General features: G+C 44.4%; 1 protein-coding gene across 1 annotated transcript; it reads right to left on the bottom strand.

The window, feature by feature from the left end:
* Positions 1 to 45522: 45522 nt before the first annotated feature.
* LOC145819824 (uncharacterized) lies at positions 45523 to 46173 on the bottom strand. The gene is made up of 2 exons (XM_082913683.1): positions 46087 to 46173; positions 45523 to 45857 (listed from the first exon to the last, which is right to left on the bottom strand). Exons 1-2 carry the CDS (start codon positions 46150 to 46152, stop codon positions 45573 to 45575), a joined length of 351 nt encoding a protein of 116 aa, XP_082769809.1. The 5' UTR covers positions 46153 to 46173; the 3' UTR covers positions 45523 to 45572.
* Positions 46174 to 72089: the final 25916 nt, after the last annotated feature.

The following is a 72089-nucleotide window of genomic DNA, read 5'->3' on the forward strand; positions in this document are numbered from 1 at the left end:
ACCAGCTATCCAAGGCACAGACCAACCTACCAGATTCTTCCTTTGAGTTCGAGGTGGACCCTACAGCGTTAAAATTGTGCAAGCTTGAAAAGCTATTCAAGAAATCCCAGGGTGTGAAGTCCATTCCAGATATTGAGGATGGGTACACCGACTCGGCCGTGACGCTGCCGGACCGATTTAAAATGCCGTACATAGACCGTTTTGACAGGTCTGGAGATCTTATGATGCATTTGCGGCTGTTCTCGAACATACTAAGGCCGATGGGCCTCTCTAGATTACAGAAGCTTTCCTTGTTTGGTCGGACCCTGTCGGGTGTAGTGGCTATTTGGTATGCAAAACTGGAAGATTCCGTCAAGAGGAACTGAGAGGAGATGGCCGAGGCCTTCATAGCTCAATACTCCTACAATATATAGATCGAGGTCACGACCTGTGATCTTGAGACAACTAGGCAAGAGCCGAAGGAGAGTTTCTCCGATTTTATGACCTAGTGGAGGGCCAAAGCCTCGATGATAACCATCAGGCCTGTTGACAATGATCAGATTCGGATGGTTGTGCGCAACCTCCAGCCCAAGCTTATGCAAAAGATGATCGTTCTCCCCCTCCCCATCTTTGCAGATCTACATGAGATAGGGGTGCAGATCGAGGATGCTATGAAATGGGGTTTGATTGACCAAGACAGAGAGCAGCCTAAGAGGGCATTCAACCACAACACAAATGCAGGCACAAGCAGTGCTGTAGCTACTAGATCTTCAGATGTGGGAATGGTCACCACCACCACCACCCTGAGAACCCTTGCAGCTACACCATTCATTGGCGCATTCGAAAGTAGCTCGCAAACAACCAAATATTCTCCCCGAGGCCAAAGAAACTTCACTCCACTATACATGCCCCTATCCAAAGCTCTGGGGTTTTGATCAAAAAAGGGCACTTAAAGCCCCTAGAGCCGCGGCCACTACCAGATAAACTTCCCGCTTTCCATAACCCAACTAAGTACCGCGCCTTTCACCAACAGCATAGTTATGACACCGACCAGTGCTTTCGATTGCATCATAAGGTTTAGGATCTCATTGACAATAGGGTGATCGTGCCTTCGGAGAAACTGAATGTTACAACCAACCCTCTCCCATCACACAACCAAGCTTCACTTACCAAACGCATCAATCTTATCCAAACTAGGGTTGTGTCATACGACCCTAGCATATATATCACCTCCTTTCACCTACTCAAACTAGAGGTGTTCATTCCTAACAACACTGACTTGTGCATGTTGGATATCTCCCAAACCCAGCCTGATACGGTGGTCGTGGCCATCGAAGATGGAAGTGGGTCGATTGTGAGGGCAGATCAGACTGATGATATAGAGCCTGAGGGGTCTGCGAGCTTTATATACAACCCGAGCAGTTATATTACATCAGCAGGCCAGGCTAGGCCAGAAGTGGAATTACTAGTGGGGGCAGAGATTTGTGTAGTACGAGAGGATGGACCTAATCAAGGGCTAGATGACCTAGCGGATCTGGAAGAAGACATTGTAAATCTGCAGTTCTTTGAAGAGCAAGACTCAGGGGACGTGACTGTCAACTGGTTTGGTTTGGATGGGTCAGCAGAATCTACTGGGTGGCTTGACGACCAGCCGGATGTTGTGGAACAACCTCAGCTAGAACAGGATCCGTCAGGGACGGGGACATCAACTGTGGCCGGAAAGGCAGAAGCGCAGAGTGCATCGCCAAAGAGCATTGGTGTTAAGAATTGTGCTCAGAATACGGGCAGTTTGGGAACAGAAGAAACTAAACAGCAGGCTATACTGAAGCAGTCTGAGTAGGAAAAGATCGAAGATTCTGAGAAGACTAGAAAGCCAAAGCCCCTGTGGGGACGGAACGTGCTGTGGGCACAGGAACAGAAGGTGCTGTAAGCACAAGAATAGTTGTAACAGAGCCGGACAGGTGTCTGTTGGCTGCCGATGGCATGTGGTGGGAAGATGACGACCTATGTCTTGCTCACACAGATGAAGACTGGGGACAAAGCCAACCGGATGATACCTGGTATATTGGCGAAGTTGACCACATGACTAGGAGTGGGCGGTATTTCTAGCCCCCACACTTTGATCAACCAGAGGCGTCTAGGAAGGACAAGGAGGCAGAGAAGCAAAAAGAAAAGCTACTCGAAGAAGAGGCTGTGCTGAAACAGTTGAAAAAGATACAAGCAGACATCTCCATCTGGGGACTGCTTATGGCTTCAAGAGTACATAGACAAGCCGTCCTGTCTGCAATGGACAAGGCTAAACTTTCAATAGATACCACGCCTGAGCAGCTGGTAGAATTGGTTTTTCTGGGAGGAGCTTCCCCGACGTTGACCTTTTCTGACAAGGAACTGTCGCCCGAGGGCGCAAATCACAACAAACCTCTCTATATCTCTGTGGAATGCAGAGCCAAATGGGTACCGGTGGTTCTTGTCGATACAGGATCCGCTATTAACGTATGCCCGTCAAGGATAGCATATGCAATTGGGTTGAAGCCCGTGGACTTTGAGCCAACTGCCCAGGTGATAAGGGCCTATGACAAGACTAGCAGACAAGTGATGGAGACTGTGCAAATTCAGACCAAGGTTGGTCCAGGACAACACGAGATTGACTTTCATGTCTTGGACATTCCCGCAACCTTTAATCTACTCTTGGGGCGGCCATGGCTGCACCAGGTAAAGGCGGTTTCTTCCACCCTGCATCAGATGTTGAAATACCCCCACGGAAGGGGGTGGCTATAGGTTTTGGGAATTCGTCAATCCATCCGCCAGAGGTGTCTACCCCAGTTTTGGAAATTGAGCATGGCAGGGAGGATGTGTTCCTATCAAGATTCATCCTAGCCGAGGCCCGGGTTGTTCAAAATATCTTAGCTGTTAATGAGGGGTTGTATGTCAGCGCACAGTCAGTGTACTTCATGAACAAGCTCCAGGACATCCCTGGGATGGGACTAGGAAAAAGTGGCCGGAAAGGCATTGCAGTATCGGCCGAAGTGCTGCACAACCCGCATACCTTTGGTCTGTGTTATTTTCCCACCAAAGAAGACTGGGTGAGAAAAAGTAAAGAAATGGCTGGGAGAGCTAGAGCCAAGCAGACCGGGAGGCATTTTGATTTGATGCATCGGCCTATTCAGGGTACCCTGAACGGACGCTTTGTCCTGGAGGGGGATGACTTTCCATTCGGCGGTTTTCCAGAGCCATGGCTAAATGCAGAAAAGGGGCGCCTGTCGGGATTTGAGATCTTCTTCGACTTGCGGTTATCTGGGGATGATGTTGCTGTAGGTGCGCCCTTGGGCTTCAATGCTACAGTTCGGACTCAAATGTCACGGTTCTTAATCTGATCTCACAATGTGCGATGTGAGATTGATAAATCACCAAAGAGTCCAATTCGGCAAATTGTTTTAAAAAACTGATTTTTGTAAAGAAGTGCCAAACATGGACTGCTTTGCCAGATACAGAGTTACCACCTAAATATTTTATTTTGGAGAAATTTAGGAAACCCTGAATCGTGCCTAAGGCCACGTGTCCGTCATCACCAAAGTTTGCCTTGGCTCGGGAACTTGGATATGATTGGGGAAGGTCTTTTAATGAGCACCCCCGTTCGCCCGATCAAAGATCGGCCTGTACTAAGCATGATATCTTGTTTTTGAAAACACATGTGTTCTTATTCTGATTAATTAGCTAGAATTACTATGTGATGTGCACAACACACAAGTATAGACTAGATCGCCTAATTTGGAACTAAGCATCGCATATTCTTTTGTTTGGAAAATGGTTTGAAGTTTACTACTCGTAAGTAGGCTAAAATGCGGATTTCAATGAATTGTCCCAATTCAAGTAATCCAACCTTCACCCACAGGCATTTAGGTAGTTAATCACATAAGCAAATAGCCTCATGGCAAGCATGCTTTCATGGCAACATTAACACACATGCAGTATGCTAAAGCGTAAACACTTACAGCGTACTCTAAGCCAAAACAAGGAACTAGTTAGAAATCAATGCATGATCCTAGTTCATGTTAAAATGGCTAATGCAACACATGCAAAAATGCAATTAAGATAGGCTCGACTATCCTAAGAATGTCATGTGAGATGCAACTTGGTACATGTATTCAAATTGGAATTGAAATACAATGCAGTTAGTATGATGCGCGGAGTCTGGTGCATGCAGTACAGATGAATGGATGCAGACATGCAAGCATAAGGTATGCTGAATGAAATATGCCCTAAAACTAACCATCGTAAGCGGTTAAGTAAAATGGAGAAAGAAATGGGTATTAGAAGACATGCATTACACACACACACGCTTATTACAACAATATTCCCTCTCGAGGGAAGGACCAAACAAGAAGCTAACTAGCTAATCTAAGCTAATTAAACTAATTATTGCACAACAAATTAATTAACTAATCCTAGTTAACTAATTATTACAAAACGAATTGAATAGCTAACGCATTAACTATTAAGAGTACAAAACAAAGCGTAAACTAGCTATCTAAGCATGGCAGCTAAGGAAAGCAGTAAAGCAGGAGGTTCTCAGAGGGAGAAGACTGGATGCATGCTCGGTCACCTCGTTCAGAAATCCAATGCGATGCCCCGATTTGCCTCTGTTTTCATATGTTTTCAGAAACTTGCACCAAGCTCTAAAAAGATGAAACTCCACCTTAGGAATCCTGTGGGAGGGTGGCCGACCACTTTTGGTCCCTAGAAACACCTGTCGACCACTTTTGGTTATTGAAAAACCAGAAAAGTGGTCGGCCAGCTACTTTTTCTGGCTGGCCGACCATTTGTTGCTACTGAACTGTAATTTCCTACAACAGAGAGCAAGAAAGGGCATGGCAACGTATTTGCAAGATATGTGTGCACGACCACCCCTCCCTATCATGTTATGAACTCAAGGGGGTGTGGTTCTCGACCCTCAGACCACCAATCGTGCATTTTCATGCATGATGGCCGAGAGGCAAAGTTGCACAATTCGATATGAAAATGAATGCACAAGTAAACACATAAAGCCTAAAACTCTATCATGTATGATCAAGAGCGTTGGCGGCCGGGAATTAAGGCACGTTTCATTACTTTAAGAATGAAACATTCCTCGTTTCCTGTGTTTGGACTAACACCTATTCCAAACACAATGCAACACATAACATGGCATACACAATGCGAATAAACTACATGGCAAACTCAATGCAATGTGACATGATTAACTTAACAAAGCTAATGGCATGCGAACAATGCTAATGCATGCATGCACAATGCAATGCTACAAGGACAAATTAGAAATGTTAGGGACATGCACACACAATGCAAATATCAGTTAGCATGCATAATGCAATGATGTGAACTAAGTATGCACAATGTCAAGTACAAGGCATACATAATGCGATGAACAATGTGGCATACTCAATGCAATATACATGGCATGTTCAATGGACTTAAACTAAAAGGGGTAGACCTCAGTCATGCCCAAATCAGTGGCCATTGGTGATGAAATGAAGGCACATAAAGCAAGGCATGCATGCACATTGCATTGGCCATCAAAGAGGCCAAAGAGCACAACTCTGAAGAGTGCTCGATGAGTGTCAAAAGTGGAAGTGTAACAACACTAAGTGCACTGAAATGAAGCAAGAAATGATGCCAAATCATTCAAACAACATAAGTAAAGCATGCTAGGGTCCTAAGGCGTGAAAGCTAGCAAAGAGCAACACAAAGGAGGCATGCAACACATGGCACAAATGCATGAACTAAGCATGGACAGAGCTCAAGTAGGTCAAAACAAGGACCTAGACATGCTGAGATGAGGGCCCAAAGGCCTAGGCATGCAAGCATGCAAGCTAAGGCCATAACAAGGCCATAATGCAAAATAGTCCTAGTACATGTTAGAATGAGTCTAAAACATGCATGGAAGTAGGCCAAAACAAGCTATCATGAATGACATAAGACATGATGCATACAAGGCAAATAAGGTGAATTACACTACACCTATTAAGATCAAGCATGGAATGACTTAAGCAATAAAAATTAGAGTTATGTCATGGCAAAATAACCCCAAATAAACACTGAAGTGAGAGCTCGCAAGCTATGGCATGAAGGCATACGCAATGATTCATGTTAAGGCATAAAGGGGGAAACCCTCCAACGTATTGAATGTGTGACAAATGTGAATGTATGGCCTTGAAACATGGATTGAAATCACATAACAGGTGATGCCAAATCATTCGAATAATCCAAGTAGAGCATGCTAGTGGGCTTGGTGTACAAAGCTAACAAGCTAGATTGAACTATAGCTATACAAAGCAAGTCATGCATGGCCAAAACAACCAAAATCAGAGCTAAAGCATGGTAAAACATGAACAAAATCTTCTTTAAGTCAAGCCAAAAGCACGCTAAAAAGACATGTCAAAGCATGAAGCATGTTAGGCTATTTCATGGAAATGCACTACAAGTGCAAGGAGCATGCAAAGGCTAACCAAAACAAACCAAAACTGAGTCATGACATGGCAAAACATCACCAAAAACATGCTAAAATGGAAAGAAAATAGGCTAGAAATACATGCTACTTCATGAAGCATACAAAGCTAGTGTGTGTGATTTACACTACAAGTGTATTAACCATGCATGGGCCAACCAAACCAACCCAAAATAGATCTAAGCCATATTAAAATAACACCAAAAACCTACTGAGACGGCCCCAAAACAAGCTAGAAACACATGCTCAAACATGAGGCATACAAGACTAGATTGTGTGATTTACACTACAAGTGCATTAACCATGCATGTAGTGACCAAGACAAGGAAAAAAAGTGGTATACCACAGCAAAATAACCACAAATACAAGCTAATATATGGTCTACATACACTTGGTAAAGATGCTCAAACATGAGGCATATTAAGGCATGTATTGAAGATGCAAGGAGAGGGGATGACCCTTCCCTTCTTAGGACCTTAAAACACCATCCCCACCACTGAAATCCCTCTGGATTTCAGTGGTGAGAAGGCCAATACAAGGTGGTCCCGAAGCTCACAAAAAAGGCTCAAAGACAAGGCCAAACAAGGCCTAAGAGGGGGTAAACAACCCCAAACACAAAAATGATCTGAAACAAACTTTTTAAGCATGAAAAAACAAAACTTTTATTAGTTATGAGCTAAGCTTAAAATAGCATTCAAGATAGGCTAAAAGCTCAAGTAAGAAAGGGGGATTTAAAGGTCAAAAGCTCACCCTTGAAGACCCTCTTTATAACTGCAACTCTAGCAGGTTTTTCAAGCTCAAGGCAACCCAAGAACACTAAAATCAGACCCTAAGCACCTCAGTAGCAAAATGATGGTGTTTGAGTGTGTGTTTGTGTGTTAAAGTAAGACAAATCTACACTTTTGAACACAAAAATGAAGAACAAGGACAAAGCTATATGTAACTCTCTTCCCTCAGATTTTCTGAACCTGGAGGAAGGAGGAGGAGTCTCCCTCTTATAGAAGAGGAAAGCCAAAGCTTCTTGGAGAAGCTAAGCTTGAATGCCATCCCTCCATACACGTGCATGGAGGATGGCTCAAATGCTTTCCATCTATGCCAGCTGTCCTAAAATATCTCCAAAAAGGTGCCAAAAAGCAGCCGACCAAGTGGTCGGCTTGCTAGTAAAAGTGGTCGGCCAACCACTTTAAGTGGTCAACCAGAGCAAAAATTGGTCAGCCATAGGTGGGAGAGGTCAACACACTAAATGCAAGGTGGTGGTGTGGTGGTCGACCAGAAAAGATGGTCCAAAGACCAAGAAAGCCAGTTATCTGACAAGAAAACTAACTGGAAAAAGAAAAAGTGGTTGGCCAGGAGAAATACTTGTCTCCTACCCTTGTACCACCTTCCAAACAAGGAAAGCAAGGTTTGTACCAAAAACAAACCAAAACGGATGCAAGACGAGAAATCGAGAGGCCAAACACGCAGCCAAAAGCCCTGAAAACTAGCCGACGAGCATCAAAAGTGGTATGCGACCACAAAAGTGGTCTCCAGGACCACAGTGTTCCTCTAGGTAGAGGCAATAAGGTGTGGTTCAAGAACCACGCCAAACGGTGAATGTTAAGCGGTCCCGAGACAAGGCGCGCGGCCAAAGGCTCCAAAAATCGAAAACTAGTCTCCAAACAGGAAAAGAAGCCTACGACCACGAAAAGTAGTCTATGACCATAGAGAGATGGTCCCTCCAGGAAGGAAAAACACGACTTGGTCCACAAACCAAGTCAAAGCACAAAGAGTTCAGAGGCCCGGAGGCAAGGCTCTCAGCCAAAACTCTGAAACCTCTAAACGAGCACAACATGCACCATCACCGAGCGCTCAATCAATGACGTCTGAGTCTTAAGGTCGGTTAAAAATGGGGTGTCTACAGTTTTCGAGGAGCAGACAGACCCATCAACTAAGGTTGAACAGTGTAAGGAAGTGGATTTCGAGAGCACCGAGATCGAAATGGGGGTAGCATTGGCTTGTCTACTATCAGATCCTCCGATCGTACATGAGTGCTTGGCGGATGATCTCTCAGTGTCTATGATTGGGAATGAACTGGCTGCGAGCCCACCTTTGAGCATTTTGGATGCATCCATCGCACCCTCTCTCGTTTGGTAGTACGAGGAGGGATTCTTATCGAGCAGCACCGGGTCAGGTAGTGATGTATCAGTGTGTCTGAACGGTTCAGTGGAAAATACAGTGTGTGTACACGTGTTTAGATTCAAACAGATATCGGGTGCGGGTGTGCTCGTAGTGAACTACATCATGTGATGTATTAGTGTGTCTGAGCGGTTTAGTGGAAAATACAATGTGTGTACACGTGTTTAGATTCAAACAGATATCAGGTGCGGGTGTGCTCGCAGTGAACTACGGCATGTGATGTATCAGTGTGTTTGAGTGGTTCAGTGGAAAATACAGCGTGCGTACATGTGTTCAGATTCAAACAGATATCGGGTGCGGGTGTGCTCGCAGTGAACTACAGCATGCAATGTATCGGTGTATTTGCACTTATGTATTCTACTTTGCAGAAAATGAAATAGGGAAGAGTGTACCTCAGAAGCGCCATAGGACAGATGTGACTCTAGCTCGCGCAGTAGAAGCTCCGGTGGCGCGCCTCATGCATAGCTCTAGAAGTGGTGGAGGTTGTCAGGAGGAAGCACGTGTATCACCGGCCTGTAGGCCACCGGATCGAACGGCCGGATATGAAGAGGCATGAGCTCAGCCTCAGGGTCCATGTTCAACTCCGGGGGTGCCCCACCGCCTGGAATGTTGTCTGCCATCTCAAGAATAGTGTGAAAATGGCCGAAAGTGTGAAAACTGGGCAAAAATGGGGAAAGTCAACCCAAAAGTCAACCCCGGGAGGGTGGAAAATGGAAGAAAATGTCAAAGTGTAGAAAAGGGCACGAAGACTGAGGAAAACTGGGGAGAAACAAACCCTAGGTGGTGGAAGTCAAGAAAACTACACCGAAACTAAGATTTGTTCGGTTCAAAATGTGCGAAATAGGAAGGATTTCGCGAATCAAACAACGAAATGGGCCTGAAAACCAAGGAAAGACAGGGATCGAGAGGAGAAAAATCACCTAGAGAGAGGGGGGAGTTTTCGAGCTCGGGCAAAGTGAAAATATGAGGTTTAGAGCCTCATATTTAAAGACCCGCGGCCAATTGACAAAACTGCCCTGACATAGGCATTTTTGGCTGGTTGGCCAAATTGTTAGCCAGTCGGCCAAAAAGTTGGCCGATGGCCTTATTTTGTGGCCCGTGGATGGCTGGTGGACTCTCCTGATGGTTAGTGAGTCTCCCACACCCTTGGTTGGGTCATTCATGTGGTTTGGAACCTCCATTTATCAAAGCAGTACAAGGAAATGCACTTTTGAACCTTGATCGGCCTTCGTGTTGACCTCGAGCCGTGCTTCCTGTATGCGATGCTCAATACGCGCAAGGTGTATCCTTTTCGTACCCTTGGGTATCTTGTAAGGCTCAATAACCACTTTAAATTCTTTGTATTACATGTGTTGCCTCCTTTATGATAAACATGCATAGGTTGCATTGTTATGCACGTCTACGCGCGTTGTAACACACACAATTTGCATTGTTATGCACTGTTCATTTGTATTGTCACGTATTTCACAAAAAAAAAAGACGTGCGTTGTCACTCATTTGAGTTCATTTGCATTGTCATGCATTTCAAAAAAACAAACGTGCGTTGTCACGCATTTAAGGTCATTTGCATTGCCATGCATTTCAAGAGACGTGCGTTGTCACGCATTTTGAATTCATTTGCATTGTCGTGCATCCCAATAGTATGTATTGTCATGCATTTCAATAAGTCATGCATGGTCATACACTTCAATTACACGCATTGTCATGCATCTTTCATCTACATTTCGGTTCATGCATTGCCATGCATTCTCATTCATGCATTGTCATCGTGTCTCATTTCACATTGTCATGCATCTCCATATCGCGCATTGTCATGCATTTCAGTACATGCATTATCATGCATTCCCTTATCACGCATTGTTATGGATTACAGGCATTGTCATACACTTCAATTACACGCATTGTCATGCATTTCAATAAGTCATGCATTGTCATGCATTTCAATCCATGCATTGTCGTGCATGTCTCATTTCGCATTGTCATGCATCTCAAATTACACACATTGTTGCGCATTTCAGTTCATGCATTGTCATGCGTGTCTTATTTTGCATTGTTATGTATTTCCTTACTTTGCATTGTCATGCATTTCAGTACATGCATTGTCATGCATTTCTCACATCGTGCATTGTTATGCACACCGCATTTGCATTGTCATGCATTTCCTTAACATGCATTGTCATGCATTTCCCTACTTTGCATTGTCATGCATTTTAGTATATGCATTGTCATGCATTTTCCTACCTCGCATTGTCATACACGTTTCATTTGCATTGTTCCTGCTATACACATTGCATGCGCTTCCGCGCATGCTTGACTTACATGTGTATATTTTGCTTGCTTTACATATTGCATGCGTTTCTGTGTGTGCTTTACTTATATGTGTTTATGCATCCCCCCTAGGTGGTTACACATTGTATGCGTTTCGCGTCTACTTTACTTATATCTGTTCATACCTTGCTTGCTTTACACATTGCATGCATTTTCGCGTGTGCTTTACTTATATGTGTTTATGCATCCCTCCTAGGTGGTTACACATTGTATGCGTTTTCGCGTCTACTTTACTTATATGTGTTCATACCTTGCTTGCTTTACTCATTGCATGCGTTTCCGCGTGTGCTTTACTTATATGTGTTTATGCATCCCCCCCAGGTGGTTACATATTACATGCGTTTTCGCGTGTACTTTACTTATATGTGTTCATACATTGCTTGCTTTACAAATTGCATGCGTTTCCGCATGTGCTTTACTTATATGTGTTTATGCATCCCCCCCAGGTGGTTACACATTGTATGCGTTTTCGCGTGTACTTTACTTATATGTGTTCATACCTTGCTTGCTTTACACATTGCATGCGTTTCCGCGTGTGGTTTACTTATATGTGTTTATGCATCCCCCCTAGGTGGTTACACATTGTATGCGTTTTCGCGTGTACTTTACTTATATGTGTTCATACCTTGCTTGCTTTACACATTGCATGCGTTTCCGCGTGTGCTTTACTTATATGTGTTTATGCATCCCCCCCAGGTGGTTACACATTGTATGCGTTGTCGCGTGTACTTTACTTACATGTGTTCATACCTTTCTTGCTTTACACATTGCATGCGTTTCTGCGTGTGCTTTACTTATATGTGTTCATGCATATTTTCAGGAGGTTACACATTGCTTGCATTAGCGCGCATGCTTTACTTACATGTGTTCATTTCTGCCATACACATTGCTCACCTTGTCACATGTACTTTACTTATATGTGTTCAAGTTCCTTTATTTTCACACATTGTACATGTTGTCGCATGTGCTTTACTTATATGTGTACATTTTATTCCTCACTTTACACATTGCATGTGTTGTCGCGCATGCTTTACTTACATGTGTGCATACTTATCTTCACAATTGCCTCACACGTTGTACATGTTTTCGCATGTGCTTTACTTACATGTGTATACTTTTCCTCACCTTCACACATTGTACACGTTGTCGCGTGTACTTTACTTATATGTGTTTGTGCCTTCGTAGCATTGTTATGCTTTTTTCAAATCGCATTGTTATGCACACACCCGGGTTGCGTTGTTATGCACCCCTTCCACCCGCGTTGTCATGCACCCTCTCACTCGCGTTGCTATACATGTATCTAACGGTATTGTAGCTGTTAAGTTCTCTTTCTTTTTCAGGCACGATATTGTATGTACGGTTCATTTGAGGCTGGCACGACCAGACGAACCAGACAGGAACGATATTGTATGTGCGGTTCATTTGAAGCTGGCACGACCAGATGAACCGCACAGGTATTGCATTCTCCGCATCAAACGTAGCGAGAATTACCTAATTCTCTTACATCCTTTCTACATTGTAATGTAGTTTGGTTTTTGGTTTGCATAAAACTGTTGCATTTATTGTATGTATTTGCTTCGTTACAGCTCTCTTTGCATGATCATAAGTTATGTTCGGCACCATGCATTGTTCTTGCATTTTGCCCTTGCCTTCGGGCACATATCTTGCTATTTTGCATGCTTGTCTAAGTCTTCGGCCTTGCCAAAAATGGGTCGCGTCTGGGCTTTGACATTCACTCCCGTCATTGTTATGCCTTTCGAGTTCTGTCAAAGAGGGGCAACTGTAGACACCCCATTTTTGACCGTCCTCAAGACTTGGATGTCATCGTTTGAACACTCGATGATCATCCATGTCCGTGTTCGTCTTGAGTTCTAGGAGGTTTTGGTCGCGCGCCTTGCCTCAAGACCTCTCAACTTGTTTGCTTTGTGCTTGGTTGTATACCAAACACTTATGTTTTTGCTTCTGAGGGCAGGGAATGACTTGTTGGCCATCCCCACACCTCACCGGCCTTGGCTTAAGGCCACCGGCCTTGTTTTCTTGCTACTGGCCAAATATTTTGGTCGATCGGTAGTGTTTTTGGTCAGTCGGCCTTTTTTGTTGGTCAATTGGCCATATTTTCTAGCCGACCCCTGTTCATCTACTTTATGCAGATATTTAGTGCCAGCTGGCACAGCTGGCACGCACAATTCACCCCCTCCATACACGTGTATGGAGGGATTTGTCTCTTGCTTAGCTTGTTTTGGAAGCTTTACAAGAGGGGAATTCTATAAAGAGGGAGCTTCTCCTCCCTCCTAAAGGGTTCCAGAGGTCAAAGAATTAGGGTTAGAAATAGTTGTATCTATCTATCTCTATATCTCCCTCTCTTTACATATTTGTGTGTGTATAAGGTTGCTTTGTTCATACTTTTGCACACAAACACCTAGGATTACACCATCCTCTTGAAGCTGAGGTCCTTGGAGGTTGATTTTGGTGTTCTTGGGTTGGTTTGAACTCAAAAAACCTGCTGGACCATTGTTCTTGAAGAAGGTCTACAATGGTGAGTGTTCTTGCTTTAGTTTCCCCATTTTTGTACAAGCTTTTAGCCTATCTTACATCTATTTTTAAGCTTAAGTTATAACTGATAAAAGTTCTGTTTTTCAGTACCTAAAATAGTTGTTTAAGATCACTTTGGTGTTGGGGGTTGTTTATCCCCTCTTAGGCCTTGTTTGGCCTCATTTTTGTGCCTTTTTTGTGAGTTCCGGGACCACCTTGTATTGGTGGGGATGGTGTTTTGAGGTTCTAAGAAGGAGAGGGTCATCCCCTCTCCTTATTGTCTTCAATACTTATCATATTTGCCTCATGTGTGAGCACCTTGTTTAAGTTCATATTGGCCATGTCTTAGTTGATATTTGCTGTTATTTTGGCATGATTTACCTATGTCCAAAGTTGGTTTAGACGTGCCATACATGCTATGTATATTTGTCTTGTAATCCCTTGATTTTGCCTTAACATGCATCTAGAATTTAGACCACTATGCTTACTTGTCTTGGCCCGACTCCATGAAGTTTTTATGCATGTTTTGGCATACTTTAGGTCTGATTTTTGTTGCACCATGACTTGTTTTGTATAGCTACCATGCAAACTAGCTTGTATGCTTTGAGTGGTGGCTCCTCTACCATGCTCTATTTGCATCATTTCAGTGGCTTGGCACCATTAGTTATGATATTTCAGTCCTTGTTTCATGCTCACATGCTTGCATCTTATCACTCCTTTAATGCTTTAAAAGATTGGTGTTTTATGCTCCATGATTGGGTCATTGTGCATGCCTTTAGACTTAGGCCATTTAGATGCCATTTAAGTGGGTTTTTGGGCTCATTTTAGCATGTAATATCTCTGATTTTGGTCACCTAAATCATGCCATGTTTGGTTGTCTTAGGTGTAGTGTAACACCTCTTTGGTGGCCTTGTATGCCTCGTGCCTTGCCCCTTTTGTTTTAGCTTGTTTTAGCGTTGGCCATTGCATGTTTTAGGCTTACTTTGGCATGATTTGGAACTGTTTTGGTCCACTTTGGTCATTTGCTTCATGTGTCACATGATCATGGTTTGAGCCTTTGGGCTAGTTTCAAGCTTTTTGTGCATGACTTGTTTGCATTATTAGGTTGATTTGGCATCATCCTTTGTATGTTTTCAGAGCATTAAAATGCTTGCCATAGGTCCACGTTTGTCCCTTTTAAGTGTTCTTAAAAGTTGCCCTTCGATGCTTACGTGTTGGACCATTTAGCATGCTTGTTTGTATGTACTTTTGTCCCTTATCCCTTAGCATATTGGCCGCTAATTTGGACCTATTTGAGAGCTGTCCATATTGGTTTAAGATCATCCTCGCATGTTGTTGCATGCATGTCTTGAATGTTGTCGCATGCTTGCTCCATTTTACCTTTTGTTGCATGCCATGTATGGTTGCATTGTTTAGGTCATAAGCTTATTGACATATTGTCCATTTTGCATCTTGTATGCTTAAGTTGCATTTTGCATGCTTGTTAGCTTGCATCTTGTCATATGCTTGATATGTTCTCACATATTATTACATGCTTGTCTAGGTTGCATTGCATTTGGCATGCTCGTCACCTTAACATGATCATGTTGCATTAGTCTTACTTGCATGCATGCATCTTTTGCCTCTTGAATCAAACATGACAGAGGTTGGAGGCCTCTTATTTGTTTTGTGTGCATTTCATTTGACATTGAAATTGCACACTTGGCCTCTTTGGCCATCATGCATCGAAACGCGTGATTGATGGCCCGAGGGTCGAGGACCACACTCCTTTGAGTTCATAACCTGATAAGGAGGGTGGTGGTGCAAATATTGCATTGTAAATGCTTTGCCATGCTCTGTCTGTCCTCTGTTGCTGTCAACTAGTGTTTTGCAGGAGGAGATGGCTGGTCGGCAACTTTCAGTGCCGGTCGACTACCAAAATAGTGCTGGTGATCTAATTTTTGGTAGATGACCATAATTCCTTGGCCGGTGGTGTTTCTTTTTGGTCGGTGACCTCCCACAGTGCTCAGGGAGTAGTCCAGAAGTAACCTTGAGACTTGTGCAGTCCTCAGAGGTGCAGAGCAGTGTAAACAGAGGCAACATGAGCATGGTGGTGGATTTCCGAGCGGAGCCAAGCGTGCAGGCATTCTTCCCTCTTCCCGAGGCTGTTTTACTGCTTTCAGCAATTTAATTAATTTTTTTAATTAATTAAAGGTCTGTAATATTTAATTAGATTGTTAGTTAATTAATTTATATTATTCATTTGGACCCTCCGAGAGGGGGCAATTTTGTAATAAGCGTGCGTGTGTGTGATGCATGTCTTCCAACCACCATTTCTTTCTCCCTTTTACTTAACCGCTTATGATGGTTAGTTCTAGGGCATGTTTCATTTAGCATCCTTATGCTATGCATGTTTGCATCATTCATTTGTATTGCATGCACCGGGCTCAGCGCATCATACTAGCTACATAGTATTTCAAATTCCAAGTTGAATACGTGTATCGAGTTGTTGCATTTCACATGCCATCCTTAGATTAGCCGAGCGTATTCTAGTTTCATTTTGTATGCGATGCATTAGCCATCTTAACATGGACTTGGATCATACATTTGATTACTAACATGTTCCTTGTTTTGACTCGGAGTACTAGGTAAGTGTTTATGCTTTAGCATACTGCATACGTATAAGTGTTGCCATGATAGCATGTTTACCATGAGGCTATGTGCTTATGTGATATAACTGCCTGAATGCCTGTGGGTGAAAGCTGGATTGCTTGAATTGGGATAATTCATTGAAATCCATGTTTTAGCCTACTTACGAGTAGCAAACTTCAAATCATTTTCCAAACAAACGGATATGCGATGCTTTGTTCCAAATTAGGCGATCTAGTCTATACTTGTTTTGTTGCGCACATCACATAGTAATTCTAGCTAATTAATCAGAATAAGAACGCATGTGTTTTCAAAAATGAGATATCATGTTTAGTAGTGGCCGATCTTTGATCGGGCGAGCAGGGGTGCTCATAGCTGACCTTTCCCAATTGTACCCAAGTTCCCGAGCCAAGGCAACTTTGGTGATGACGGACATGTGGCCTTAGGCAATGAGTCAGGGTTTCCTAAATTTCCCAAAAATAAAACATTTAGGTGGCGACTCTGTATTTGGCAAAGCAGTCCATGTTTGACAGTTCTTTTTAAAAACCTGTTTTTCAAAACGATTTGCCAGATTTGGACTCTTTGGTGATTTATCAATCTCACATCGCACATTGTGAAATCAGATTAAGAACCGTGACATTTTGAATCCGAACTACAGTGAGCCTAAATGAACAAAACGGGATTCCCTCCTGGGACGTTCGGGGACGTCCACAGTTTCCGGCAACTCTGCTGGGAGTTAGAGAACTTGACTCGAACTCGTGATATCTTGTTTTGACTACACTCATGTGTTTCTTTGCATTGCATGTGTATTGGTGCGCCTAGGACACCGTGTCTGCCATTTGCTATTCCTAAATGGTTTGCCGGAGGCTCGCTTTGAAAATCGTGCCATAAGGCTGACCGGTTACGGGCTCTGCCACGATGGAAACACAAACCCCGATTTTTACCAGGGCATCCCTTTTGACCATTCGACGTAGTGCATATTCAGAATCCATAGTGACCATTCCAAACTAGGACAGGTTGCTTACCCGATTACAGGTTACTTGAAACCGCTGTATGCGTTGTGAAAACCGTAGCTCCTGACAATAGGATAGGGAAACCCTACCCCAACGTAGGGGTGTTTTTGCTCTCACTTGTTTGTTATGTGCTTTAGAGTTGACCTCTACAGGGAATGCACATATCCGTTTGCAAGACTGGGCATCAGGCCTGCGGGCATCAGTGTCAGTGTTTTGAGAATCAGTAGTATCTGCGAGTATCAGATTCAGTTTTGGGGCAGTAGTTTTGGGGAACAGTGATCAGTGATCAAATACAGTTGTTCAGTTGTGCTTACGATTGTTTGGGTAAAATTGGGCTGAGCTGCTGCCTGTTTTCTCTTTCACGAGGAGGGGGAGTTTCAGAGATTTGAGTTCAGAATAGCGAGTGTTCTCCATCGCTGAAGCAAGGTAGATATCTGATCAGTCAAGTCACCAGTCACATCACCTCCGTTCAGTTCAACGGATTTATGATGTCACAGAATTCAGAGGAAATTGTGGTTATGGCAGCCGCACTAAATCAAGGGATCATCTTACAGGGTGAGACTGATGTTGAGATATCACACCCGCCCAGGTCGCCTACTGTGCGCCCGATCTGGGAAGCCCAGTTGTTTCAAGCTCGTGAACCCACCATGTTCGAGTTAATGGGAATGATTGGCGGCCTCCAGAAATTTGTGGCTGATCCAGCCTACGGAATGTTAGCCCCGCCGCCAACTGCATCGTATGCTGGGAACTTTATGCTAGAGGAGCCTTCACTACTGGGGCGAATTGTAATTGAGCTCAGCCAGCCTGAAGCTGTCTCGAACTCTGGTAATGACGTATCAACGACAACAGGGCTTCGCACTAAAGCAACTACCCAAACCTCCCACCAAGCTGAGGCTAGTGGAAAGAACAAGATGAAAGCAGATGCAGATCCCTATGCATAACTCCAGCAAGCTGTTGAGGCTCTGAAAGCCGGGGGGTTGAATAAGCAACAAGTACTCGCGGTTTTGGCTAAGACTGTGGATGACATCTTCCCCACTCAAACTGAGAGCAGTTCAAGCCGAAGGGAAAATCGAGATAGGGACCGTCATACCAGAACCATTCCTCTCGACCCTAATGCTGCACCTGGAAAAGATCAGAGAGCCAAGGCAGCACCTGCCGATCCTTTTGCTAGTGCGTCCAGCAAAGGTCCACAGACTTCAAAGTACCTGCCCCGAGGGCGCAGGGTTTTTCATGCCCTTTACATGCCTTTGTCCAAGGCTCTTCGAATCCTCACGGGAAAAGGTCGTCTCAAACCTCTTGAGCCTCGGCCTCTCCCGAGTAATCTCCCTCTCCCACATGATGCCACCCAGTACTGTGCGTACCATCAACAGGCTGGTCACACCACCAATAATTGCTTTCGTCTTCACCACAAAGTGCAAGACTTGATCGATAATGAGGTCGTCCTCCCACCCAGCTCAGCAAAGTCTGTCACCACTGAGTTTCTGGACTTTGAAGATAATGCAAGTATGTGATCAGGGGTTGGCCCACCTGTGGGCGGTGCTCGGTTTACTTCAGATGTGGCGTGTGGCACGCACTGTTTTGAGCATCTGCGAAGGCTAACTTTTGTAGTTTCTGACTCGGGTGTTGGGTTAGTTCTGTGGTTTTGTTTTGAGTCTGTCTCTTTGTTTTGAGTCAGTCTTTTTGATTAAGGGTCTGTCTTGTTATATCGAGTCAGTCCTGTAGTATAGAAGTTCTGTTGATTCCGGGGTTGTTGCTTCACTATTTTGTTTTGTGTTCATCCTTTCTTTTGAGTCTGTTTCTGTCTTGGAGCCAGTTACACCAGAAGATTTGAATAAAACAATAGTAATTTTCACACTCTCCTGTTTGCTTCTGCCTTGCGCCAGTTGTGCCAGAATCTTGAATGAAACGGCAATGCATTTCACCTGCTCTTCTGTGCCTTCAAATCATTGCATTGACCTAAGTTTTTCAAAACTTTTTGAACATTGTGATGAAAACGAAGAGGAAGGAATTCGTTGGGTTTTGCAAAATTTGATCAAATTGAGAGAAAGAGAGGCATGCTAAGCCCTTAATGAATGAGATCATGTTTGTTAACATGAGTACTAAGAAGGATCCTGACTTGATCTTGATTGGTTCTACACTATCTTTAGCACGAGCAATTAGTCGTTTTCTTAAAATTTTTCAAAAAAAATGTTTTGCGCGGTTCCGCGAAGACCTGTGTGGAATCGCTCTTGAGATTGTGCAGCTTAGGATCGCTCTCAACCTCAAGACTCGACCCCTTTTTGCTTTCAAACAGTTGAACATGCGTTTAGAATGTTCAAACGGTCAATCACAATGTGAGGCTTGTATGGCCAGATCAGAAGTACCTCTCAAACAAGAGGCAAAAGACGTCAGATAATGCACTCGAAGAGTCCAAAACGAAGATCGGCAAGAATGCCAAATCCCAGAAGGGAGGAAAAAGGAAAACATCACCGGAGAACAACTAAGTTCCTATCCACAACACTAGGGGAAAATTCAGCCCCCATTGGATGGACTCCGACATCATTAGCAAACAACAGTGTCACGCCCTAAACTTGCCCCTAAAAGTTTGGGCATGACCTATTCAGAAACGGACATTTAACCTGGTTTACATAACATACGGGGCCTTATCGGAAGCACGCAATATGAAAATAATAATACATATAAACTCCATTGAGCTACTTCTACATGCCAGGATCTCATACAACACATGCATCATAGATGATAGATAAAGTCCCAAACTATACCACGGAGCATCGGTTATATACATACACATATACAGTCCCAGCCCTAAAATCGGGCGTATACAAAACCATGGAAGTTATATACATTCGACCCTAGTTGGGCAATCAAAAAGTAAGCTAACATCTTAACAGACTTCACAAAATAAGTAGCCTTGCACAGTGCCTGGACACACGAAAGTTGACAAAAGAAAATGGGTGTCATGGCTAGGATTGACCACCTGGTTGGTTACCTACAGAAATAGACATAACACAGAGTAAGCCATGCTCAGTGAATAGTAATACTTAAATAAAACGATGCTCAACTTGAAATATAATACATCAAAGTGTAAGAAGATGTATACATAGTTAGTCGGATTCTGTACTAATTTCATAACGGCCTTAGGCCCATTCTTGAAACGTAATGACTTGAAACATAATATCTTGAAACGTGATGGCTATAAGCCCTTAATCGTAGTGGCACAAAGCCCTTAAACATGGTGGCGTTAAGCCTTTGAACATGGTGGCACGAGGCCCTTGGATAAGTTGGCATTCAGCCCTTGAATCATTTGGCATTAAGCCCTTGAACATGCTTGTATGAACTCAAGAGGTGTCTCACACGGACTCTAGAGGTGACTCACATCGTAGCACTTAGTTCCGTGTAGCACTTTGTTTCATATCATAATAATAGAACAACTTGATTTCAGAGTCTTACAGAACGAATGTATTTCGTCTTTCCCATTTCTTTCCTTACATACTTTGAAACATTAGCATTAGCATAGTTGCATATCGTGCATGAATAACATACTCATGTCAATCATTAGCTACGTGTGAAACATATAATGGTACTACTACTCACAGTGTTGTAATGACGTGCCTGTTCCTCCCGGAGTGTGTCCTGCATACATTCACAACTTGCAAATTAGCTCACTTTTCTTTGTTAAATCATTTCCGGGGTCATTACACTTCAATTGGATTTAACATACATTTATATGCATAAAATACAGATTTTAACAATATCCGAGTGTCCAGCACGCGAAACGAAGCAGACAGCATTTTTCAGCATGAGCCGTACGTGCGGCTGTGAGCCCCTCACGTGCGGAAGTTGGCCTTGCATGTGCGGCCTTAAGGTCCCGCACGTGCCTTTTAGGTAGAACCAAAACCCAAAAATTCAACATTTGCCGCACGTGCGGCAGTGACTCCTGCACGTGCGGCGATTCCCCTGTTTGGTCCGAAATTTGCAACAAAATCTTATTCTTTTGGGGGTATTTGTAAGGCTCTAAGTTGAAGCTTTTAGGTGCTAGATCGTGGTTTAAAAACATGTAATTAAAGGTACAACATATCATAATCTAACTTGAATTAAACTTATGAACACAACTCAATTGGTTTGAACAAAAGTTGAAGCTCATCAACCCAATTTCATTCTTGAAGCTCTTAGCTTTACACACACATAGCATAGATATACAAAAGCATGGCATAAGCAGGAATACCAATTTGAGAAGTACAGAGACAAGATGATGCTCCCACTAAATAACTTGAATTGGATCCAAAATGCACAAATAGGATTATCATACTAAGTCTTCAACACACACACATCCAAGACTTTCATTCCACTCTAGATCATACAACATCAGGAACTTCCTATTTCAAATTGAGGAAGAGGATTGGACTAGGGAAATTAAACTTACCTTAGCTTCAATTTCTCTCAATTCTTCCTTGTTCTTAGCCTCTCTTCACTTTTCTCCTAGGGAATATGTTATAAGGAAGTTCCTAAGTCTTGAGTTTTAAAGGAGCTTCTATAGACATACATATATATAGATTGAATAAGGACAAAAATCAATCGTTTAAACATCCGAAATCGAAATTTTCCAAAAATGCTTAATATTACCTAAAAATTAGGCTGATTACATATATAAAATCAATTTCAGATAATTAAGCCTCTAAAGCTTCCAATTTCTGATTCAAACATTCTAATATAATAGATACTTTTCTTGTTTAAACAGATAGACACCCTTAAACATGGAGTTCACTTACTTAACCTTAATTTCTCATAGAATTTCACAATAAACATTCAAAAACACAAAATAGGGTCTGAAATTATATCAGAAAACATATACGAGGGTCGGGTTATTACAAACAGCCACTCTCCCAGATTCAGATGGCTTCGAGATCTCAAAACCATTCAACATGGACAAAGCTACACTTTTACCCTTGAGAGGCTCGCTGGGCTGAAAACCCGGAAGGGCGACCCAGGCAAAATTTAGGGCAAGAAAAAAGAAGAAGGAAAAAGAAAAAATGCAAAGAATGGAAAAGAACAACAAGGATTGAAAAGAAAAGAAAAACAAAGCTCGCAAGGTCGAAAACCAAGAAGGGCGGCCTTGGCAAAAGTTAGAGCGTAAAAGGAGAGGTCAATACCTGAGTGTCCCTTACCGGAACTACGTAAGGCTTGATTCCCATGTTTGGGATACGTAGGTGTAGACACCCCATTTTTGACCGTCCTCAAGACTTGGACGTCACCATTGGAACACTTGGTGATTACCCTTGTTTGTGTTCGTTTGGAGTTCCCGGAGGTCTCGGCTACGTGCCTTGCCTCAGGATCTCCGAACTCGACTGTTTAGTGTCTGGTTTTGCACCAAACACTTGTGTTTTGCCTTGGAGGGGCAGGGAATGCCTTGTGAGGCATCCCCATACACCACCGGCCATGGACAGAGGCCACCGGCTGGTGTTTTGCTGCCATCGGCAATCTATATTGCCAGTCGGCATTCTTTGTTGCCGGTCGGCACTCCCTTTTGCCAAAATGGCATTTTTGGGCAGCCGACTACTGTTCATCTTCTTTTGCAGATATTTTATTACAGCTGTCTTGCATTTGGCTCCCCTCCATACACGTGTATGGAGGGATCTCCCTCTTTAGAAGCTTGTCTTGTAAGCTTTACAAGACAAAAAGATCTATAAGAGGAGCCCTTCTCTCCCTTGCTTAGGGTTAGACACTTTAGAGAGTTTAGACAGCCATATTAGGGTTTTGAGTTCTAGGGTTAGAATCCATACGCATTCTATCTCTATACCTCTCTCTTTTTACCTTTGTGTGTGTTTAATTGTGTTTGTGTCTTACTATTGCACACAAACACATAGTGTTTCACCTTCTCTTAGCTACTGAGGTTCTAAGAGGCTGGTTTTGGTGTTTTGGAGCTGGATTCAAGCCAAAGAGGGCTGTTGGAGCATCATTTGTGAAGGTGATCTACAAGGGTGAGAAACTTCCCTTTTATTCCCCATTTTTGCATTGCTTTTCTACCTATCTTAGAGCTGTTTTTGTGCTTAGTGTATAATACAAAAAATTTCTATTTTTAGGCCCTCTAAATAGTTTGTTTAGAGTGTTTTGTGGTTTGGAGGTGTTTGACCCCTCTTAGGCCTTGAAAGGCCCCATTTTGTGCTATTTTGAGTAAGTTTCGAGACTTTGGTGTTTGGGCCTCTTCACCACTGAAATCTTGAGGGATTTCAGTGGAGGAGATGGTGCCTTGAAGTCTCCAAAAGGGGAGGGCCACCCCCTCTCCTTGTTGTCCTTGAAAGGGACCCTTTTTGGCCTCTTGAGGGAGCATCATGTTAGAGTGTGTATTGATCATGTCTTGGCTGTTTTCCATGCTTATTATGCCATGATATAACCTTGTTGTGTGTTGGTTGTGGTACACCATGCATACTTAGCATACCTACCATGTAATGCCTTGTTATTGCCTTAATATGCCTTAGGTTGTTAGTCTTTGCTCTAGCATGTTTTAGGTTTAGCCTTGTGAAGGTTTTGTGCTTATTTTGCCATGTTTTAGGTCTGTCCATAGTTGTTTGGGTTGATCTTGGCATGCGTAGCATAGCTCCTTTGTATTTGAGCCTGTATGCTTCAAGTATGTGAATGTGTAGTATGTGTTTCTTGCATCATTTCGGTGGTTTGGAACCACCCTACATGTTATTTTAGTCCCTTTGACATTCTCATATGTTTGCCTTGGATGCCTCTTTGAAGCTTTGGAAGCTTGCCTTGTCTGCTCCATGTTTTAGCATTTATGCATGCCTTTAAATTCAAACCATCTAGATGCTATCTAGTTGGTCTTTTGGGCTTAGTTTCATGTGTTAAAACTCTATTCTTGGTTGCCTAAGTCCTGCCATGTGTGGTTGTACTAAGTGTAGTCCATTGCCTCTTTGGTGAGCCTTGAATGCTTGGACCATTGTTGCATGTTTAGCTTGCCTTGTTGCATGGTTTGGCACCATGTTTTAACATGATTTTCAGAGCTTATGTTGCATGCTAATTGTCCATGATATCCCTTTTCAAGTGTGCGTTAGAGTTGCTTATTTAATGCCTAAGTGTTGGTCCAACTTACCTGCATGTGTGTATGTATGTTTGATCTCAATCCCTTGGTTTTTGGCCACTGTTTTGGGCCTATTTAGAGTTACCTAAACCATGTATAAGTCCACCTTTTCATTAGTTTGCATTGCCTCATGTTTGCTTGTATGCTTGCATAAGTGTCTTGCCATGCCATGTTGCATCCTTAGCTTGCATGCCTAGGTTGCATTGCATCTTGCATGCATGCCTTGTTCCTTGACTTGGTGATAGGAATTGGGCCTTGGTTCGTTTGTTTGGTTTGCATTTCATTTGACATCAAAACGTGCACACTTGGTCTTTTGGGCCATCACGCATGGAAATGCGCGATTGATGGTCCGAGAACCAAGGAGCATGTCCTTTTGAGTCATTAACATGATAAGGGACATGATTGGTGCATACATTGCTTGAATTGTATTGCCATGCAAGTTCTGTCCTCTGCTGCTGTGAGTTGCAGGTTCTACAGGCATTCTTTGCCGACCGGCAGTATACATTGCCGACCTGCAGTAAATCACCAGCCGATGGATTCATTTTGTGCCGGTGGTAATTCTACTCAGCCGGTGGTGATTCCCAGTATCCAAAGAGGCATCCTTGAGACTTTGGCAGTCTTCAGAGAGGCAGAGCAGGGAAAACAGAGGCGGACTATGCATGGCCGTGCACTTCCGAGCAGGACCCGAGCATGCGCTGCATCTGGCTCTCCTCCCGAGGCGGTTTACTGCATTTCCTAGTTTAAATTAGTTTGTTGACTGATTAGGCAATTTGTAATATTTAATTAGCTTGCGTAGTTAATTAATTTGTATTATTCTTTTGGTCCCTCCGAGCGAGGACGAATCTGTAATAAGTGTGGGTGAGTGTGTGAATGTCTTCCAACCCCCACTTCTTTCTTTCCTTTTATTTACCTGCTTATGATGGTAGATTAGGGCATGTTTAAATTAGCATACCTTATGCTATACATGCGTGCATCCATACATTTGTCTCGCATGCACCGGGCTCGGAACATCATTCTAACTGCATTTGTATTTCAATCCCAAATTGAATACATGCATTAATTGGTTGCATTTAACATGCCATGTTTAGGTTAGCCGAGCCTACTCTAATTGCATTATGTATGTGATGCATTAGGCACTTAACATGAACTAGGATCACGCATGTTTGCTAACTAGTTTATTGTTTTGGCACGGAGTACGATGTAAGTATTTATGCTTTAGCATCTCGCATGCGTGTGAATATTAACATGATAGCATGCTTACCATGTGGCTAGATGCTTATGTGTTAAACTATTTGAATGCCTGTGGGTGAAGGTTGGATTGTTTGAGTTGGAAAAACTCGTTGAAATCCGTGTTTTAGCCTACTTGCGAGTAGCAAATTCCAAAGCGCTTTTCAAAACAAACGGATATGCAATGCTTGTTTCCAAATTAGGCAATCTAGTCTATACTTGTTTGCTGTGCGCATAACATAGTAATTCTAGGCTAATAACCGGAATAAGAACACATAACATTTTCAAAATCGGATATCATGGTTAGTAGAGGCCGGTCTTCGGACCGGGCGAAAGGGGGTGCTCATAGCTGACCTTCCCCGATCGTACCCAAGCTCCCGAGCCAAGACAACTTTGGTGATGACGGACATGTGGCCTTCAGCACTGAGTCAGGGTTTCCTAAATTCCCCCATAAAAAATATTTAGGTGGCGACTCTGTATCTGGCGAAGCAGTCCATGTTTGACACTTCTTTTCAAAAAATCTGTTTCTCAAAATGATTTGCCGGATTTGGACTCTTTGGTTCAAGATTAAGAACCGTGACGATAATCGAGTCCGAGATGTAGTGACCCCAAATGAACAGAACGGGACTCACCCTCCCGGGGCGTTCGGGGACGTCTACAGTAGGCAACTTCATCCTGAAGTCCAGCCACAAACATTTCCAATTGGATTGTCTCCGTGTAACGGTTTTGCTCATCTTTGTTTTCTTTGTATTCGAGAGTTTGGCTGTGATCATCACTCTGAAGGCTGATTACAATGCGCCGCAATACCATTCAAACAAGGGGCAACTTTCCGTTGCCATTCAGTGTGTTGCGATACCGTTCAGACAAGGGGTAATTTTCCGTTGCTTCCAATTCGAGGTTGTACATCTCAAGAGTAGATTTCGTGCTCGTAGAGCAGTGGCCGTTTGCAAAAATAGTTTTTGAGAATTTTTACTGAGGTTGACTAATTTTCTCAAAAATTATTCCATTTTTCCAAAATCGGACCATTTTCTTAGACCCAAAAAGGAAAATTTTCAGTGGTCACAACCTAACTTCCATGATTTTAAGTCAGAAAGTTGAACGAGCATGTTAATCAAACTTTTGCATTGATCAAAATTGTTTTAGTCGAAAACAAAAACAAAAAAAGGGTCAAAATGATGAACTAGGGGCGCAGTTGGATCAGGCTTCCTGTCTTTTCCCTATTATCCATGCGTTTGCCAGAAAGGGCATTCTACTTGCCAGAAAGGCACACAGTTGAAGCTAACAACAAAGGGCCAGAAGCTCTCAACATTCTCCGAGCAACGAGGTATCAAGCCAAGTGCGAAACACGAACTCGAGTGGATCAAGTTACTCCATTCCCTCTTCTGGGGCCTTAACTAAATGACACCGGAGGAGATTGCCGCGAGCTAATAGTGTTGGGCATGACCCACAACCTTTTGTTTATCCATTAAACCACCCAGGGGAGGGATAAAAAAATGAGAGATTGAAGAATAGAGAGTTGTGCGCTGAGAGAAAAAGTGAGGAAAAGGGTTTTTTCAAAGAAAAAAAGAGCCTGAGGGCCGAGTGATGTGAGAATCACAAATGAGAAAGGGTGGGAAACAATACTCGGAGAAACTGGCCTCTCGCTTTTGTAACACGTCTGAATGTCGTGTCTTTTGTTTGTCTTGATTCTTGTCTTGAGTCGTTTCAAGTGTATGTGTTTGTCTTTAGGTTGTATACCTTTTGTTTTCTGTTGTTGAGTTCTTTTTCGTTGTGTTCAGTAGTAGGCTCAATACCCGATTGAGAATTCATTTCTCGATTTTCAAAATGAACCGCTTTGTACTTAGAGTGTTGTGCCATTCTCCACATTTGTTCTTCCACATTTGGAGCATCTAAGTATGTTTCAACTTCTGCCAATCCCATCTTTGCATCCCGTCTGTTCGGATCGAACTGTCTGTTCAGAATTAGCTATATGCCGAATAAACCGAATGTTGTGTTATGGGCTGTGAGTTCAGAATGAGCAATATTTAGAATGGGTTGTGTATTCAGAATCAGCAGTGTCCTGCATGGGCCGTATGACTAAAATGAACAGAGTACTGTGTTGCGAGCGGTGTGTTCAAAACGAACACTCTATATGTTGAACATATTGAGATCTCGTGATTAGTTCCATTTCCAGTGCCTTCCGGTGTTGATTTTGCAAAGTCACACCTGTATTACTTCAATTTGCTTATCGAGTTGTTACTCATTTTGCTTATCAAGTTGTCGCTCATTTGCTTATCGAGTTGTTACTCATTTTGCTTATCGAGTTTTCGCTCATTTGCTTGTCCAGTTGTTACTTATTTGCTTATTGAGTTATTACTCATTTGATTACCAAGTTGTCGTAATTTTTCTTATCGAGTCGTTGCTCTCTGCTTATCGAGTTGTAAACTTGTTAAGGTGTCATTTTTGCTTATTGAGTTAATTTTGTTACGTTGGTCTACCTGACCTGGTAGTACATGCATGTTCAATTTCCATCCGATTACATTGTTATGTGATATGGTATGATATGATGCGATGCGATGCGATGTACAAATGCAACACTTTTTTAGCGAAAAGCTTGTTTCATTCCATCATCCTTTCAAATACATAGTTTTGGGAAAGTAAACCTGCCTCAAGCAGTACAAAGTGCTCAAACTACTAGCTAAAAGGAAAATAAAGCAAAAGAAAGAAAAGCAGCAAAAGTCTAGATCAATGTCAACAGGTCTCAGGCATGCGAGTCTGTTCACGTCCTCTTCCTGGACGAAGGTGTAGAAGCGTCGTCACCGTCCCCACAATCTGAGCCCGAGCCCGAGTCATCTCTAGTCTCGTCCTCAGATGACTCTATCTCTGCCTCTGTCTCGGACTCATCATCATCTGGAATCGGTGCCCGCGAGTTACTCCCAACATGAGTGCGCCCCGCTTTGGTGCGGGGGGTACTGTGGTCCCTTGCCCTGCTCTCCCTCTTCCTTAGGCAGACACAGATGGTCCAGCCGGAGCACCTCCTGCAGTCGGTATCTGGAAAGGGGGCTGAAAAGGACAAATAGTAGATACATCAATTATGCTATGAGCAGTATATCAGTGCAGAATGTCGTGTATGAATGCTATGAGCAGTATATCAGTGTAGAATGTCGAGCATGAATGCTATGAGCAGTGTGTCAGTACAGAGTACAGTGATTGAGTGGAGTGTATGAATGTCGTAAGCAATGCTATGAGCAGTCTATGGGTTATAGTGCATCAAATGCCGTGAGGGCCGTGTATCAAGTGCCATGTTGGCAGTGCAATGCATCAGATTATGTGTGAAACAGATTATGCACAGTTTGAGATTGTGGTTAAAGGAGCTTACCGGGATATTGTAAATAGCCAGCAGGTCGAGGCTCCGCTATAGTATCCCCATCACGGAGGCAGTTAACTCCAAAGACTGGCGAGTGTACTCGGTAGAAGTCTACAAGAGTGTTAGAAACATCAGTATTCAGCGGAACATCAAGAGAAATAAAACGAAATAACTGTACAGGATGCAAAATGCAGTAATACGTACCGGAGGCAAGCCGTAGAATCCGACTAGCTCGTGATCAAACGGATGGGGAGCGATGGGGATCTGGTAAGTCTCCCCACCCTGCTCTCGGCATGTCATCATGGTAAGCAGCTCGGGCCACCCAGCTCACTGCCCTCTCCGGGACCTACTCCTGCCCCGAGCCGGAGGTACCCTCGATGCCCTCGGTGCCCTCGGTGCTCCTGCTCCATCCGCTGGCGCTGCAGGCCTCTCCCTCTCAGCTCGACGAGCGCTACTCAGAGGCGACATCAGATAGACCTGGATAAACTCGGTGTAGACACCCTCGTCTCTAAGGCCTTTCGAGTCCCAACCAATCGTATAATCGTTAATCTCCTGTGGGGTGTACATCTCTGTCTGCCTCATGGTCGTAGGAGGAGGTACTGGAACTACCTGCTCTGGTAAGCCAAGGGTCTGCCGCAAGAAGTGCTCACCCAAGTACCAGGCACGGCAGACTGGGCCCTCTAGCAGAACCCTGAATCGGGCAGTCTCCTCAGCACCGGCATACCGATCCCGAACAGCATCAGGCAACGGAGCCCATGGCTGCCAGGTGATCTACAAGTAAAGCACAGTTTATTATTTGCTGATAGTGAGAGTACAATGTAAAGTGAAGCTTAAACGAACTGTGATGTTTGACATACCTTGGCTGCAGTAATGGTATCAAAGTAGCGGCGGAAGAACATGAGGGACTCCTGTGGTCTCCGCTCACATCTCACATCGAAGCGATGAGAGAACGGGACACCAAGGGGAATCTCCTCGTCCCGCACTGGGGCAAGCCTCGAAAAGTAGGCATACACCCATAACTATAGAACGAAACAGAGCGAACACCAGTAGGCTTATCAGATAAAGCAGTGTATAGATAAAAGTGAAAATCAAAAAACATTGTGCAGTGTATTGTGCAATGTGTGTGGTGTGTTGTGCAGTGTGTGCAATGTACAGTCAATGTAGAACAGATTGCGTGTGCGCAGTGTGTATAGAGTGTAGATAATGTAAAGCAGAACTGAAAAGACAGAAAAGGGAACATGTACCTCCCAGGCTCGCTAGTGGCCTCCGAGTAACTGCCCACTGAGGCGGGAAGATGAGCTCATGTACCCGTAGAGAGTGGCCAAGCCGGCGCCACCCTAGTCAAAGCGGCGGGTCTGTGTCACATCCACAAGCGCGATCAGCAAATAGAGGGTGACGGTGTTCGCCCGGTCAGCGAAAAGCGTGGTCCCTAGCAGAAACATGATAAAGCCACGAGCGTACTGCTCCTCCTCCTCCTGGGTAATAGGTGCTTGGATCCGAAAATGGTCCTCGAACCATGAATATCTCACAAACCTTGCCCGAGCGAGAGGTGGATGAGCGTCGAGCAGGTACATCTGAGCGGCATCCCACTTGTCCATGTCTGTATCGAAGGGGATCGGATCACCCCCCACTCCAATGCCTGTGAGCATGGAGAAGTCGAAGGGAGTCATCGTCATCTCCCCGGTGGCAGAAAGGTGGAGGGAGTTTGTGGTGTCCCACCACCTCTCCACCAGAGCAGCAATGAGGGGCCTACTCGCAGTAAGGCGCGAGAGTCCCATGCAAAAAGTCCCAAAGCCAACTCGATCAATGATGCGATGAACCACGTCAGGTAGCTCCATGTACCAACCTCTGGCGACAACATTCCCATACCCCTGGAAGGCATGGGAATCCCTCTGTGGTCAAAACAAACATTTGTGAAGCAATGTTACAAATACAGTGTTGAATACACTCAAAATTGATGAAAATACAGCGTGTGTACACGTGTTCAGATTAAAACAGATATCGGGTGCGGGTGTGCTCGCAGTGAACTACAACATGTGATGTATTAGTGTGTATGAGCGGTTCAGTGGAAAATACAGCGCGTGTACACGTGTTAAGATTCAAACAAATATCGGGTGCGGGTGTGCTCGCAGTGAACTACAGCATGTGATGTATTAGTGTGTCTGAGCGATTCAGTGGAAAATACAGTGTGTGTACACGTGTTCAGATTCAAACAGATATCAGGTATGGGTGTGCTCGCAATGAACTACGGCATGTGATGTATTAGTGTGTTTGAGTGGTTCAGTGGAAAATACAGCGTGTGTACACGTGTTCAGATTCAAACAGATATCGGGTGCGGGTGTGCTCGCGGTGAACTACAGCATGCAATGTATCAGTGTATCCGGGCCAAACAGTTAAAGAACAGAATCAACTTTTGCACTTATGTATCATACTTTGCAGAAAAATCAAACAGGAAAGAGTGTACCTCAGAAGCGCCATAGGACAGATGTGACTCTGGCTCGCGCAGTAGAAGCTCCGGTGGCGCGCCTCATGCATAGCTCCGGAAGTGACGGAGGCTGTCAGGAGGAAGCACGTGTATTGTTGGACTGTAGGCCGTCAAATCGAATGGCCAGATATGAAGAGGCAGGAGCTCAGCCTCAGGGTCCACGTCCAACTCCGGGGGAGCCCCACCGCCTGGAATGTCGTCTGCCATCTCAAGAATAGTGTGAAAATGGACGAAAGTGTGAAAACCGGGCAAGAATGTGGAAAGTCAACCTAAAAGTCAACCCCGAGAGGGTGGAAAATGGGAGAAAATGTCAAAGTGTGGAAAAGGGCACGAAGACCGAGGAAAACTTGGGAGAAACAAACCCTAGGTGATGGAAATCAAGAAAACTATTCCGAAACTAAGATTTGTTCAGTTCAAAATGTGCAAAATCGGAAGGATTTCACGAATCAAACAACGAAATGGGCTCGAAAACCAAGGAAAGATGGGGATCGAGAGGAAAAAAATCACCTAGAGAGAGGGGGGCAAGTTTTCGAGCTAGGGCAAAGTGAAAATATGAGGTTTAGAACCTCATATTTAAAGACCCGCGGCCAATTGACAAAACTGCCCCAACACAGGCATTTTTGGCCGGTCGGCCAAAACGTTGGCCGATGGCCTTATTTTGTGGCCGGTGGATGGCCGGTGGACTCTCCTGATGGTCGGTGAGTCTCCCACACCCTTGGTTGGGTCATTCATGTGGTTTGGAACCTCAATTTATCAAGCCAGTACAAGGAAATGCACTTTTGAACCTTGATCGGCCTTCGTGTTGACCTCGAGCCGTGTTTCCTGTACGCGATGCTCAATACGCGTAAGGTGTATCCTTTTCGTATCCTTGGGTATCTTGTAAGGTTCAATAATCACTTTAAATGCGTTGCATTACATGTGTTGCCTCGTTTATGATAAACATGCGTAGGTTGCATTGTTATGCACATCTACGCGCGTTGTAACACACACAATTTGCATTGTTATGCACTGTTCATTTGTATTGTCACGTATTTAAAAAAAAAAAGACGTGTGTTGTCACGCATTTGAGTTCATTTGCATTGTCATGCATTTCAAAAAAACAAACGTGCATTGTCACGCATTTAAGGTCATTTGCATTGTCATGCATTTCAAGAGACGTGCGTTGTCACGCATTTTGAATTCATTTGCATTGTCGTGCATCCCAATAGTATGTATTGTCATGCATTTCAATAAGTCATGCATTGTCATACACTTCAATTACACGCATTGTCATGCATCTTTCATCTACATTTCAGTTCACGCATTGCCATGCACTCTCATTCATGCATTGTTATGCGTGTCTCATTTCGCATTGTCATGCATCTCCATATCGCGCATTGTCATGCATTTCAGTACATGCATTATCATGCATTCCCTTATCACGCATTGTTATGCATTACATGCATTGTCATACACTTCAATTACACGCATTGTCATGCATTTCAATAAGTCATGCATTGTCATGCATTTCAATTACACGCATTGTCATGCATTTCAATCCATGCATTGTCATGCGTGTCTCATTTCGCATTGTCATGCATCTCAAATTACACGCATTGTTATGCATTACACGCATTGTCGTACATTTCAATTACATGCATTGTCGTGCGTGTCTCATTTTGCATTGTCATGCATTTCCTTACTTTGCATTGTCATGCATTTCTCTCATCATGCATTGTTATGCACACGCCATTTGCATTGTCACGCATTTCCTTATCATGCATTGTCATGCATTTCGGTATATGCATTGTTATGCATTTTCCCACCTTGCATTCTCATACACGTTTCATTTGCATTGCTCCTGCTATACACATTACATGCATTTCCACGCATGCTTTACTTACATGTGTATATTTTGCTTGCTTTACACATTGCATGCGTTTTCGCGTGTGCTTTACTTATATGTGTTTATGCATCCCCCCCAGGTGGTTACACATTGTATGTGTTTTCGCGTGTACTTTACTTATATGTGTTCATACCTTGCTTGCTTTACACATTGCATGCGTTTCCGCGTGTGCTTTACTTGTATGTGTTTATGCATCCCCCCCAGGTGGTTACACATTGTATGCATTTTCGCGTGTACTTTACTTATATGTGTTCATGCCTTTCTTGCTTTACACATTGCATGTGTTTCCACGTGTGCTTTACTTATATGTGTTTATGCATCCCCGCCAGGTGGTTACACATTGAATGCGTTTTCACGTGTACTTTACTTGTCTGTATTCATACCTTGCTTGCTTTACACATTGCACGCGTTTCCGCGTGTGCTTTACTTATATGTGTTTATGCATCCCCCCCAGGTGGTTACACATTGTATACGTTTTCGCGTGTACTTTACTTATATGTGTTCATACCTTGCTTGCATTACTCATTGCATGCGTTTCCACGTGTGCTTTACTTATATGTATTTATGCATCCCCCTCGGGTGGTTACACATTATATGCCTTTTCGCGTGTACTTTACTTATATGTGTTCATACCTTGCTTGCTTTACACATTGCATGCGTTTCCGCATATGCTTTACTTATATGTGTTTATGCATCCCCTCCAGGTGGTTACACATTGTATGCGTTTTCGCGTGTACTTTACTTACATGTGTTAATACCTTGCTTGCTTTACACATTGCATGCGTTTCTGCGTGTGCTTTACTTATATGTGTTCATGCCTATTTTCAGGAGGTTACGCATTGCTTGCGTTAGCGTGCATGCTTTATTTACATGTGTTCATTTCTGCCATACACATTGCTCACGTTGTCGTGTGTGTTTTACTTATATGTGTTCAAGTTCCTTAATTTTCACACATTGTACATGTTGTCGCATGTGCTTTACTTACATGTGTACATTTTATTCCTTACTTTACACATTGCATGCGTTGTCGCGCATGCTTTACTTACATGTGTTCATACTTATCTTCACAATTGCCTCACACATTGTACATGTTGTCGCATGTGCTTTACTTACATGTGTATACTTTTCCTCACCTTCACACATTGTACACGTTGTCACGTGCACTTTACTTATATGTGTTTGTGCCTTCGTAGCATTGTTATGCTTGTTCCAAATCGCATTGTTATGCACACACCCGGGTTGCGTTGTTATGGACCCCTTCCACCCGCATTGTCATGCACCCTCTCACTCGCGTTGTCACGCACTTTTCACTTGCGTTGCTATACATGTATCTAACGATATTGTACCTGTTAAGTTCTCTTTCTTTTTCAGGCATGATATTGTATGCACGGTTCATTTGAGGTTGGCACGATCAGACGAACCGGACCGGAATGATATTATATGTACGGTTCATTTCAAGTTGGCACGACCAAGCGAACCGCACAGGTATTGTATTCTCCGCGTCAAACGTAGCGAGAATTACATAATTCTCTTCCATCCTTTCTACATTGTAATGTAGTTTGGTTTTTGGTTTGCTTAAAACTGTTGCATTTATTGTATGTATTTTCTTCGTTACAGCTCTTTTTGCATGATCATAAGTTATGTTCGGCACCATGCATTGTTCTTGCATTTTGCCCCTGCCTTCAGGCACATACCTTGCTATCTTGCATGCTTGTCTAAGTCTTCAGCCTTGTCAAAAATGGGTCGCGTCTGGGCTTTGACATTCACTCCTGTCATTATTATGACTTTCGAGTTCTGTCAAAGAGGTGCAACTGTAGACACCCCATTTTTGACCATCCTCAAGACTTGGACGTGATCATTTGAACACTCGATGATCATCCATGTTCGTGTTCATCTTGAGTTCTTGAAGGTTTCGGTCGCGCGCCTTGCCTCAAGACCTCTCGACTTGTTTGCTTTGTGCTTGGTTGTATACCAAACACTTGTGTTTTTGCTTATAAGGGCAGGGAATGACTTGTTGGCCATCCCCACACCTCACCAACCTTGGCTTGAGGCCACCGGCCCTGTTTTCTTGCTACCGGCCAAATATTTTGGTCGGTCGGTAGTGTTTTTGGTCGGTCGGCCATTTTTGTTGGTCAATCGGCCATATTTTCCAGCCGACCCTTGTTCACCCCCTCCATTCACGTGTATGGATGGATTTGTCTCTTGCTTAGCTTGTTTTGGAAGCTTTGTAAGAGGGGAATTCTATAAAGAGGGAGCTTCTCCTCCCTCCTAAAGGGTTCCAGAGGTTAGAGAATTAGGGTTAGAAATAGTTGTATCTATCTATCTCTATATCTCCCTCTCTTTACATATTTGTGTGTGTATAGGGTTGTTTTGTTCATACTTTTGCACATAAACACCTAGCATTCCACCATCCTCTTGCAGCTGAGGTCCTTGGGGCTTGATTTTGGTGTTCTTGGGTTGCTTTGAACTCAAAAAACCTGCTGGACCTTTGTTCTTGAAGAAGGTCTACGAAGGTGAGTGTTCTTGCTTTAGTTTCCCCATTTTTGTACAAGCTTTTAGCCTATCTTGCATCTATTTTTAAGCTTAAATTATAACTGATAAAAGTTCTATTTTTAACTGCTTAAAATAGTTGTTTAAGATCACTTTGGTGTTTGGGGTTGTTTACCCCCACTTAGGCCTTGTTTGGCCTCATTTTTGTGCCTTTTTTGTGAGCTCCGGGACCACCTTGTATTAGCCTTCTCACCACTGAAATTCGGGGGGATTTCAGTGGTGGGGATGGTGTTTTGAGGTCCTAGGAAGGAGAGGGCCATCCCCTCTCCTTATTGTCTTCAATACTTGTCATATTTGCCTCATGTGTGAGCACCTTGTTTAAGTTCATGTTGGCCATGTCTTAGTTGATATTTGCTATTATTTTGCCTTGATTTACCTCTGTCCAGAGTTGGTTTAGACGTGCCATACATGCTATGTATACTTGTCTTGTAATCCCTTGATTTTGCCTTAACATGCACCTAGCATTTAGACCACTATGCTTACTTGTCTTGGCCCGACTCCATGAAGTTTTTATGCATGTTTTAGCATGCTTTAAGTCTGATTTTGGTTATTTGGGTCATCCATGACTTGCTTTGTATAGCTACCACGCAAACTAGCTTGTATGCTTTGAGTGTTGGCTCCTCTACCATGCTCTATTTGCATCATTTCAGTGGTTTGGCGCCATTAGTTATGATATTTCAGTCCTTGTTTCATGCTCACATGCTTGCATCTTATCACTCCTTTAATGCTTTAAAAGATTGGTGTTTTATGCTCCATGATTGGGTCATTGTGCATGCCTTTAGACTTAGGCCATTTAGATGCCATCTAAATGGATTTTGGGGCTCATTTTAGCTTGCCATATCTCTTATTTTGGTCGCCTAAATCATGCCATGTTTGGTTGTCTTAGGTGTAGTGTAACACCTCTTTGGTGGCCTTGTATGCCTCATGCCTGGCCCCTTTTGTTTTAGCTTGTTTTAGCTTTGGCCATTGCATGTTTTAGGCTTATTTTGGCATGATTTGGAATTGTTTTGGTCCACTTTGGTCATTTGCTTCATGTGTCACATGATCATGCTTTGAGCCTTTGGGCTAGTTTCAAGCTTTTTGTGCATGACTTGTTTGCATTATTAGGTTGATTTGGCATCATCCTTTGCATGTTTTTAGAGCATTAAAATGCTTGCCATAGGTCCACGTTTGTCCCTTTTAAGTGTCCTTAAAAGTTACCCTTCGATGCTTAAGTGTTGGACCATTTAGCATGCTTGTTTGTATGTACTTTTGTCTCTTATCCCTTAGCATATTGGCCGCTGATTTGGACCTATTTGAGAGCTGTCCATATTGGTTTAAGACCATCCTCGCATGTTGTCGCATGCTTGTCTTGCATGTTGTAGACACCCCATTTTTGACCGTCCTCAAGACTTGGACGTCACCGTTTGAACACTCGGTGATTATCCATGTTTGTGTTCGTTTGGAGTTCCCGGAGGTCTCGGCTCCCGCGCCTTGCCTCAGGATCCCCGAACTCGACCGTTTAGTGTCTGGTTTTGCACCAAACACTTACATCTTGCCCTTGAGAGGCAAGGTGGGGCTTGTAGACCATCCCCACCCATCACCGGCAGTGGCTAGATGCCACCGGCTGGTTTTTGCTGCCACCGGCAATATAGTTTGCCGGCCGGCACTCTTTGTTGTCGGTCGGCACTTTTTGTTGCCGACCGGCACTCTTTTTGGCCAAGATGGCATTTTTGGCCGGCCGATTTCTGTTCATCTGCTTTTGCAGATATTTTTAGACAGCTGTATTGCTTTTGCTCCCCTCCATACACGTGTATGGAGGGATCTCCCTCTTGCAAAGCTTGTCTTGGAAGCTTTACAAGAGGCATATAGAGAGAAGCTCTCTCTAAGGCAAAGGGGAGAGCCTTTAGACATTTTTGAGGAGAGAAGACAGAGGAGAGCTCTGGTTTTCTAGGGTTAGGGTTAGACATACACAACCTATCTCTCTTTTCCTCTCATTTTGCACACTAGGTGTTTTGTGTCTCATTATTGCACACAAACACCTAGTGTTTCACCTTCCTCTAGGAGCTGAGGTTCTAAAGAGTGTGTTTTGAAGTTTTGGTCTTGGATTCAAGCTCAAGGAGGCCATTGGAGCATCTTTGTTGAAGAAGGCATCAAGGGTGAGAAACTAGTCTTTTTTTTTCCCCTTTTTGCATCAATTTTCTACTAGTCTTAGAGCTGTTTTTGTGATTATTGTATAACATAAAAAAGTTCTATTTTTAAGCCCTCTTTATTGTTTATTAAGAGTGTTTTGTTGTTTGAGGGTTGTTGACCACCCTTAGGCCTCAAAAGGCCTCATTTTGAGCCATTTTGTGCTAGCTCCGGGATTTTGGTGTTGAGGTCTCTTCACCACTGAAATCTTGAGGGATTTCAGTGGTGAAGATGATGCTTTGAAGTCCCAAGAAGGAGAGGGCCACCCCCTCTCCTTGTTGTCCTTGAAAAGGACACATTTTGGCCTCTTAAGGAAGCCTATGCTTGAGTGTGTGTTGAGCATGTTTGGTTTGTTTTTCATGCTTATATATCCATGATATAACGTGATTTAAAGTTGGTTTTGGAACTTCATGCATGTTTAGCATAGTTGCCATGTAATGCCTTATTTGTGCCTTAACATGTTCTAGGTTGTTAGCCTTTGTTGGAGCATGTTTTAGGCTTGCATTTGTGAAGATTATGTGCTTATTTTGCCATGTTTTAGCTCTGTCCATAATCGTTTGGGTCGATCTTTGCATGCATTATATAGCTCCTTTGTATTTGGGCTTGTTGGCCTTGAGTATGTGCATGTGTAGCATGCCATCTTTGCATTGTTTTGATGATTTGGAATCATCCTACATGCTATTTCAGTCCCATTTCCATGCTTGTTGGATTGCCTTGCATGTCTCTTTAATGCTTTGAAAACATGTGTTGCAATGCTCCATGTTTTGGCCATGGTGCATGCCTTTGTATTTGGGCCATTTAGATGCCATCTAAGTAGTCCTTTAGCTTTGTTTTAACATGCTAAACCTCTGATTTTGGTCCTTCTATGCATGCCATGTTTGGTCATGTTAAGTGTAGTTCAATGCCTTATTGATTTGCTTTGAACACTTGGACTATTCGTTGCATGTTTTGGCTTGATTTTGTTGCTTGGTTTCGCACCATCCTAACATGATTTCAATACTTATGTTGCATGCTAATTAGTCCATGATTCCTCCTTTCAAGTGTGCTTGAATATTGCTCGTTTTGTGCTTAAGTGTTGGCCCTTATGTGTATGTGTGTGTGCATGCCATTTAGCCTTCATTTTATAGCACTTTTGGCTACTGTTTTAGGCCTATTTTAGAGCTGCCTAATTCATGTTTAAGTCCATCTTTGCACTTATTTGTATTGCCATATGCATGCTTGTATGCTTGCATGAGTTAATTGCCATGCCATGTTGCATTCCTAGCTTGTATGCCTAGGTTGCATTGCATTTTGCATGCATGCCTTGTTCCTTGAATTGGTGATAGGAATTGGGCCTAATTTGTTTGATTGGTTTGCATTGCATTTGAAACCAAAGTTGCATACTTGGTTCCTTGGGCCATCATGCATGGAAATGCGTGATTGGTGGTCCGAGAACCGAGGCACATGTCCCTTTGAGTCATTACAATGATAAGAGACATGGTTGGTGCATACATGCCTTGAAATATGCTGCCATGCCTTGTTTTGCCCTCTGTTGCTGTGAGTTGCAGGTTCTGCAGGAATACTCTGCCGACCGGCAGTGTAATGTGCCGACCGGCACCATTTTCTCTGCCGACAGCTTCAACTTTGTGCCGATGGCCATACAACACTGCCGGTGGAAATTTCATCTAGCCGGTGACGATCCCCTCTGTCCAAGGATGTAGTCCTGAGATTTTGACCACCTCCAGAGGAGGAAAGGGAGGAAAACAGAGGCAGCTTGCGCATGGCGGCGCGCTTCCCGAGGCGGTTTACTGTTTTCTTAGAATAATTAATTTGTTAATTAATTTGTAATATTTAATTAGCTTGCGTAGTTAATTAATTTGTAATATTTATTTGGTCCCTCCGAGCGAGGGCATATTTGTAATAAGTGTGCGTGCGTGTGTGTATGTCTTCCAACCCCCACTTCTTTCTCCCTTTTATTTACCTGCTTATGATGGTAGATTAGGGCATATTTATTTTAGCATACCTTATGCTATGCATGCGTGCATTCATGCATTTGTTGACATGCATTAGGCTCGGTACATCACGCTAACTGCATTCGTACTTCAATTCAAAAATTGACTATGTGATAGTTGATCGCATTTCATATGCCATGTTTAGGGCTAGCCGAGCCTGCCTAGATCGCATTTTGCATGTGATGCATTAGCCACTTTTAACATGAACTAGGACATGCATGTTTGCTAACTAGTTTACTGTTTTGGCACGGAGTACGATGTAAGTATTTTTGCTTTAGCATCTAGCATGCGTGTGAGTGTTGCCATGACAGTATGCTTGCCATGCGGCTAAGTGCTTACATGAGATAAACTGCTTGAATGCCTGTGGGTGGAGGTCAAATTGCTTAAATTGGGATAATGCGTTAAAACTGCGATTTTTAAGCCCACTAGATAGTGGCAAAACCATCTTTTCCAAAAGCCCACTTGAAGGTGGCAAAACCTGCATTTTAGCCTACTTACAAGTAGCAAACCATTTTCAAAACGAACAGAAAATGTTTTATTTCCAATTTGGGCGATTCGGTCTATACTTGTTTGCCGCGCGCATAACATAGTAATTCTAGGCTAACAATTGGTTTAAGAACACATAAAGTTTTCAAAAACGGATATCACGGTTAGTAGAGGCCGGTCTTCGGACCGGGCGAAAGGGGGTGCTCATAGCTGACCTTCCCCGATCGTACCCAAGCTCCCGAGCCGAGACAACTCCGGTGATGACGGACATGTGGCCTTCGGCACCGAGTCAGGGTTTCCTAAATTCTCCCATAAAAAATATTTAGGTGGCGACTCTGTATCTGGCAAAGCAGTCCATGTTTGGCACTACTTTTTCAAAAATCTGTTTCTCAAAACGATTTGCCAGATTTGGACTCTTTGGTTCAGATTAAGAACCGTGACACAAATCGAGTCCGAACTGTAGCATGAGGCCCACGGGCGCGTCTATAGTTTCTGGCGACTCTGCTGGGGAGTTTTTAGAGAGCTTGACTCGAACTCATGATATCCTATTTTGATTCCGCTTATGTGTTTCTTTGCATTGCATGTGCATTGGTGCGCCTAGGAACACAGTGTTTGCCATCTGCCATTCCTGAACGGTTTGCCGGAGGCTTGTCTTGTCAAGACATGTCCATAAGGCTGACCGGCTATGGGCTCTGACAGCATGGGAACACAAACCCCGGTTTACCGGGGCACCCTTTCTGACCACTCGACCTAGTACATTTTCGGATCCATAGTGACCCTTCCAAACTAGGACAGGCTGCTTGCCCGATGTTAGGTTGTTTGAGAACCGCTGCGTGCGTAGTGAAACCCTAGCTCCTGACAAAATAGGATAGGGAAACCCTACCCCAACATAGGGGTGTTTTGGCTCTCTCTTACTTGTTATGTGCTTTTAGAGTGTATCTCTACAGGAACGCATATACCAGTTTGCGAGTCTGAGTATCGGGCCCAAGGGCACCAGAATCAGTATTGTTGGGGATCAGTAATTAAGAATCAGTTATCTGCGGGTATCAGATTCAGTATTTTGGGAACAGTGATTCTTGGGAACAGTGATCAGCAGTAGGGTACATTTGTTTGGCTACACCCGTGATTGATCAGTTTGGGCTGAAATGCTGTCTGTTTTTCTTTCAAGGTTCAGAGAGTTGCAGAGTTGAAATAGAATAGTCAGTGTCCCCCCCTTGCTGAGGCAGGATTTATGGCGACACAAAGTTCAGAAGAGATTGTGGTTATGACGGCTGTATCGGAGCAGGGAACCACTCCGCAGAGTGAGGCCAGCATCAGTATGTCATATCCGCCCAGGTCGCCCGTTGTGCACCCGGTTTGGGCTCCCCAGTTATACCAGGCTCGTGAGCCCACCACCTTCGAATTGATGGGGATGATAGGCGATCTCCAAAGGTCCGTGGCAGACCTCGCCTATGGAATGTCGGCTTCACCGCCAGCGGCGCTGTATGCCGGGAATTTTGTACCACAGGAGCCCCCGCTACTGGGGCGGATTATGATAGAGCTCAGCCAGCCAGAGGTGGCTTCCGGCTATAGCCACGACATGCCAGCACCAACCCAGACCCTTGATCAGGCTGAGGCCAGGGGAAAGGACAAGGCAAAGGTAGACGCCGACCCTATTGAACAACTGCTGTGGGCAGTCGAGGCTCTGAAAGTCAGAGGAATGAACAAGCAACAAACATCTACGATCGTGATCAAAGCTGTGGATGATGCTTTCCCCGCTCCGATCAAAGGCAGTTCAAGCCAGACAGAAAACCGGGATGGGCCCCGTCATGCCCAGACAATCCCTGTAGTTCCCAACCCTGCACCGGGAAAGGTTCAAAAAGCCAAGGCAGCGCCAGCTGATCCTTTCGCCAGCGCATCTGGCAAGAATCCTCAAACTGCAAAGTACCTGCCCCGAGGGCGGCGCAGGGTCTTTCACGACCTCCACATGCCTTTGTCTAGGGCATTGCTAATATTGGCGAAGAATGGGCACCTTAAGCCTTTGGAGCCCCGGCCACTCCCGAAGAATCTCCCCACCACTCATGATGCTACCTTGTACTGCGCGTACCATCAACAGTCCGGTCACAGTACCGATGGATGTTCCCGCCTTCGTCATGAAGTGCAGGATTTGATTGATAACAAGGTTATCCTACCACCTACCTCAGGTAAGCCCGTCACCACTCAGTTGTTGGATTTCGAGGGCTCAAATACTGCGAGTATGTAAAGTGAACCGCCTGCGGGCGACATTTGGTGTATTTTGGATGAAGCGTCTGGCACGCATGTTTGAGCATCGGTGAAACCGAGTTTTGTAAATCCTGGCTTGGATATCGAGTCAGTCTTTTGTTTTGAGTCTGTCTCTTTGTCTTGAGTCAGTCTTTTTGCTTAAGGGTCTGTCTTGTTGTATCGAGTCAGTCCCCTTCGTATATAATACTAGGTGATTCTGGGGTTGTTGTCCCGAACGCCGTTTTGTTATTATCTGTTTTTGTTTTGAGTCTGTTTCTGCCAAGGAGCCAGTTACACCAATCAAATCCGAATGAAACAGCTGTTGCTATCTCAACTTCATGCTTGCTTTCAGCATAAGGGCCAGAGAATTTGATTGGGCTGACAGTACATCTCGCCTGCTCTCCTGCACGCCAAACTCATTGTATTAACCTGAGTTTTTCAAAAAAAAAAACCTTTTTGAACGCCGCGGTGATAAAAATGAAGAGGAAGGAATTCCTCAGATTTTGCAAAATTTGATCAAACTGAGAGAAAGAGAGGCGTGCTAAGCCTTTTAATGAATAAAATCATGCTTGTCGGCGTGAGTACTGAGAAGGACCCTAGCCTGATCCAGATTGGTTCCACACTATCTTCGGCGCGAGCGATTCGTCGCTTTCTTAAAAACTTTCAAAAACAAATGTTTTACGCGGCCCTGTGAAGACCTGTGTGGAATCGCTCTTGAGGTCGCGCAGCCTAGGATCGCTCTCAGCCTCAAGATTCAACCTATTTGTTTTCCGACTTTGAACCCGTTCAGAACGTTTAGGAAGTTCAACGGACAAACGCCATGAAGGGTCTGTATGGCCAGTTTCGAAGCAGCCCTCGAGTAAGAGGCACCAAAGCCGAATCAGAAGAAGTAGATTTCACTGGAAGAAGCTTGTGGAGTAACCGGGATGGATTCTCCGCAAATCAGTACAACAGCCGTTCTCCTAGACACAGAGAGGCTTCAATTTCAAAAAAAAACCATTTGACATGGACTTGCTACACTTTTTTACCCTTTGAGAGGCTCGCTGGGTCGAAAACCCAGAAGGGCGACCCAGGCAAAAGTTAGAGCAAGAGAAAAATACAAAAAAAGCAAAAATACAAAAAAGAAGAAAAGAAAAGAAAAAGACAAAAGATGCAAAAAAGAAAAGAAAAAGAAAAATGCAAGAAAAAAGAAATAGAAGATAAAAAAAAGCTTGCAAGGTCGAAAACCCGCATTGGGCGCCTTGGCAAAAGTGAGAGCCTAAAAAAAAAAAGTGAAGGTTAAAATACCCGAGTGTACCTTAGCCGGAACTACGTAAGGCTTGATTCCCATGTTTGGGATACGTAGGCAACTTCATCATGAAGTCCAGCCCCCAACGCTTTCATAGCGCCTCAGTCCATGCAATGGTTTCGATTTCATCCCCAAAGTCCAGTGGCCAACACCCTTCAAGGTGATTGTGTCCATATATATGTTGTGACCGTCTTCGTCATCGCTGTGTCCAAGAGCTCGACCACCGCCAATGAAGACTGTCTGCAGATTGCTGCGGCACCATCCTAAACTAGGGGCAACTTTCCGTTGCCTCCCACCCCCTTTAAACCAGGGGCAATTTTCCATTGCCTCCGATCCGAGGTTGCGCATCTCGAAGGGTAAGTTCTATGCTTGTTGAGCATCAGCTGTTTGAAAAATAGTTTTTGAAAATTTTTACTGAAGTTGACTATTTTCTCGAAAACTATTCCATTTTCCAAAATCGGACCATTGTCTTGGACCCAAAAAAGGAAAATTTTCAGTGCTTGCTGCCTGACTTGCACGGTTTTCAAGTCAAAAATCGAACAAGTATGTTAATCCGACTCTCATTTTGATCAAAACTATTTTAGTAAAAAGCAAAAACAAAGAATGGTTAAAATGATGAACTAGGGGCACAGTTGAGCCAGGCGTTCTGTCTTTCCCCCGTCATCGACGTACTTGCCAGAAGGGCGCTCTACCCGCCAGAAGAAATAGCCGTGAGCTAACGGTGTTGAGCATGAACCCACACCTTTCTATTTATCCATCAATCACCCCGGGGAGGGATGAAAAATGAGAGATTGAAGAATAGAGAGGTGTAAGTTGAGAGAAAAGAGAGGAAAAGGGTTTTGAGAGAAAATCCGAGCTTGAGAGTCGAGTGATGTGAGGATCACAAATGAGAAAGGGTGGGAAGCAATACCCAGATTGAACTGGCTCCTCGTGATCCGAGGTCCCCCATCTTCGTTTACGCGTCTGTGTGTCGTGTCTCTTTCATTTGACGGTCTCGTCTTTTGTTTTGAGTCTCTCCCGAGCGTGTCTCGTTGTATTTAGGTCGTGTACCTCTTTGTTTAAGTCCTCCCCGCTGTGTTCAGTGGTAGGCTCGATATCCCGGTTTGAAAAACCCTCATTTGATTTCAAAAAGCATTTATGCTCAGAATGCTGTGCCATTCTCTACATTCGAGCGTGTTTCGACTCCAACCGGTTCCGTCTTTGAGCTCCGTCTTGTCAGATTGGGCCGTTTGTTCAGAGTTTGCTGTGTGTAGAATGAATCGAATGCTGTGTTTTGGGCTGTATGCAGATCAATCCCCAACAGAGTAAGGGCTGTGTGTTCAAGAATCAGGTAGTGGGTCGCTTGGGTTATTTTGCTGTTGGCTGTTTAGTTATCTGATTATTACAGTGCAAGTGTTCAATTTTCAGACAACCAATCAATTCCATTTACATTGAGGTGTAACATGATGAGATGCGATGCAACGCATGAAATGCGTAAATGTAAACACTTTTTCAGATAAAAAGGCTGTTTCATTTCACTATCTTTTCAAATGTACAAGCTTTGGAAACAAAATCTGCCTGCGGCAGTACAAGGTAATCTATCTACCAAACAAAAAGAAAAGTACAAAGAAAGAAAGAAAAGATAGCAAAAATCTGCATCTGTGTCCAGCGACTCCAAGGGCTGTCAGTCCGTCCTGGTCCTCTTCCTGGACGAAGGTCCAGGAGCATCGTCAGCGTCGTCGTCAGAGCCCGAGCTAGAACCGTCTCCGGTCTCCTCCTCCGATGACCCTGCCTCTGCCTCTGACTCATCGTCGTCGTCGTCGTCCGGAACTGGAGCTCGCGAGCTACTCCCGACGTGAGTACGCCCACCCCTAGTGCGGGGAAATATCCTGCCCTCCTCGTCTCTCCCCCGAGCAGGGACAGCAGGTCTAGCTGGAGCACCTCCTGCCATGGGAATCTGGAAAGGAGGCTGAAAAAGTGCACAAAAGTGAAATGCATCAGTATACTGTAGACAGTTTATCAGTGCAGAATGCAATGTTGAATACAGTGTATGAATGCCGTGAGCAGTTTATCAGTGCAGAATGTAGTGTATGCAGTGTATCAGATGCTGCGAGATCAGTGTATCGGGTGTTGTGCCGTGCATCAGATTATGTGAATCAGTGTATGAATGGTTTGAGGCCAGTGTCAGAAGGACATACCGGTATGCTGTAGACGGCTAGGAGGTCAAATGTCCGCTGGAGCATCCCCATCAACGAGGCATTCATCGCCAACGACTGACGGGTGTACTCAGAAGAAGCCTGCAAAGGTATCAGATGCATTAGTATTCTGTGGAATATCAAGTAAATTGAAATGAAATAACTGTACGAAGTGCAGTGATACATACCGGCGGAAGGTCGGGGACGTCAATGAACTCATGACCAGCCGGTGGAGGGGCGAAGGGAATCTGATAGGTCGACCCACCCTGCCCCTGGAAAGTCAGTACAGCAGGCAGGGCAGGCCAGCCAGCTCCTCGTCCTCCCCGCGCTCCACCCCTACCACGGACCCGGGCCCTCCTCGAAGATCCAGCCCCTGCTCCCGCTCCGGCCCCAGACGCCGATGCTACAGGCCTGGCCCCCTCTGCTCGACGACCGCTCAAGGGACGCATCAGGTACGTCCACACGTACTCCTGATAGTCGCCGGTGCCTCGAAAGCCAGCCTCCTCCCAGCCGATGGAGTAATCATCCAGCTGCTCAGGGGTCAGCCCCTCGGTCTCCCTCATCTCTGCAGGAGGGTGAGCCGGGACTATCTGCTCAGGTAACCCGCGGGTCTGGCGTAGAAAACGCTCCCCCAGGTACCAAGCCCGACAGACCGGGCCCTCTAGCAAGATCCGAAAACGCGAGGTCTCCTCAGCACCAGGGAACCGACCCCGCATAGCCGACGGCAGCGAAGCCCATGGCCGCCATGTGATCTGAAAGTAACAGACAGTTTGTTATCTACTGTTATTGAAACATGCAGTGGGAAAGCGAAGCTAAATGAACTGAAAGTAAAGCATACCTCGGCCGGGGTAATGGTATCGAAGTATCGGCGGAAGAAGCCGAATGTCTCCCGTGGTCGCCGGGTGCATCTCCCGTCAAAGCGAATCGAGAAGGGAACAGCCGGAGGAGGCTCCGCAACTGGTACAGGTGCAAGCCTAGGGAAGTAGGCGTAAACCCACAGCTGCAAAACAGATGTCAGTATGACCATCAGATAAAGCAGGATATACAAAATAAAGCAGAAATGGCAGAGCCGTGTGTTGTGCAGTGTATTGTGTACAGTGTACAGTGTGAGCAGTGTACAGTCAGTGTAAAGCAGAATGTATGTGTGTGCCGTGTGTACAGTATACAGTGAGTGTAAAGTAGACCGCAGTGTGTGCAGTGTACAGAGTACAGAGAATATCGGACAGAAATGGAAAGCGGAGAAGGAATGTACCTCCCAAGCTCGCCAGTAACCTCCGAGCAGCTGGCCGCTGCCGCGAGAAGCCGAGCTCATATATCCGTATAAGGTGGCCAGAGCAGCGCCGCCCCAATCGTAGTGCAAGATGTCCCGGACGTCCACCAGTGCGCTGAGGAGACAGAGAGGCACGGTGTTCGCCCGGTCGGCGAAGATAGTAGTCCCGAATAGGAACATGAGGAAGCCGCGCGCATACCTCTCCACGTCCTCCTCGGTCATCTGCACCTCCTCCCCCAATGCGGGCTGGACCCTGAACTGTGCCTCGAACCAGGAATATCGGACGAAGCCTGGACGAGCTAGCGGTGGCGCCTCCCCCAGTAGATGGACCTGAGCGGCGGTCCACTCGTCCATGTCAGTGTCGAAGGGGATCGGATCCCCCCCTACCCCGATGCCTGTGAGCATCGAGAAGTCATAAGGGGTCATCATAATATCCCCCGCAGCAGAAAAGTGGAAAGAATCGGTGGTGTCCCACCACCTCTCCGCCAGAGCGGCAAGAAGAGGTCTGCAGGTGGACAACCTGGAGAGCCCTCGGCAGAAGGTGCCGAAGCCCGCCCGATCCACGATGCGCTGGACCGCATCAGGGAGCTCGTCATACCACTCCCGCGCGCCAGTATTCCCATACCCGCGGATGGTATGGGAACCCTCCTGCAAACAGAAAACAACAATTGCAAGACAACATTCAAAATGCAGTTTTGAAAAGACAGATATGGCATGTATGCAAGTTTGTCAGATTCAGGCAGATACCGGGTGCCGGTGTGCTTACAGTAAAATACGTGTGCTGTGTCAGCATGTTTGGGCGTTTCAGAACAGATATGGCATGTATGCAAGTTTGACAGATTCAGACAAATACTGGGTACCAGTGTGTGTGCAGTAGAATACAGTGTGTGCTGTGTGTTTGGGTGATTCAGGACTAGTGCAGTGTGTGTGCATGTGTCAGTCTCAAGCAGATATCAGTTGTATGTATGTTTACAGTCAACTACAGTCTACGGTATATCAGATTTCAGCAGTTAAAGAATACAACTAACTATGGCAGTTTTGTATCCTACATTGCGGAAAGTAAAGCAGAAAGAAGAAAGTTACCTCGGAAGTGCCGAATGAAAGGTGGGAGGTAGGCTCACGCAGCAGTAGCTCAGGCGCCGCGTATCTCTCAAAGCTCCGGAACTGACGCAGGCCGTCTGGGGGCAGAACGTGGATCGCCGGCCGGTCGGGCACCGGGTCGAACGGGCGCTCGCTCAATGGTAAGAGCTCGACCCCAGGATCCATCTCGTGGTCCGGGGGAGTCCCGCCACGTGGAATGTCGTCCGCCATGTAGAGAATGGTGTGAAAATGGCCCGGAAAAGGAAAACCGAGTCGGAATGCGAAGAGTCAATTGAAAAGTCAACTCCCGAGAGGGTCGAAAATGGCCGGGAAGGCCGGAATGTGAAAGGGCACGGAAATGAAGAGGAAAGTGGGGGGAACGAACCCCGAAAAGGCTAGAACGCCAAACGAGGCACCGAAACGAGAATGTGATCGGTCGAAAACGTCCGAAACGCGAAGAGAAATGCGAATCCGACGACGAAACGGGCGTAGAACGCGAAGAAACGGAGAAACGGGGAAGAGAAAAAGCTCTAGAGAGAGAGGGCAAGAGTTTTCGGCGTGGAGGAAATGAGAAAATAGGGCTTGAAGCCCTATTTTATAACACCCAAGGTGAAAAAACAAAACTGCCCCGCACCAGCAACTGTTTGCCGGTCGGCAATATTTTGTGCCGGCCGGCACTTTTTTGTGCCGATAGAATTGTTTTTATGCCGATGGCCAGCCGGTGGCCTCCCCTTTCGGCCGGTGGGGTTCCCACAGCCTTGTTTAGGCCTTTTGAGCTGTTTTGGGTCTTCATAGCTCAAGAAAGTGCAAGAAAGTGCATCTCCGACGCTCAACCGGCCTCCGTTCTGACCGCGGGCCGTGTCTCCAGTGCGTAGCACTCGAATTCGTACAAGGTGTATCCTTTTTGTATCCTTTTGAATTCAAAAGTTACCCCATGTGTGTGTCGCACAAGTTCATCACACTACTTCGGTGCATTACATCGCGCTGTCACGCGCCACACATTTGCATTGTTATGCACGTGTTACATGCGTTGCAACACGCACCCCTTTGCATTGTCATGCACATTTCTCATGCATCATCATTGCATTTCCATTCCATGCATTGTCATGCATTCTGGAATACGTGCGTTGTTGCGCATTTAAGCCCATTTACATTCCGTGTGGCATGCATGTCGCACTTAGCATTGCACTGTTTTGTGCATTTCAAACCTCGCGCTGTCCTGCGCATTGCACTGTTTTGTGCATTTCAAACCTCGCGCTGTCCTGCGCATTGCACTGTTTTGTGCATTTCAAACCTCGCGCTGTCCTGCGCATTGCACTGTTTTGTGCATTTCAAACCGTCGCACTGTTTTGTGCATTTCAAACCTCGCGCTGTCCTGCGCATTGCACTGTTTTGTGCATTTCAAACCGTCGCACTGTTTTGTGCATTTCAAACCGTCGCACTGTTTTGTGCATTTCAAACCGTCGCACTGTTTTGTGCATTTCAAACCATCGCACTGTTTTGTGCATTTCAAACCTCGCGCTGTTCTGCGCATTGCACTGTTTTGTGCATTTCAAATCGTCGCACTGTTTTGTGCATTGCATTCTGTCGCGTTGTTTTGCGCATCTCATCGCATTTTGCATTGTCATGCATGTCAATTCTTTACTTGCGTAGACCGCATATTTATTCTTTCCTTGCGTTAATTCTTTATTTGCGTAGACCGCATGTTAATTTCAATACCTGCGTAGACCGCATGTTTTGATTGCGTAGACCGCATGCTTAATTTCATTACCTGCGTAGACTGCATGTTTTGATTGCGTAGACCGCATTATCATTTTCATTACCTGCGTAGACCGCATGTTTTGATTGCGTAGACCGCATGCTTAATTTCATTACCTGCGTAGACCGCATGTTTTGATTGCGTAGACCGTATGTTAATTTCATTACCTGCGTAGACCGCATGTTTTGATTGCGTAGACCGCATTATCATTTTCATTACCTGCGTAGACCGCATATTTTGATTGCGTAGACCGCATTGTTATTTTCATTACCTGCGTAGACCGCATGTTTTGATTGCGTAGACCGCATGCTTAATTTCCTTACCTGCGTAGACCGCATGTTTTGATTGCGTAGACCGCATTATCATTTTCATTACCTGCGTAGACCGCATGTTTTGATTGCGTAGACCGCATTATCATTTTCATTACTTGCGTAGACCGCATGTTTTGATTGCATAGACCGCATGTTTAATTCTAATACCTGCGTAGACCGCATGTTTTACTTGCGTAGACCGCATGTTTTGATTGTGTAGACCGCATTATCATTTTCATTACCTACGTAGACCGCATGTTTTGATTGCGTAGACCGCATGCTTAATTTCATTACCTGCGTAGACCGCATGTTTTGATTGCGTAGACCACATGTTTAAATTGCGTAGACCGCATGTTTTGATTGCGTAGACCGCATTGTTATTTTCATTACCTGCGTAGACCGCATGCTTTGATTGCGTAGACCGCATGTTTAATTTCAATACCTGCGTAGACTGCATGTTTTAATTGTGTAGACCGCATTATCAATTTCATTACCTGCGTAGACCGCATGCTTTACCTGCGTAGACCGCATATTTGTTAAACTTCATTATCTGCGTAGATCGCATGCTTATGATCAATTTCGTTGCCTGCGTAGACCGCATGCTCCACTTACATGTTTGTATTTTCACAGCATTGTTATGCCCCCCACTTGCTTTGCGCTGTCACGCATTTCGAGTATACCACTATCCTTGCATTGTCATGCATGTTGCTAACCATATTGCACCTGTTAAGTTTGTTTTCTTTTCAGGCACGATATTGTATGTACGGTTCATTTGCAGCTGGTGCAACCGGACGAGCCGCACAGGTATGGTATCTCCCGAGTGAGACGTATTGAGAATTCCATAATTCTCTTATATCCTTTCTGCATTGTAGTGTAGTTTGGTATGCTAGCTTAAAATTGTCGCATGTTTGCTTCATTACAGCTTTCTTTGCATGATCATAAGTTATGCTCGGCTTCGTGCATTGTCTTGCATTTTGCCCCTGCCTCCGGGCGCATACCTTATTTGTCTTGTATGCTTGTCTGAGTCTTCGGCCTTGTCAAAAATTGGTCGTCTCTGGGCTTTGACATTCACTCCCGTCATTGTTATGACTTTCGAGTTCTGTCAAAGAGGGGCAACTGTAGACACCCCATTTTTGACCGTCCTCAAGACTTGGACGTCACCGTTTGAACACTCGGTGATTATCCATGTTTGTGTTCGTTTGGAGTTCCCGGAGGTCTCGGCTCGCGCGCCTTGCCTCAGGATCCCCGAACTCGACCGTTTAGTGTCTGGTTTTGCACCAAACACTTACATCTTGCCCTTGAGAGGCAAGGTGGGGCTTGTAGACCATCCCCACCCATCACCGGCAGTGGCTAGATGCCACCGGCTGGTTTTTGCTGCCACCGGCAATATAGTTTGCCGGCCGGCACTCTTTGTTGCCGGTCGGCACTTTTTGTTGCCGACCGGCACTCTTTTTGGCCAAGATGGCATTTTTGGCCGGCCGATTGCTGTTCATCTGCTTTTGCAGATATTTTTAGACAGCTGTATTGCTTTTGCTCCCCTCCATACACGTGTATGGAGGGATCTCCCTCTTGCAAAGCTTGTCTTGGAAGCTTTACAAGAGGCATATAGAGAGAAGCTCTCTCTAAGGCAAAGGGGAGAGCCTTTAGACATTTTTGAGGAGAGAAGACAGAGGAGAGCTCTGGTTTTCTAGGGTTAGGGTTAGACATACACAACCTATCTCTCTTTTCCTCTCATTTTGCACACTAGGTGTTTTGTGTCTCATTATTGCACACAAACACCTAGTGTTTCACCTTCCTCTAGGAGCTGAGGTTCTAAAGAGTGTGTTTTGAAGTTTTGGTCTTGGATTCAAGCTCAAGGAGGCCATTGGAGCATCTTTGTTGAAGAAGGCATCAAGGGTGAGAAACTAGTCTTTTTTTTTCCCCTTTTTGCATCAATTTTCTACTAGTCTTAGAGCTGTTTTTGTGATTATTGTATAACATAAAAAAGTTCTATTTTTAAGCCCTCTTTATTGTTTATTAAGAGTGTTTTGTTGTTTGAGGGTTGTTGACCACCCTTAGGCCTCAAAAGGCCTCATTTTGAGCCATTTTGTGCTAGCTCCGGGATTTTGGTGTTGAGGTCTCTTCACCACTGAAATCTTGAGGGATTTCAGTGGTGAAGATGATGCTTTGAAGTCCCAAGAAGGAGAGGGCCACCCCCTCTCCTTGTTGTCCTTGAAAAGGACACATTTTGGCCTCTTAAGGAAGCCTATGCTTGAGTGTGTGTTGAGCATGTTTGGTTTGTTTTTCATGCTTATATATCCATGATATAACATGATTTAAAGTTGGTTTTGGAACTTCATGCATGTTTAGCATAGTTGCCATGTAATGCCTTATTTGTGCCTTAACATGTTCTAGGTTGTTAGCCTTTGTTGGAGCATGTTTTAGGCTTGCATTTGTGAAGATTATGTGCTTATTTTGCCATGTTTTAGCTATGTCCATAATCGTTTGGGTCGATCTTTGCATGCATTATATAGCTCCTTTGTATTTGGGCTTGTTGGCCTTGAGTATGTGCATGTGTAGCATGCCATCTTTGCATTGTTTTGATGATTTGGAATCATCCTACATGCTATTTCAGTCCCATTTCCATGCTTGTTGGATTGCCTTGCATGTCTCTTTAATGCTTTGAAAACATGTGTTGCAATGCTCCATGTTTTGGCCATGGTGCATGCCTTTGTATTTGGGCCATTTAGATGCCATCTAAGTAGTCCTTTAGCTTTGTTTTAACATGCTAAACCTCTGATTTTGGTCCTTCTATGCATGCCATGTTTGGTCATGTTAAGTGTAGTTCAATGCCTTATTGATTTGCTTTGAACACTTGGACTATTCGTTGCATGTTTTGGCTTGATTTTGTTGCTTGGTTTCGCACCATCCTAACATGATTTCAATACTTATGTTGCATGCTAATTAGTCCATGATTCCTCCTTTCAAGTGTGCTTGAATATTGCTCGTTTTGTGCTTAAGTGTTGGCCCTTATGTGTATGTGTGTGTGCATGCCATTTAGCCTTCATTTTATAGCACTTTTGGCTACTGTTTTAGGCCTATTTTAGAGCTGCCTAATTCATGTTTAAGTCCATCTTTGCACTTATTTGTATTGCCATATGCATGCTTGTATGCTTGCATGAGTTAATTGCCATGCCATGTTGCATTCCTAGCTTGTATGCCTAGGTTGCATTGCATTTTGTATGCATGCCTTGTTCCTTGAATTGGTGATAGGAATTGGGCCTAATTTGTTTGATTGGTTTGCATTGCATTTGAAACCAAAGTTGCATACTTGGTTCCTTGGGCCATCATGCATGGAAATGCGTGATTGGTGGTCCGAGAACCGAGGCACATGTCCCTTTGAGTCATTACAATGATAAGAGACATGGTTGGTGCATACATGCCTTGAAATATGCTGCCATGCCTTGTTTTGCCCTCTGTTGCTGTGAGTTGCAGGTTCTGTAGGAATACTCTGCCGACCGGCAGTGTAATGTGCCGACCGGCACCATTTTCTCTGCCGACAGCTTCAACTTTGTGCCGATGGCCATACAACACTGCCGGTGGAAATTTCATCTAGCCGGTGACGATCCCCTCTGTCCAAGGATGTAGTCCTGAGGTTTTGACCACCTCCAGAGGAGGAAAGGGAGGAAAACAGAGGCAGCTTGCGCATGGCGGCGCGCTTCCCGAGGCGGTTTACTGTTTTCTTAGAATAATTAATTTGTTAATTAATTTGTAATATTTAATTAGCTTGCGTAGTTAATTAATTTGTAATATTTATTTGGTCCCTCCGAGCGAGGGCATATTTGTAATAAGTGTGCGTGCGTGTGTGTATGTCTTCCAACCCCCACTTTTTTCTCCCTTTTATTTACCTGCTTATGATGGTAGATTAGGGCATATTTATTTTAGCATACCTTATGCTATGCATGCGTGCATTCATGCATTTGTTGACATGCATTAGGCTCGGTACATCACGCTAACTGCATTCGTACTTCAATTCAAAAATTGACTATGTGATAGTTGATCGCATTTCATATGCCATGTTTAGGGCTAGCCGAGCCTGCCTAGATCGCATTTTGCATGTGATGCATTAGCCACTTTTAACATGAACTAGGACATGCATGTTTGCTAACTAGTTTACTGTTTTGGCACGGAGTACGATGTAAGTATTTTTGCTTTAGCATCCAGCATGCGTGTGAGTGTTGCCATGACAGTATGCTTGCCATGCGGCTAAGTGCTTACATGAGATAAACTGCTTAAATGCCTGTGGGTGGAGGTCAAATTGCTTAAATTGGGATAATGCGTTAAAACTGCGATTTTTAAGCCCACTAGATAGTGGCAAAACCATCTTTTCCAAAAGCCCACTTGAAGGTGGCAAAACCTGCATTTTAGCCTACTTACGAGTAGCAAACCATTTTCAAAACGAACAGAAAATGTTTTATTTCCAATTTGGGCGATTCGGTCTATACTTGTTTGCCGCGCGCATAACATAGTAATTCTAGGCTAACAATTGGTTTAAGAACACATAAAGTTTTCAAAAACGGATATCACGGTTAGTAGAGGCCGGTCTTCGGACCGGGCGAAAGGGGGTGCTCATAGCTGACCTTCCCCGATCGTACCCAAGCTCCCGAGCCGAGACAACTCCGGTGATGACGGACATGTGGCCTTCGGCACCGAGTCAGGGTTTCCTAAATTCTCCCATAAAAAATATTTAGGTGGCGACTCTGTATCTGGCAAAGCAGTCCATGTTTGGCACTACTTTTTCAAAAATCTGTTTTTCAAAACGATTTGCCAGATTTGGACTCTTTGGTTCAGATTAAGAACCGTGACACAAATCGAGTCCGAACTGTAGCATGAGGCCCACGGGCGCGTCTATACATGTTGTCGCATGCTTGCTCTATTTTATCTTTTGTTGCATGCCATGTGTGGTTGCATTGTTTAGGTCATAAGCTTATTGACATGCTGTCCATGTTGCATCTTGCATGCTTGCATGCTTAAGTTGTATTTTGCATGCTTGTTAGCTTGCATCTTGTCATATGCTTGATATGTTCTCACATATTATTGGATGCTTGTCTAGGTTGCATTGCATTTGGCATCCTCGTCACCTTAACATAATCATGTTGCATTAGTGTTACTTGCATGCATGCATGCATCTCTTGCCTCTTGAATCAAACATGATAGAGGTTGGAGGCCTATTATTTCTCTTGTGTGCATTTCATTTGATATTGAAATTGCACACTTGGCCTCTTTAGCCATCGTGCATCGAAACGCATGATTGATGGCCCGAGGGTTGAGGACCACACTCCTTTGAGTTCATAACATGATAAGGAGGGTGGTGGTGTAAATATTGCATTGTAAATGCTTTGTCATGCTCTGTCTGTCCTCTACTGCTGTCAACCAGTGTTCTGCAGGAGGAGATGGCCAGTCGGCAACTTTTAGTGCCGGTCGACTACCAAAATAGTGCCGGTGATCTAATTTTTGGTCGATGACCATAATTCCTTGGCCAGTGGTGTTTCCTCTTGGTCGGTGACCTCCCACAGTGCTTAGGGAGTAGTCCAGAAGTAACCTTGAGACTTGTGCAGTCCTCGAGATGCAGAGCAGTGTAAATAGAGGCAACATGAGCATGGTGGTGGATTTCCGAGCGGAGCCAAGCGTGCATGCATTCGTCCCTCTTCCCGAGGCTGTTTTACCGCTTTCAGTAATTTAATTAATTTGTTTAATTAATTAAGGATCTGTAATATTTAATTAGACTGTTAATTAATTAATTTGTATTATTCATTCGGACCCTCCGAGAGAGGGCAATTTTGTAATAAGCGTGCGTGTGTGTGATGCATGTCTTCCAAGTGCCATTTCTTTCTCCCTTTTACTTAACCGCTTATGATGGTTAGTTCTAGGGCATGTTTCAATTAGCATCCTTATGCTATGCATGTTTGCATCATTCATTTGTATTGCATGCACCGGGCTTGGTGCATCATACTAACTACACATTATTTCAAATTCCAAGTTGAATACGTGTATTGAGTTGTTGCATTTCACATGCCATCCTTAGATTAGCGGAGCCTATTCTAGTTGCATTTTGTATGCGATGCATTAGCCATCTTAACATGGACTTGGATCATACATTTGATTACTAACATGTTCCTTGTTTTAGCTCAGAGTACTAGGTAAGCGTTTATGCTTTAGCATACTGCATGCGTATAAGTGTTGCCATGATAGCATGTTTACCATGAGACTATATGCTTATGTGATATAACTGCCTGAATGCCTGTGGGTGAAGGTTGGAGTGCTTGAATTGGAATAATTCATTGAAATCCGTGTTTTACCCTACTTATGAGTAGCAAACTTCAAATCATTTTCCAAACAAACGGATATGCGATGCTTTGTTCCAAATTAGGCAAACTAGTCTATACTTGTTTTGCTGCGCGCATCACATAGTAATTCTAGCTAATTAATCGGAATAAGAACGCATGTGTTTTCAAAAACGAGATATCATGTTTAGTAGTGGCCGATCTTTGATCGGGCAAGCGGGGGTGCTCATAGCTAACCTTCCCCAATCGTACCCAAGTTCCCGAGCCGAGGCAACTTTGGTGATGACGGACATGCAGCCTTAGGCAACGAGTCAGGGTTTCCTAAATTTCCCAAAAATAAAACATTTAGGTGGTGACTCTATATCTGGCAAAGCAGTCCATGTTTGGCACTTCTTTCTAAAAATCTATTTTTCAAAACGATTTTCCAGATTTAGACTCTTAGGTGATTTATCAATCTCACATCGCATATTGTGAGATCAGATTAAGAACCGTGACATTGAGTCCTGAACAGTAGTGAGCCCCAAAGAACAAAACGGGATTCCCTCCCGGGACGTTCGGGGACGTCTACAACTGGATGCAGTACTTAATGAGAATTGTGCGGCTGTGGCCTTCGATTACTTTTCTGTACCCTTGATTTATTGCATTAATTCTGACTTTTAAAACTTTGATGAAAACGATGAGGAAGAAATTCTTCCGGTTTTGAAATATTTGCTAGAACAAGAGAAGGAGAGATTTGTAAAACCACTGGTTGATGAAATCACCCAAATTAATGTTGGTACTGAGAAGGACTCGTGGCTGGTCCAGATCGGGTCCACGTTGTCTTCGGAGGAGCACGAGCGCTTAGTTGCTTTATTAAAAGATTTCAAATATGTTTTCGCGTGGTCCTATGAAGACATGCCTGGAATCGATCCAGAGATTGTACAGCACCGAATCCCTCTTGACCCAGAGGCCCGACCTGTCAAGCAGAAGCTCGGAAGGATTCGCCCGGATTGGGCCATCAAGATCAAAGAAGAGGTTACCAAGCAAATTGACACAGGGTTCCTGCTAGTATCCGAATACCCAACTTGGTTGACCAACATAGTTCCAGTACCAAAGAAGGATGGCAGAATTCGGGTATGTGTGGACTTCAGGGATTTGAACAAAGCCAATCCGAAGGACGACTTTCCTTTACCTCATATCGATGAGTTAGTGGACTTCACTGCGGGGCATGCGTTGCTTTCGTTTATGGATGGCTTTTCAGGCTACAATCAGATTGTAATGGCACCCGAAGACCGGGAAAAGACTACTTTTACCGCCTCGTGGGGGACCTATTGTTATAGGGTGATGCCGTTTGGGCTGAAGAATGCTGGAGCTACATATCAACGGGTTGCGACCATAATATTGCGCGACATGATCCACAAAGAGGTTGAGGTGTACGTGGACGACATGATTATCAAGTCCAAGGAAAGAGAGGGCCACTACACCGCCTTGCAAAAGTTCTTCCAAAGGATCAGAGAATTTCGGTTCTAGCTGAATCCTCAGAAGTGTACGTTTGGTGTTATAGCAGGGAAAATGCTGGGGTTCTTGATTACACAGAGAGGTATCGAAGTCGACCCTTCCAAAATCAAGGCCATCTTAGAAATGCCACCACCAAGGACTGAAAATGAGGTGAGAGGCTTTCTGGGTAAAGTGTAATTCATAAGACGGTTTATTTCTAAATTAACCTTGACTTGTGAACCACTCTTTGGTCTCCTGAAGAAAGGAAAGAAGTTCCAATGGGACGGCCGATGCCAAACTGCTTTTGAATAGATTAAACAATATTTACAGAATCCACCTATGTTGTCACCGCTTGAGCCAGGGAAACCATTGATCCTGTACCTTTCAGTGACTAAAACTACGATGGGCTGCATGCTCGTGCATGAGTCTGAGGACAAAGTGGAAAGAGCTATCTACTACCTCAGCAAGAAGATGCTGGGTTACGAGACCCGCTACACTCCGCTGAAGAAGGCTTGTTTGGCCTTGGTATGGGCTACTAGGAAGTTGCGGCACTACCTGTTTGCTCACTCTGTAATACTGGTTTCGAGATTAGATCCCATCAAATATCTCTTGGAGAAACCGGCACTTACGGGTAGGCTAGCCCGTTGGTTGCTTCTGCTTTCCAAATTCGATCTGAAATATGTGACGCGTAAGTCAGTAAAGGGAAAAGCGGTAGCAGAATTCCTAACCAATCACCCAGTGGATGGGGATGAAGCAGTTGAGTACCTATTCCCAGACGAGGCTATTCTGCATGTCGAAGACGAAACTTGGATGATGTACTTTGATGGAGCGTCAAACCAATACAGGTATGGAATAGGGGTGTTGTTAATAGCACCCGACAATTCCCGCACACCTCTAGCATTCAAACTCCGCTTTAAAGTCTCGAACAACGAAGAAGAATATGAGGCATGTATTGCCGGTTTAGAAGCTGCCCTAGAACTAGGGGCAAAATGGTTGGATGTCATCGGGGACTCGAACCTTGTTGTATCTCAAGCTAAAGGAGATTGAAAAGTCAAAGAAGAAAAGATGAGAATCTACCACCAAACCTTGGATTTACTGATTCCTCGGTTTGAGAAACTGAATTTCGCTCATCTGTTAAGAGAGAACAATAAGTTCGCAGATTCACTAGCAACTCTATCCTCTATGATAGACATCCCTTTTGGAGTCCAAATGCGTCCGATCATCATTGACCAGAAGTTTGTGCCGGCCTACGAGCTGATTGCTGCCATAGATAAGGTTCAAGATGAGAACTCCGGGTATTACGATGTTTGGAACTTCTTGGAAAAAGAGGCATATCCACCAGGGAAAAATGCCAAAAATAAGAGGGCAATTCAAAGAATAGCTGCTCAATTCAGCATTTGTGGGGGTAGACTGTACAAGAGAGGTCATCTGGGAATGCATAAGCTGTGTGTTGATGCTGAAGAGTCGAAGCGCCTAATGGAGGCCATCCATGGGAGAGAGTGCGAAGCGCACATGAACGGGGTGATACTAGCCCAGAAGATCCTTAGATAGGGTTACTACTGGTCCACCATGGAGGAGGATTGTATTGGCTTTGTCCGGCGATGCCACAAATGTCAGGTCCATGCAAACCGCCTGAACATTCCGCCGTCGAAGCTGTACAACATGACTTTGCCATGGCGATTTTCAGTCTGGGGGATTGATGTGATCGGGGCTGTCACTCCGAAGGGATCCAATGGGCATGAGTTCATTCTGGTGGCGATAAACTATTTCACGAAGTGGGTTGAGGCCCAATCTTATGCGGTGTTGAAGGTTTCGCATGTTGCAAAGTTCATCAGGAACAACACCATCTGTCGCTATGGGGTCCCAAACGAGATCATTTAAGATAATGGTTCCCACTTTAAGAAGGAAGTGATTGACTTGTTGGACAAGTACAACGTGACTTTTCATAAGTCATCTGCATATGGTCGTAGACCAACGGAGCAATTGAGGCCGCCAACAAGAACATCAAACACATACTGCAAAAAATGGTGGAAACCTACCGGGACTAGCCAGATACATTGCCATTTGCTCTGTGGGGCTACCGGACTTCAATTAGAACTTCTACTGGGGCGAATCCATATTCATTGGTCTATGGGATTGAGGTCGTTCTGCCTATTGAAATTGAGATTCCGTCATTGCGAGTACCGGCTGAGTGTCAGATAGCTGAGGTAGAGTGGCAGTAGAGCAGGTTCGAAGAACTCATGCTGTTTGATGAGCGAAGGCTGAAAGCACTATACCATGTTTAGGGTTATCAACGCAGAATTTCCAGGGCTTTCAACAAGAAGGTTAAGTCCAGGAATTTGAAAGAAGGAGATTTGGTGCTCAAAGACAACCGAGCTCCCATCCACGACCCTAGGGGCAAGTTCAGACCTAATTGGACTGGTCCTTATATCATCAAGTCTATTTGGTCGGGTGGAGCTGTCGTTTTGATGGACTTAGATGGCCTAGAGTTCTCCCAACTGATCAACATGGACAAGTTGAAGAAATATTTTCCCTGAGTGGCTCGCTAGGTCGAAAACCCGAAAGGGTGACCTAGGCAAAAGTTAGAGCGCAAAAAATTTGAAATTATAAAAACTGAGCTCACAAGGTTGAAAACCCGCAAAGGGCGGCCTTGGCAAAAGTTAGAGCGTAAAAAGTGAGGGTTAATACACGAGTGAACCTAAGCCGAACTACGTAAGGCTTGATTCCCATCTTTGGGATACGTAGGCAACTTCATCCTGAAGTCTAGCCATAAACATTTCCCCAATCAACTTTGTCCATGTGATCGCCTTGGTCATCTTTGTCTATTCAGCATTCAAGAGCTCGGTTATGATCTCCGGTGCAGTGCTACTCAGACTAGGGACAACTTTCCAGTTGCTGGAATCTGGGGTTGTGCATCTCAGTGACAGATCTCAAGCGTGTCCAGTTCTGATCCATATCGAAAATGGTTTTGAAAAGTTTTAATAAAAGTTGATTTTGCTCAAATTAATCTTTTTACAACTTAGACCATTTTTGAACCAAACGGAAAATTTTCAATACCCGCAACCTTCAATTTCATTGATTTCAATACGGAGTTCTCCTACTCTTGAATACAAATTGAAGTTGCTTTTCATTACATTCATAAAGAAAACTTGAAAGTTCTTATTAAAGTAAATAAATCTGGGGCATAGCCAGGTGTTCCTGCGTCCCCTCCCAGACCTGGTCAAAGACTCTGATGCCAAGCTGGGCTCTATCTATGCCTTTTCATTGAGGCAATCTATGCACTCGTCAGAGAGGGTGTAGCTAAAAGTAGGAGCGGGGACAAGAAGCTCTCTCGTCCTCCATGCTGTGGCATACCGAGCTAGCTACGCGCCTCGGATCGGAAATGTAGCAGGGTACTCAATCCCTTCTTTCGGGCAAATCTGATCATGTCCGAACTAGCACTGGAACTGGAACGGAAAATAGAAGACACAGTGTGTCATGCCAATCAACTGAATCTCGAGCTGGCGGGTCATGCTGTAACTCATTGCCGGTAAGTTAAGCCAAGGGCAGTGCCAAGCAATGTGGTCCGCGGACAAACTGCACATCCAGTTGTACCACCATCCCTCATCTGGAGCATCGACTAGACGTCGTCGGAATAAATAGCTGCGAGCTGAATATGCCGGACACGAATCCACTACTCTCAACGTGTCCATCAACCATACCTGGGGAGGGATGAAAAATGAGAGATTAAAGGATAGAGAGGTGTATGTTGAGAGAAAAGTAAGAAAAGGGTTTTGAGAGAAAAACCGAGCCTGAGGGCCGAGTGATGTGAGCAATATATGTGAGATGGGGTGGGAAACATTACTTGCACTAGTAGTGGACTCCCCGCAAACCTAGCCGTCTCCCGACAATGAAAAGCATCTAAACCGATCAATATCTCAGCCAATGTCATGGCAATGCAGCTTTTTCCCTCTTTCAAACCCTCGGCGACCTCAATCAAACGGGTGCTAAACCCACCAGAACCTGGGGCAAGTAAGAAATGAGACAGCATGCACAAGCAAAGAGCATGTCGCCGATAACCCTGCCAATCATGATCACCGCGATCACCGGCATTAGAAAACCGACAAACCAAGCTTGGATTGTCGAGCTCCCCGTCGTGAATCAATGACCAAGCGTCATGGAAAGTAAGGCCGCACATCCATCCTAGGGCTTGGATGTGGCCGAACTGGAGTTGAGGCAAGATTTCTTCATTACGCTCAGATTCCATTAAAGCTTGGAAATCGTCGTAAGTAGGACACATCGCTTGACCACAAAAACTAAAGACGTGTGTTACCGGGTTCCAAAATCTTGCCGCGGCATAGAGGAACGGAAAACACAGCTGGGTGCGACCCAACGTGAATAGTGCATTTATGCCGAAGCCCCCGAAATTAAGCTTTTCCAAGCCATCCAAGTTGGCAATCCAATTTGTGAGATTTTGGACAAGGAACCCTTCCATTTGGTGCAAGTTAGTGTTGAAATGAGAAAAACTACGAAGCTAAGGCTTTTGCAGAAAATAAGGTGTTGAGTGGAAGACAGGTGTCAACATTCTGGAGGTACTTGCCATTTTTGGCCGATCGACCAAATATAGTGCCAACCGACCATCCCTTTTGGCCGATCGGCTAAAAATGTTGGCCGATGGCCATTTCTTGTGGCCGATGGCCTCTCCCTATGGCCGATGGCCTCTCCCCTTGTTCTATGAGCAGTCTATGTGTTGAACATGTTGGGAAATTGTGATTGGTTCCACTTTCAATGCCTTCCAGTGTTGATTTTGCAAAGTCGCGCCTATTTTCTTAACGACTTGTTGTACATTTGTTTCTCGAGTTGTAATTTGCATTCTCTAAGTCTTTGTTTTTCTTATGGAGTTGTATTTACACTTGGTTAACTTGTCAAGGTCTTTGTTTTGTTTATCAAGTTGTTTTGTTGTTAGTTGGTTCACTACCTGATTAATTGCAATTAGAGTTTTTGGTTTTCAAAACAAAAGTTTAATCTCATTTACATTGTAATGTAATGCGATACGATGCATAGAGTGTACAAATGTAACACTTTTTGAACAAAATAGCTGTTTCATTTCATCATATGTCTCTTTTGCAAAAAGTACATAGTTTTGAAAAAAGTAAAACCTGCCTGAGGTAGTACAATGTGCTCAAACTACCAATAAAAAGAAAAGTAAAGGAAAAAATGAGAAAAGCAACAAAATGTCTGAACAAAGCAAAAAGACGAAAAACAGCAAGTGTCTGGATCAGTATCAGTCATCTTGAGTGTGGGAGTCGGTCCTGGTCCTCTTCCTAGACGAGGGTCCAGGATCACCACCCCCGGCTCTGTAGTCAGAGCCTGAGCTATCCCCGGCCTCACCCTGGAACGACGCCACCTCCTCATCAGAATCATTGGGAGAGGGCTCTCGTGAACTGTTCTCAGCACGGGTGCGCCTGTGTCTGTCTCAACTGTGGATAGTCATCCTCCGCCTGACTCCCCCTCCTCCTCGGACAGGTATGAATGGTCCAGCTGGAGCACCTCCCGCGGCCAAAATCTGGAATGGGGCCTGAAAGGAACAAATGGCAAATGCATCAGTTATGCTACTCAAAGCAGGGTATGAATACCGAATACAGTGTGTGAGTACAGTGTATGAATGATGTGGGCAATGTGTGAGTACAGTGTATGAATACTGTGAGCAGTGTGTGAGTACAGTGTATGAATGCACTGAGCAGTGTCCGAGTATAGTGTATGAATGCCGTGAGCAATGCTGTGAGCAGTATGTGAGTTCAAGTGTATTAGTGTCGTGAGTGCTGTGTATCGAGTGCCTTATCGAGAATGTGGTATATCAGATCAGTATGAAATAGATTATGCAAAGTTTGAGACTGTGGTTAAAGGAACTTACCGGGATGCCGTACATGGTTAACAGGTCGATGCTCCGCTGCAGCATCCCCATCACAGAGGTAGTCAGCTCCAGAGACTGGTGAGTGTACTCGACGGAAGCCTGCAAAAGTGTTGAAGTCATTAGTATTCTGTGGAATATCAAATGAAATGGAATAACTGTACAAAATGAAAAGTATAGTAGTACATACCGGGGTCGAGCCATAGACTCCGATAAGCTCATGATCAGCCAGAGGAGGAGCGATGGGAATCTGGTATGTCTCCCCACCCTGTCCTCGGCATGTCATCATCGTAGGCAGCTCGGGCCATCCGATTCCCTGTCCTCTTCAGAACCCACTCTTGCCACAGGCCTAAGGTGCCCTCAATGCTCCTGCTCCTGCCACTGGCGCCGCATGCCTCTCTCTCTCTCAGCTCGACGAGCACCGGTCAAAGGTCACATGAGATAAGCCTGGATGAACTCAGTGTAGTCGCCCTCGTCTCTAAAGGGCTCAGAGTCCCAACCAAGCATGCAGTCTATCATCTCCTCTAAGGTATACCTCTCGGTGTGCCTCGTGTGGATAGGAGGAGGTACTGGAACTGTCTGCTCTGGCAAGCGCAAGTTCTGCCGCAAGAAGCGCTCCTCGAAATACCATGCCTGACAGACCGGGCCCTCCAGCAGAATCCTGAAACAAGCAGTCTCCCGAGCACCCCCGTACCCATCTCTCACTTTATCGGGAAAAACCGCCCAAGGCTGCCAGGTGATCTGCAAATGACAAAATATACAGTTTGTTAATCTATTATTGAAATTATAACGTAAAGCGAAGCAGTCACGACCTAAACCCGCCCCTGTAGGTTTAGCACCGTAACCGGTCAGTAATCCGTGGATTACCAAAGGCCTCCGAACAGATTAGCAAATAATAAGGGGCTGCGGAAGCAATAATACAAAATAGACAAGGTCCAATGAGCTGTGATAACATACATGTATATACATAAACATGCCAGTCCAGATACATAATATTTACAAGGTATTTACAGAATGTACTTCCCAAGACCTGACTTTACAGAGCATACACAAAGACTAACATGAATACAAAAACAGCCATGGCTTTAGGCTTCGTTCGGAACCTCCTTGGGAGGCACAACAGTTAGCTGACAAAAACAAAACAGAAGGCCGTCAACTCTGGCCCTGGTCAAATGTAGGCTCACCTACATACATAATATAAACTGTGAGCGAAAGCCCAGTGAATAATAATAGAGTAAAGGGGTTTCAATGAATGAGTTCGTACATATTCAGAAATCATAATTCAGATTTGTATCAAATTCATCATTTGTCTAGATCATATACAGACAGAAATCATAAGTCATGATTAAGTTTACGTGATACATCCATTAGCATTAACAGAATAGAACAGAACAAAACGTATACACGTAAGGTTACGAATAACCAATTCCATAAAGGAACCTCTGGATTCGGGCAACAGAACAAAAGCTGAGCCCCCGTGACAGGGCCTCCGGTACAGGTAACAGAGTGCAGATAGAAATAAGTTCCATAAATAAAACTCCAATACTGGGTAATAGCTAACATATATCACATGATGCTAAGGATGTTACGAATACATATTAGAAATTAAACAATCATTCATTGTACAGAACATATCATTTCGGAAAATAGATCTTGTTTTATCACACAGAAAGTAGATACAGTTTGAACATAACTTTACTAAGTTATTACTCACAGTTGGCCTTGAAACAGACGGACGGCACAGATTGATCACACGATACACAGCACGTGACCTACATAACACATAACGGACACACACTTGAAACACACATTCTCATTGTACAAAACTTACGTCGTTGGTTCTCAGTGTGTTTCTATCCTTAAATCCTCACTAAAGAGTCTTAAACGTGGCCTAGGAATGCCTAGGATGGAATGAGGATGCACAGATGCCTTGGAAAACATTTTTCAAAACTTGCTGAAAATAGGGGTCTCGCTCGAGCGTGGCTTCCTTTGCTCGAGCGAGCTTGTCAAAACAGAGGGGTCGCTCGAGCGTAGACTCCTTCGCTCGAGCGGTCTGTAAAAATGAAAAAGTACTGGTTGTTGAAATTTTACACTTGATGCTCGCTCAATGCTCGCTCGAGCGTGAGACACAGCTCTTCGCTCGAGCACAGGTCTCATCGCTCGAGTGTGTGTCTGCGTGCACCAAAAACTTGAGAGCTTGCAATTTACGCTCGAGCCACAATTCCTTCGCTTGAGCGAAGCTCTGAACAAACGATGGTCGCTCAAGCGTTAAATCCTTCGCTCAAGCGAGGAAGCCAAATTCTGGAATTTCCAGATTTGCCTCCCAAGCTCAAACCAAGCATTCTAAACCTCAAAAATCGACCTCTTGGGCCCATTTTCTAGAAAACACTTGTAAACTCATAGTATAAGATGTTTCAAAGATCAATTTGTAAAATCAAATCCCAAGGGTGAGTCAATTGAACACAATTACAAGTAGAACTTCAAAAACAAAACAAGAGCTTAACATGCAAGTGTTCATTTTAAATCCAATGCTCTAAAACATGACCAAATGTAAGATTGAGCTCAAAATCATGATGAATTCATGGACTAAGGCTAGAATATGGGCTTGCATGCAAGAACTTCCATGAAGACACTTCAAAATGCTAAGATATGAACACGCATGCATGATTTAAGCCTCAATTCAACATTTTCAACCAATTCTTGACTTTAATCTTCAATTTTTACCATGGACCATGCAAGGTATAACTTAAATGCACAAACAAGAAGATGATTCTCTTACCTTAGGTCTTGAATTCCAAGCCTAGACGCTCGAATATGCAAACTACTCTTCAATTCTTCCAATTCTCCAAGGAATTTTGTTGAAACCAAAATTTCTCCTATCTCTAGCTCTCTCCCATGGTTTGGTCAAGAAATGGATGATAGAATGATGCACAATAAGTTCCAAACAAGGCTCTTAGAAGTGGCCCACAAAGTGGCAATTAGGTAATTAACTTGAACTAATGTAATTTAGCATTATATAATCTAATTTAATCATACCAACCAAATTTTAATTAAACCTACCATAAAATCACATATATTCTTACTAGTATAAAACACTACTCAATTTTTGAATCGGTCGCCGATAAGGCTTTCAATTCGCAGTTTAAAGTCAAAGGCATAAACAGGTCATTTTATCGCAAACAGATAGTAACACCAAAAATAATGCAATATACATGCAAATTAATCCCAAATCCTTCCTCAATTACCATCAGACATAATTAAGTACGGATTAACGTCAATCAGAGGTTGGGGTTGCTACAGAAGCTTAAATGAACTGAAAGGTTTGAAATACCTCAGCGGCGGTGATGGTATCGAAGTATCGGTGGAAGAACAGGAAGGACTCTCGTGGCCTCCACTCGAACCTCATGTCAAATCGATGAGAAAAGGAAACCATGGGGGGCATCTCCTTATCCAGCACTGGGGCAAACCTAGGAAAGTAGGCACATACCCACAACTGTAGAGTGTAACAGGGCAAATACCAGTATGCTTATCAGATAAAGCAAAATAGAGATAAAGCCGAAATCACAGAACAATGTGCAGGGTGTACAGTGTACAGTCAGTGTAAAGTAGATTGCATGTTCGCAGTAGTGTGCAGATTGTGCAGTGTCTGTAGTGTACAGTCAGTGTAAAGCAGATTGCATGTTTGCAATGTGTGCAGTGTACAGATAATGAAAAGTATAATTGAAAAGATAGAAAAAGAAAGTATATCTCCCAGGCTCGCCAGTAGCCCCCAAGCAACTGTCCGCTGCAGCGGGAAGATGAGCTTATATATCCATAGAGAGTGGCCAAGCCTGCGCCACCACAGTCATAGCGTTGGATCCTGGTCACGTCCACCAGTGCGCTCAGCAAGTAAAGGGCGACAGTGTTCGCCTGGTCGGCGAAGAGTGTGGTCCCCAGTAGGAACATGATGAATCCGCGAGCATACTGCTCCACCTCCTCCCGAGTCGTGGGTGCCTGAATCCTGAAGTGGTCCTCAAACCAAGAGTACCTCATAAATCCCGCACGGGAGAGAGGAGGCTGAGCGCCAAGCAAGTAAATCTGTGCGGCGTCCTACTCGTCAATACCAATGTCAAAAGGGATCGGATCACTCCCTACTTCGATGCCTGTGAGCATGGAGAAGTCAAAGGGAGTCATCGTTATCTCCTCGGTAGCAGAAAGGTGGAAGGAGTCGGTGGTGCCCCACCACCTCTCCACCAGTGCGCCTAGAAGTGGCCTACTCGCAGTGAGGCACGAGAGTCCCCTGCAGAAAATGCCGAAGCCGGCATGATCAACGATGTCATGGACTGCATCGGGCAGCTCCATGTACCAACCGCGGGCGTTGATGTTCCCATATCCCCGGAAGGCATGGAAATCTCCCTGTTTTCAAAACCAACAGTTGTGAAGCAATGTTAGAAATACAGTGTTGAAAAGCATTCAAAATTGATGAAAATGCAGTGTGTGTGCATGTGTTCAAGATTATATAGATATCGGGTGTGGGTGTGCTCACAGATGAACTATAGCATATAATGTATCAGTGTGTTTAGGTTATTCAGTTGAAAAATGCAGTGTGTGTGCATGTGTTCAAGACTATACAGATATCAGGTGTGGGTGTGCTCGCGGTGAACTACACATATGATGTATCAGTGTATCTGGGTTAAGCAGTTAAAGAACAGGATTGACTATCGCAATTATTATTCTACATTGCGAAAAATGAAACAGAGGAAGAGTGTACCTTAGAAGCGCCGTAGGACAGATGTGACTCTGGCTTCCACAGCAAAAGCTCCAGTGGTGCGCCCCGTGCATAGCTCCTGAAGTGGCAGATGCCGTAAGGAGGCAACACGTGTATCGCCGGCCTGTAGGTCACCGGGTTGACTGGTCGGACACGGAGAGGCAAGAGCTCGACCTCAGGGTCCATGTCCAGCTCCGGGGGAGTCCCACCTCGCGGAATGTCATCTGCCATCTCAAGAAGAGTATGAAAATGGCCGAAAGTGTGAAAAATGGGTGAGAATGCGAAAAGTCAACCCAAAAGTCAACCCCGAGGGATGAAAAATGAAAGAAAAGGTCAGAGTGTAGAAAAGGCACGAAGATCGAGGTATAACGTGGGGGAAACAAACCCCAAGTGGTGGAAACCAAGAAGGGGACACCGAAAATGAATTTCGATCGGTTCAAAGTGTGCGAAACAGGAAGGGTTTCGCGAATCGAACAATGGAAAAAGCTCGAAAACGAGAGAAAAACACGGATCGAAGCGAAGAAAATCACCTAGAGAGAAAGAGGGAGGATTTTCGAGCATGGAGAAGTGAGGATATAAGGTTTGGAACCTCATATTTAAAGACCCATGACTAAAAGACAAAATTGCCCCGAAACTGCCATTTTTGGCCGATCGGCTAAATGTTTGGCCGATGAGCTCATTTTGTGGCCAATGGACTCCCCTTGTGGTCGATGCACCTCCCACACCCTTGTTTGGGTCAGTTATGTTTGGGACCTTCATTTCTCAAGACAGTGCAAGAAAGTAGACTTTTGAAGCTCAACCGGCTTTCGTGTTGACCTCGAATCGTGCCTTCCGAGTGCAGCACTTGATACGTACGAGGTGTATCCTTTTTCGTATCCTTTTGTCTCTTGCGAGATTCGGAAATTGCTTTAAATACGTTGCATTACAATGTTTTGTCGTGTTTATAATGAGCGCGCATTGGTTATACGTCATTTCATCCTTGCATTGTTATGCACGTACTATATGCGTTGTGGCGCACACCTCTTGCATTGTTATGCACGTACTATATGTATTGTGGCGGACACCTCTTGCATTGTTATGCACGTACTATATGCGTTGTAGTGCACACCTCTTGCATTGTTATGCACATACAATATGCGTTGTAGCGCACACCTCTTGCATTGTTATGCACGTACTATATGAGTTGTAGCTGTAGACGCGCCCGCGTGAGGCCTTCGTGCTACAGTTCAGACTCAATTTGTGACACAGTTCTTAATCTGAACCAAAGAGTCCAAATCCGGCAAATCGTTTTGGAAAACAGATTTTTAGAAAAGAAGTGCCAAACATGGACTGCTTTGCCAGATACAGAGTCGCCACCTAAATATTTTTTATGGGGGAATTTAGGAAACCCTGACTCGGTGCCAAAGGCCACGTGTCCATCATCACCAAAGTTGCCTCGGCTTGGGAGCTTGGGTACGATTAGGGAAGGTCAGCTATGAGCACCCCCTCTCGCCCGATCCGAAGATCGGCCTCTACTAACCGTGATATCTGTTTTTGAAAACGTTATGTGTTCTTATTCCGGTTATTAGCCTAGAATTACTATGTTATGCGCACAGCAAACAAGTATAGACCAAATCTCCTAGATTGGAACAAAACATTGCATATCCGTTTGTTTGGAAAACAATTTGAAATTTGCTACTCGTAAGTAGGCTAAAAAAAACATGGATTTCAATGAGTTGTTCCAAATCAAACAATCTAACCTTCACCCACAGGCATTTAAGCAGTAATATCATGTAAACATATAGCTGCATGGCAAGCATACTGTCATGTTAACATTCACACTCATGCGAGATGCTAAAGCATAAATACTTACATCGTACTCCGTGCCAAAACAAAGAACTCGTTAGCAATCAATGCATGATCCAAGTCCATGTTTAAATGCCTAATGCAACGCATACGAAATGTCACTAGAGTAGGCTCGGCTAGTTTATGAATGACATGTGAAAATGCACAAGTAGCATGTATTCAAGTTAGATTTTGAAATACTTATGCAATTAGCATGATGCGTCGAGCCCGGTGCATGCAAGACTAATGAATGATGCACGCATGCATAGCATAAGGTATGCTAAAGTAAACATGTCCTAATACTAACCATCAAAAGCAGGTAAATAAAAGGGAGAAAGAAGTGGGGGTTGGAAGACATGCACACACGCACCCACACTTATTACAAATTAGCCCTCACTCGGAGGGATCAAAAGAATAATATAATTAACTAACTATCAAGCTAATTAATTATTACAGACCAATTAATTAATTAACAAATTAACTAATCTAATGAAAGCAGTATACGGCCTCGGGAAGAGGGCCCAATGCAATGCGCACTCGGCTCCACTCGGAAAGTCACTGCCATGCACAAGTTTGCCTCTGCTTTGACTGTTCTGCTTCTCTGAAAATTGCACAACTCCCAATGTTGCTTCTCTGAGTGTTGTGGGACACTACCGGCTGAGTGAGAACTCCACCGGCCATGGAGAATGGTCATCGGCCACAAAATCAAGTTCTCGGCCAAAATCTTTTTGCCGGTCGGCACAAAACACTGCCGGCCGGCCAAATATTCCTGATGAATCTGTTTTGACAGCAGCAGAGGACAAGACTTGGCATGGCAATGTATTTCAAACAATGTATGCACCAATCACACCCCTTATCATATTCATGACTCAAAGGGATATGGTTCTCGATTCTCGGACCACCAATTGTGCATTTCCACGCATGATGGCCCAAAGCATCAAGTGTGCATTTTGATTTCAAATGAGATGCAATGCACATAAACAAACCAAGGAGGGCTTTCAACCTCTATCATGGCTTGATCAAGAGGTGAAGCATGCATGCCAATGCAATGCAATCCTAAGCATGTGAGCCTAAGTGTACAATATGGGCATGCAAGCAAGTAATGCAAACAAGCATACAAGACATGTGACAACTATGCTAGTTACTCAAGCATGCAAGTATGCAAAGCATGCAACATGTTAGGCAATTCTAACTAAGAGAAATGCATGCCAAATGCAAAGTCACTTAAACATGCCACAACACGTGATAGGCCAAGCATGCAATTAACACACAAGGTAAGCATGTCACAACATGCAAGAATGGACTTAGACTAATTTAGGCAGCCCT

This window comes from Camellia sinensis, chromosome 2, assembly GCF_055761805.1.
Source record: "Camellia sinensis isolate YWXY chromosome 2, ASM5576180v1, whole genome shotgun sequence".
Classification (NCBI taxonomy): Eukaryota; Viridiplantae; Streptophyta; class Magnoliopsida; order Ericales; family Theaceae; genus Camellia; species Camellia sinensis.

Coding starts and splice junctions, on each gene's coding strand:
- LOC145819824 (XM_082913683.1), bottom strand. CDS start 46,152: ATGAATGCCTCGTTGATGGGGATGCTCCAGCGGACATTTGACCTCCTA. Junction 45,858..46,086: donor TAGCCGTCTACAGCATACCG/GTATGTCCTTCT, acceptor GCACTTTTTCAG/CCTCCTTTCCAGATTCCCAT.